The sequence below is a fragment of the Triturus cristatus genome, chromosome 8, assembly GCF_964204655.1.
Source record: "Triturus cristatus chromosome 8, aTriCri1.1, whole genome shotgun sequence".
Lineage (NCBI taxonomy): Eukaryota > Metazoa > Chordata > Amphibia > Caudata > Salamandridae > Triturus > Triturus cristatus.
The window spans coordinates 143,720,639-143,792,727 of record NC_140591.1 but is presented as its reverse complement, the minus strand read 5'-3'; the positions used below and the strand labels follow the sequence as shown (position 1 = coordinate 143,792,727).

General features: G+C 45.7%; 1 protein-coding gene across 1 annotated transcript; it reads left to right on the top strand.

Moving 5' to 3' along the window:
• Positions 1-58,927: 58,927 nt before the first annotated feature.
• LOC146801697 (membrane-spanning 4-domains subfamily A member 4A-like) lies at positions 58,928-60,585 on the top strand. Its single transcript, XM_085621160.1, has one exon. The coding sequence runs from the start codon at positions 59,044-59,046 to the stop codon at positions 59,791-59,793; it is 750 nt and encodes a 249-aa protein (XP_085477286.1). The 5' UTR covers positions 58,928-59,043; the 3' UTR covers positions 59,794-60,585.
• Positions 60,586-72,089: the final 11,504 nt, after the last annotated feature.

Genomic DNA, 72,089 nt, shown 5'->3' with positions numbered 1-72,089 from the left:
CTAAGCTATATTTAGCTAGTAATATAATGCCCGTGCTGATTTGGTAACGAAGCGTCTTATTTCTCTAGGCTTCGCATTTAATTTTAAGTTTCCTAGAAATGCTGCCGAAAGGCAACCCCTTGCATTCTTTTCTTTTTTTTTTTAAATGCTATAGGAATATCTCGAGAGCCGTCAGAGGAGGGCTCCCAACAGGTGCGTTCTAATTTTTAACTACCTTATTGCTCATAAAATTGTTAATGCGGCACGAAGGCTTGAAGTGCCCGCATTCCAGTCAACAAACCTTTGGCCAACCCAGAATCTCCTGACAGACGCTGCAAGGAGAAGACAAGCGTCAGTCAGGTGCTATAACTGTTCCGAACTGCCAAGGGAGACGGACTAAGAAATGTCTCAGGAATACAAATACCACAAGGTCTTTTCTACCGGCTTGCATATAAAACACGCCAACTTTGACCTATTTAATTCCTCACCGAATTTTTAGTTTTAAATTAAACAGAAATAAACGTGCTAACCTTTTCTTTAAGTATGTAAGTTGACCGGCGAATCTAACCCCGTGGAACCGCGACTACCCTGACTAACTTCCAAGACGCTGTGATAACAGGTGCTCTTCCTATGAATTCCTCAGTGACGTGCACAGAGGAATGTTGAAGAACATTCCTCAGGCAGTTGATGCTAGAAACACTAGACTGCTAAACAGCGGTGTGCTGTTGCAGTGTCAGAATGTTGGCAGCCATGTTGGAATTTCTGCGGTGCCAACAAGTACTCCAACTAAAGGGATTACTTGCTTTTTGATGGGTTTGTAGCGAGAAAATGGTAGCCACTGTGGGGGTGGAGGGAGGAAACCTCCCGTGATTCCTGACACATGTTGTGAAGTTTTAGTAGCATTAGAATCCAGTCTTTGCTTATATGTTGATTAAATGAGTCATGCTTTGACACTGATGTGCTGTACTTAAATATGTAGATTGTGTGCAGTACCATTAACTCTTCCAGACTAGTGAATGAGTTTTGGTAAACTCCTAGGATAGTGTTGCTTGTCTAAAATCACACTGTGAGTCTATGTGCATTTGGGTAAGGATTGTGAGAGAAGCATTTGGTAACATCGTGTATTTGCTGACAGATAACTGTTTTAAAACCTGTCATGTTGTCAAGTTTTAGTAGCATTAGAAGACAGTTATGGCTTATGCTTTCATTATATGAGTCAGGCATTGAGGAGGATGCTGTGTGGAATATCCCATCCCTGTCATTAAATAATATCAAAAAGGCCACAGAAGCGGCTCTGCATTGGGCAGGGCTGTGTTTGGAGTGGGGTCTGAGAGCGGCTAATGGTCGCACGATATCTGACAAGGCTGGTAAACCCACATTTGACAATGGGGTTAGCCAAAGTAGAATTGATTACATTCTGGTTAAAATAGAGTATTGGTCTCTCTTGGAAGACATGGCTGTCATTGACCATCTCATGAGTGATCATAACCCCTTGTCCTGAAGTATAAAGCTCCCTGGTGGATTTTTTAGATCCCCTGTAGCCTCGTGCATTACTGCCGAGGCTATCCTAACCAATGATAGAAGAAGGGTTAAATGGAGCAGGGTTGTGGAGGACCCCACCCTGCTTAACGGCATATCATTGGAAGTATCATCTACCTTGAATGCCATAGCGAACCTATCTCCGAACGAGGGTGTTATCCACCGGATTAGTGATTTGCACGAGCAGTGTTTTATTAAACTCAAGGCCCTCCTTACCTTACCACCTAAGCTGGGGAAACTAAAAACTCCCAGTTCTAGTAGGAAATGGTATAATAAAAAATGTAGGGAAGCTCACAGTTGGCTAATAAAAGCCATCAAGTCTAGGGTGACCACCGATATTAAAATGGCTCGCCAACGGTATAAAAAGGTCCAGTGGGAGGCGAAGAGGGAGTAGGACGAAGCCCACTGGACAAATTTGCTTGAGGCTTGCCTTTTGTCTAACCAGACTAAGTTTTGGGAAGTCGTGAAATGGGGCAGGAACCCCGACTCCCAAACCCCTGCAAATCATGTACCAGTAGAAGCATGGTTGGACTTTTATTCAACACAGTTTAGGGACCCAGTCTATAAGCCTCTTGTTGACCCGGGGATCTGCGCGCCTTTGCCGCCCCCCCTCTGTCATCCCCTGGTGTTTACGAATGATGACTCCAAGATTGCACTTTGTTCGGTTCAAGCGGGAAAAGCCCCTGGAATGGATTGTATTCCGGCAGACTTACTCAAAATCGACCCCCACCTTTGGGTTCCCTATGTTACTCAGCTTGCAAATGCCATTGCTAAGGGGGCTAGGATCCCTGAGTCCTGGAAGGAGGCGGAAATTCTTCCTATATTTAAAAAGGGGGACCGCTCGGCTCCCGGAAACTACTGCCCCATCAGTCTCATTGACTCCCTCCAAAAAATTGTTGCCAGGATGGTCCTCGCCAGGGTTCAGGGGTGGATGGTGTCGGAGAGCATCCTTTCTCCGATGCAGGCTGGCTTTAGCTCAGGTACCAGCACCATTGACCAGGTCTTCAGATTTATTCTGATATACTGGAAGGTGGTGCTGTTGGGCGGCGGGCCTATCTACGCCGCCTTTGTGGACCTAAAGTCCGCCTTCGATCTGGTGCCCAGGGCAAAATTGTGGGCTGTTCTGGGCACCTTAGGAATGCCACAAGAACTCCTTGAACTCCTGGTAAGATTACACGAGGGCAATTTTGCTAGGGTGAGGTGGGGAGGTCAAGGGCAGGTGACGGATAGTTTCCCCGTAACACGGGGTGTCCGCCAGGGGTGCGTTTTAGCACCTACCCTCTGTTTACTGTTTATTGACCAGGTGGTGAAGTTCTTTGCAGATACTCCTACTGATGCACCGACCCTGGGTGGGACTAAATTTCCCTTGCTCATCTTTGCAGATGACACTTTAATCCTATCAAAGACTCGTAAGGGCCTCCAAACGGCCTTAAACAGATTTGAGGATTTTTGTAAATTAAATGATCTGCAAATTAATGTGAGCAAGACTAAATTTATGGTTCTAACAAAAAATCGCCCCATAAAGAGTTGTGTAAGCATGAACGGTGTGGGTCTGGAGCAGGTGGAGGTTATGACTTATTTAGGAGTAACTCTAGACTCTCTGCTACGTTGGAAGCCCCAGGTTGATGTTCTTCGCTTAAAATTTGCACGCCTCACGGGCTGTTTGATCCAGGAGCAAAAAATGTCTCTTACCAAAAGGGTAATACCGGCACTTAAGATCTATGACGCAAAAATTAGTTCAGCTATACTGTATGGGGCCGACCTGTGGGGTTTTTTGGACCTATCCCCTTTGGTAACAGTCCAAAACAAATTTTTGCGTAATTTGGTAGGACTACCCCAATCCACCTCAATCAAACCTCTCTTGTTGGACATGGGTTGTAAGTCTATCAAAGAGATGGCACGATATCGGTTGGTTGCGTTGTGGAGACGGATTTGGATATCGCCGGATCTAAGCCTTTTTGCTACTGAACTTGTGGAAGTAAGACTATCCTGGGTTCTAGCAAGATCCCTTGGTTCCGTGAAGTGAAAAAAATCCTGGATGAAATTGGCCTTATCCAACTGTGGGATTCCCCGGGGAGTTCTGTTTTCCCTTCCAAGCAAACCTTCAAGTCACTGTACTGGGCATCAGTTAGACATCAATCCGTCGTGTGTTCCGATGGCGCTTTCCTTTCTGCCAGATTTCTGGTGCATAAATTAGATCCCTCTCTGGAGAACTACTGGGATGTTATCACCAAGAGTCTGGACAAAAAATTATACCACCAGTTTAGGGTAGGTGGTTTGCCAGTAAGGTCTTTTTCCAAAAAATGGGCCGGTAGTTCGAATGAGTACTGCCCCTGGTGTAACGATCAAAAGGAGAGTGTGGGCCACTTCTTCTTTGCTTGTCCCGCTTATCATGCCCCAAGGAACAAATGGATTAGGCCCATTTTCCAACGGACGAACATCAGAATATGCATAAAGGCGTTGTGGGCCCTAAGAACTAACACCTCAGAATTGGTTGTAATTGGGATAGCAAAGTATCTAGGGTGGGCTTGGGTTATCAGAGCCAGACATTCTTAATTATCCGGTTTCTCAAATTTTAACATTGGGTTTTACTTCATTTTATACTGCGTCTTTAAATACTGTTTAATTCTTTCTTAAATTGTGCATTGCTATGCACTAATATGGTGTTTTAAATAACTTGCATGTATGATTGATTGATCTTAATATTTTTTTATGCAATTGTCTTTTATGATATAACAATCGAAATAAAGACGTATGAAACCTGAAACCTGAGTCAGGCATTGACAGTAAATTGCAGTCGTGAAATATGTAGATTGTGTGCAGTTCCCTTATCACTTCCAGTGTAGTGAATGAGTTTTGGTAAACTCCTAGGGATACTGGTGCTTGTCTAGAATCACACTGTGAGTCTTTGTGCATTTGGGAACCACTGTGAAAGAAGCGTTTGGTAACATTGTGTATTTGCTGACAGAAAGCAGTTTTAAAACTTGTCATGTTGTCAAGTTTTAGTAGCATTAGAAGCCAGTCATTGCTTATGCGTTGATTAAATGAGTCATGCTTTGACACTGATGTGGTGTACTTAAATATGTAGATTGTGTGCAGTACCATTAACTCTTCCAGAGTAGTTAATGAGTTTTGGTAAACTCCTAGGATAGTGTTGCTTGTCTAAAATCACACTGTGAGTCTGTGTGCATTTGGGTAAGGATTGTGGGAGAAGCATTCGGTAACATTGTGTATTTGCTGACATATACCTGTTTTAAAACTGGTCATGTTGGGAAGTTTTAGTAGCATTAGAAGCCAGTCTTTGCTTATGCTTTGATTAAATGAGTCAGGCTTTGACACAAAAGTGCAGTCCTGAAATATGAAGATTGTGTGCAGTTCGCTTACCACTTCCACAGTAGTGAATGGTTTTTGGTAAACTCCTAGGTATAGTGGTTGTTGTCTAGAATTACACTGTGAGTCTGTGTGCATTTGAGAACCACTGTGAGAGAAGCATTTGGTAACATCGTGTATTTGCTGACAGATAACTAATTTAAAACCTCTCATGTTGTCAGGTTTTAGTAGCATTAGAAGCTACTCTTTGCTTATGCATTGATAAAATGAGTCAGGGTTTGACACCAAGGTGCAGTACCATGTACTATTCTGTTCACTGTGGCAGAACTGAAAATTTTAAAGTTTTACCTAAGCACTGTCCTAGAAGTAGTCTGATTATTTAGTCAGTTTCTAAGTACCAAATAGATTGCTTCAAATAAAAGTGTTCTGACATACTATACACTTGTATTTTACACCTTCAATTCCCTAGTCAGTATCTATACACTTCCAGGAAACATCCTGTCACTTCCTTTGCAGTCCTCTAGAGACCCATTCAACAGCATGTACTAATCCATTGACTGTGCCAAAACTCAAACACTTATAAATTCACCTAGACACTCTCTTTCCAGTACTCTAATGATTCAGTCACTGCCTAAGTATTCATGCACTGAGCCAGGTCTTAGCACATGGACTACGTCAAACCCATATCCACTATGCATGCAATCCTCTAACCACCTACACACTTGTCTTTCACACCTTCAAGTCCCCAGTCAGTATCCGTTCACTTCCAGCAAACACACTGTCACTGCCGTTGCACTCCTCTAGTGACCCATTCAGCATCATGTACTAATCTATTCACAGCGCCAAACCCTAATAAATTCACCCAGGCACACTCCTTGCAGTACTCTAATCATTCAGTCAGTACCCAAGTCCTCATCCAGTGACCCAGGCCTTAGTATATGGACTGCTTCAAACCCTTATCCTCTATGTATGCTGTTATATCCTACTTAATTGAATAACATGTAGTCCAGCCCTGCTGCCACTAGCTGCTCAGCCAGAGCGTGAGATGGTCATAGAATGTTGGTGTGCCTGTGATGCATGGAATGCCTGGGTGTCTGAGTGGATGAGTGTTGGCAGTTGAAGATGGGCTGAGCAGCTAGGGAGGCTGCTCCTGGTGGGGCTGGTACCACACTAGGCTGGCTGGAGTAGAGACAGATGTAACCTGAACTGGAGACTGAATAAAGATGGCTTAAGAATACCTCCTGGCTCCAGGTGTCTTTCTACAGAGATCACAACATTTATTTTGGCGACGAGCGGACTTGAACCCTAGAGACTCTTGGTGAACCACTGAAACAAAGGAACTACAAAGGAAACAAGGAGAAACCAAGAGATCCTACAAGCTACTACATATATAAAGAAAGAATTCCCAGGAAAGCCAGCGCCAGCCCCACCAGTGTCCTTTCCAATGGACAGCCCACAGAGAAGTGTCATCAATAAAGACATTACAGCCTGGGAATACTACAAACATCTAAAGGACTACAGTGAGTTGGAGGAGTAGCTAAGCTACAGCCGCATCTGGTGTTCCAGCCACAACATTTGTCACTTAAAGGACTACAGTGTGTTGAAAGAGTAGTTTCAGCCACAACGCTTTCTGCTACAACGTTTTCAGCTGAAAGGATTTCGTGAGTTGGAGGGGAAGTGTTCACTTCAACCAGTTGTTGGTGTTCCAGCCACATCGCTCCACAGAGTATACAGTCTTATTAACAAAAAAAAGGAAAAATCTTGGATTTATTGTAATTAAGATGTTTGATCAAACAGTGTGAAGTGGCTGCACATTTGGTGAAGTTTTGGTGCTTAATTGACATTCGCAGCGATCTATAGTGCCTCCAAGACCACTATGTCTTTATAATGCTACTTGTGTGTTTTCCTGCCACATCGCACAATGAGATTATCTAGGAATGGATTACTAGTAACTACAGCACTTTAAAGCAGTCTTCATGCTTTCTACAGAGGTGTGAATTTGGTTGTTTGGCAAGTGGAACAAGAAGTTTGGGGCACTGCGATTTTTGTCTGCACAACATAACGCTCCAGACTGAGGTCAAGTCCGAAAGTGAACTTTGCCCATTGACTTATGATGTTTTCTGTGAGTGGCACATGTTTCGTCTCACATTGATGGCTTCATTTTGCAGAACCCAACCGCAGTATAGAATTCAAAGATGCTGCATGTGGAAACTGTTTTCCCAGTGATTGTGTTACCTGGAATTAAAACTATCAACTTCCATGATGCTAGGAAGTACTTATGAAAGGAGGTGCTTTCCGACATGCAAGGTGGCAGGATATGATGTTGAGTTTTGTGACCTCAAGTGGTGAGCCTTATTTTTATTTGTTTTTAATCATCTGTGCAGCGCGATAATTTTTGTCAGTTCAACCGCTGCACAGTGATTTGAAAATCTTTGCGCGTGCTTTGCCCAGTCCGCGCGCAGCCTTACCTCCTCTGTGTCTTCCTTCATCTCCATGGATTCCGGGTGACGTCTTTTAGTCTTCGTGCTGCCTTGCTGTTTCCAAGAACACAATGCACTGACGTGCTGAGAGCCATCCGGCAGCACGTCAAGTAACGTGCCGCCATCTTGTGGTTGGCGGTCTTCCGCATTTTTGCCAACCACGCTCCTTCTGGTTCATTTTGACGCTGTTTGGGCCGTTATTGATAAAGTTTTGACGTTTGTCAACGGGATTTTCACACACGGAGGTGTGCGTATATACACAGAATTGGGGAACTACATGCAGGATGTGGTGTGGTCCAGTACTTCGTGGCAAGTTTTCAAGATCACATCCTCATTGGAAGCCCATTTCTATGGTTGGTTCTAGCAAAGAAGAAAAGTAAAAGTTCACTTTTCTGTTTCTTTTTGCGATAACTGTTATTGGTGGACTTATTGTTTCCGTGGATTACACTGAACGTTTGTGTGGATGTGATATTATACCGTCGTCTGGATATATTCAGTGTGGAATCTTTTGTTTCATGTATACCTTATCCAGTTTGTGGGTTTTATTTTTCAGGCGCCACTCGGGTGAGTGGGCGCTCACCAGCGTGTTTCAGGTGTGCATACTTATGTCTTTTGGGACATGTTTAGATGTTTTGCCTAGAGTGTGGTATTTAAATCAAATTTAGTTCACAATAGTGTTTAAGTTAATATGTGTTTCCTCAGCAGCACATTTGATGTTGTGATGCCACAGGTGTATAGTTTGAGGATGGGTCTTCATTTTACAGTGATTGTTTTCCTGTGGGTGGTCATCACATTGTTCCCATACACGAGGGAAGGTTTTGGGTAATTGCCCTGTGTTTAGTTTTGTGTGTTACTCCCATATGGGGGTATGTAACCTCTATAAGGGGTTTGGAGTACCTAGGTTAACCCTCACACAGGGTAGGGTTATGGTTTAGTCCATAGATAGTTGCGCGCAGTACTAATGTACATCTTTTTATGGTTAACCCTCACACAGGGTTGGGTTGTAGTTGCGCGCAGTACTATTGTACGTCCTTTCACGGGAGTTTCTATGGGTGACGACCCATATACATGTTTAGTTCCCTTTCTTTTGGGATTGTAGTAGTAGGTATGCTATTTTTTAGTGCTACTCTAGGTTATGACTTTGGGCATTGGTTGTGTGGGGTCTTTTACCCTTTCCGTTGTAGTGCATTACGTCACAGTGTTTAATGCAAAATGCTTCAAATGTATTTCGGGTAATGTTATTCTTGCTTCAAAATGTTTTTTATTTCTTTAAGGGAGGGATGGGAGATATTGTTTATCAAATGTATTTATCTTATCCGTTCTTTGTATAATGGTTCTTTCTCCTGCGATGTTTTTATTTTATGTTTGCATCCGTGGGACTTGTACCATTATTCATTTTTCTTGTGGATAGTTCTTCCTTGATGTTTTATCACTTGCATGTTTGTTTTCGTTGAAGAAAAAGGGATAATGTTATATCCTACTTAATTGAATAACATGTAGTCCAGCCCTGCTGCCACTAGCTGCTCAGCCAGAGCGTGAGATGGTCATAGAATGTTGGTGTGCCTGTGATGCATGGAATGCCTGGGTGTCTGAGTGGATGAGTGTTGGCAGTTGAAGATGGGCTGAGCAGCTAGGGAGGCTGCTCCTGGTGGGGCTGGTACCAAACTAGGCTGGCTGGAGTAGAGACAGATGTAACCTGAACTGGAGACTGAATAAAGATGGCTTAAGAATACCTCCTGGCTCCAGGTGTCTTTCTACAGAGATCACAACATATGCAGTCCTCTAACCACCTACACAATTGTCTTTCACACCTTCAATTCCCTAGTCAGTATCCATACACTTCCAGGAAATACCCTGTCACTCTCTTTGCAGTCCTCTAGTGACCCATTCAGCACCATGTACTAATCCATTCACTGTGCTAAAACCCAAACACTTATAAATTCACCAAGATACTATCTTTGCAGTACTCTAATCATTCAGTCAGTGCCTAAGTATTCATACACTGAGCCAGGCCTTAGCACATGGACTGCTTTAAACCCCTATGCACTATGCATGAAGTCTTCTAACCACCTAGACACTTGTCTTTCACACTTTCAATTTCCTAGTCAGTACCCATACAGTCCAGCACATAGTGACCCATTCAGTACCAAGAACTAATCTATTCCCTGTGCGAAAAGCCTAGCACTTATAAATTCACCTAGGCACTCTCCTTGCTGTACGATAATCATTCAGTCAGTACCCAAGTAGTCATGCAGTGAGCCAGGCCTTAGCACATGGACTGCTTTAAATGCCTATACAGTATGGATGCAGTCCTCTAATCACCTACACAGTTGTGTTTCACACCTTCTATTCCCTAGTTAGTATTCATACTCTTCTAGCAAACACCCTGTGAGTCACCAAGTGTGTCTCCTTATAGTACTGTAATCATTTAGTCAGTTAGCATGTAGTCTTTTAGTGAGGTAGGCTTTAGGGCATGAACTGCTTCAAAGTAGTATGCACTATGCATGTAGGGGCAGATTTATATTTGACTTGCGCCTCATTTACGCCGCCGTTGCGTCACTTTTGTGACGCAGCAGCGGCGCAAATCCTGCGCCATGGTGCGGGGTATTTACAACGTGACGCATCTGGGAGATGCGTCACGTTGTAAAGCCCTGCGCCACATGTAGGCGTTCCAGGGCAGCATTTAAAAAACCATAGAAATTCACTGAAAAAACCATAGGTTTCAGGAACGTTATAGTTAGTAGGACATTTCACTCGTACAAAACCATAGAAATTCTGGCATTATAGTTAGTTCAGCTAACTATAACTCGCGCCCCCGCAATGCACTGCTGATGACGTCACATATTACATCATTCATGACATGGTCAGTGACATCACTGATGACATCACTGATGACATCTCAAATGACATCACTGATGACATCACTGATGACATCATCCAGTGTCTGTATGTTTCTGTAAAGTTTAAATTTGTTTTATGTGTATGCCAAGCTGTATTGAAGAATGAGTGGGTGTATAAGTGTCTGTAAGGAGGATTTAGTGGGTATGTGACTGACTGTATAAGTGAGTGATTAAATGTGTCTTACTGAATGCATGGTTTAGTGACTAAACTGTGTGAAAGTCTGTATCAGTCTGTCTGTTGTTGTGTAAGCTGCTGCATGGGTTGGTGAGTAGCGGCATGAGTGTCTAAATCGGTTATTGATTGCTTGCTAGAGTATTTGTATGGCTGCCCGAGTGTGTGTGTGGGTGGGTGGGAGGTGTGTGACTCTGTACATAGATGTGTGATAAGTTGATTCACTGGGTGTATAGGTTCAAGAGTGCACGTGGAGGGGCGTGGCCAGCAACATGGCCGAGTAAGACGTGCTCCACGCTAGCTCTGGGTGAGCTGCTCTAAATCCGGCGTTCCACATGTATCCAGCGGTTCGGAGAAGACGGGACTGACCCGATACCAGATCCGGGACTGCTGAAGAGTCTGGGGGAAGAAGCGAGACGTGCACCGAACCCGGCAAACGCGAAGCGCTGCTCGAGAGGTGAGCGAGGCCGAGGGACAGCAAGATGGCGGCCGCTCCCTGAGAGCTTGAAGACGGCACAACAGCCGAACGGAGTGAGGCATAGAGATCCACGGGGCCGCCTCGACGCATCGTGTGGGCAGGAGAGGGGCCGCTGCATCCCCCGCATATCCTCGGTAAGAGGAGACAGGCTGGATAAGGGGGGCTGGGACGCTTGTCGCCTGCCCCACGAGCCGGACGGCAGAGGTCCGCAACAGCGCTCATCTCGGTGAGACCCGGCTGGAGAGGTCCGCAACAGCGCTCATCTCGGTGAGGCCCGGCTGGACTGTGGAGAACCGCCGGCAGGAGGAGCCGTCCGGGGGTGTGAGCAGAGGTGGACGCACGGCCACGGGGGAATCCAGGAACGCAGGCAGCAGCGGGCCCGGGACATATCTCTACCCTGGTGGCGGCTGACTCCGGGGACCGGGCCCTTCGCCCCAATCGGTGACCGGAGTGCGGGCGGAGCGGCCCGGAGCCCCCCCCCAGCAAGCCGGGAACGGGGAACGAGACGGCGGAACGGCACGAGGGGGGGCAGAGGTGGAGGCGCCACAACGGGGGCCCATGTTAGGAGGCACGGAGGAATACGTACCCCTGCCACGCCATCGCCGCCGAGATCAGATCACGGAGGAGGGATCCCTGCCTGGCGTGTGTGCGGCAGCCGTGGACGCGCGACTGAAGAGCGCCACAGTGGCGATATACCACCTGCGGGTGGCGGCGGGCCGGGGGCCGCCCAGTGAGGGAGCTGGGGCGCTTGGAGTGAGGCCCCGTTGCGCTTGACTCAGAGACTCGGCTGCAGAGAGGGGGTCCACCCTCCCCCCCCCCAACGACCACCAGCTCTGCTAGGGCAGTTCCACCCGAGGCAGCAAAGGCCATGGTATAGAAGCAGAACAGAGTCCTTTGCATCAGTACACAATAGTCCGACGCAGCCAAGCCCACGGAAGACAGCAGCGCCCGAGCTGTGGGGGGCTATGCTGAGTGGATAGTGCGGCGGGGTCCGATAGAGAGCGGAGACAGCTGGCAAAAAAGCCCCCGGGAGAGGGGGGTGGAGAACCGCCCGACGTCCCACGTGGGAGCCGGTGACCCTGCACCGAGGCTGGAGATGGGGAAAAAGGCCCCGCTTGAGAAACCCACCGGGCAGGGGACCATGGAGGATTATGCCCGTACCCGAACGCAGACGGGGGCGCCACCTCGCCCCCCTGACGCGCGCTCAGACACGGAGATGTTGATGGCCGCCATACAAGCCTCCAGGACGGGCATCCACGAGTCGAGGGCAGCGCTGGAGGTCAAGATCGGAGAGGTGGGCTCCAAAGTGACACTGCTGAGGCAGAACTTCCGTAACTTGTCGGAGAGGGTACAAACGGCAGAAACCCGGATAAGTGACGCGGAAGATACCATCACCCATCTCCAGAAGGATGTGGCGGAACTACAGGCCTCGCACAGACAACTGCTCTGGAAGGTGGATGATGCAGAAAACAGGGCAAGACGCAACAACCTGTGATTCGTGGGCTTTAGGGAGGGCATCGAAGGGGCGGACATGGCGATGTGCCTCCATAATTGGCTGAAGAGCACCTTTCCAAAGACCCAGTTTTCGAACTGTTTTGTGATTGAGCGGGCCCATAGGGCGCTACTGGTGAAGCCGCCGGTGGGCGCACGACCACGCCCCGTCATCGCACGTTTCCTCAATTATGCGGACAGGGATCTGATCCTGCGCGAGGCTCGGAAAATGGGAGAGATACGGCAGGAAAATACAAACATTATGATCTTCCCGGACTACAGCCAAGAGGTGCAAAAGCAGAGACGAGCCTTCGATGCGGTAAAAGCGAAATTGAGAGACCTACGCATTACCTACATGCTGCTCTTCCCGGCAAAGCTCAAGGTGATACATGATGGCAGAACTCATTTTTTCACTCATCCTGAGAAGGCCTGGCAGTGGCTGGAGGAATGACCCGCGTACAGTAGACTGAGAACCAAACCCAGCGAAGGCCGAGAATGACCGCCGGGCAGTGGCGCTAGGCCCAAGGCTGCGGCGCCGACGCAGACTCCGGGACAGACAAGGCGGAGAAATGGGAAGCGGCTGAATAAGACGCCATACCCGGATGGCGGCTCGCCGAGACACCGAAAGCAGGACTCCTTGTCGCCGGGAGGGACTAAGGTGCCGGGATCTAGATTTAGCTGCCTGGCGGGCAACGGAAGCTCAGAGGAGGAAGATGATGGGGATGGGCGCGCGTCTGGGAGGGGAGAGACGGAGAAGAGCTCCATGCACCTGCTAGAAGCAGCGATCCGGGACCTAGAGCAAGACGCACCGGATCTCACGGAAGACCTGAGACCGGATACCCAAGACTCCCACTCCTGAGTGCGGATGGACTGAACAGTAAAGAGTGCAGCTTACACCCGATGGAGCACGCAAGTTGCTACACCCCCTTTTATTCTTTGTTTGTTTCTCATTTTGTCGTCAATGTATTGGTGTTCTTGGACTAGGTGGACTGGGAATGTTTTAGTGTTGACCACATAGAGGGCACGCGATAGGTTGACGGCGGAAGGGATTGCAAGGGAGGGCGACAGGCCTACTCCGCCAGCAGTCCTGTTTCCGTGGAAATTGGGACTGACGGGGGGGAAGGGTTCAGGGGAGTGTTGGGGGTTCACAGTTTGGGGGTTTTGGGGGATGGGGGGAGGGGACGGGACAGTTGGGGAAGGTTGGGGGGGAAGGGGACGGGGACAGGTCAATGAAGGCACGCACGACACGACACAGGGCTTTGCCGCCACCAGGGAGCCACCAAGCCACTCACCACGGATGGAGATGTAATGCATGACGCCCATGTAACGCAGGGAGTAGACAGGGAAGGGTTCTCGATCCTAACGTGGAATGTGAATGGGCTGGGTAGTAAAATCAAACGAGGCCTAGTAAATGCATACATTAAGAAGCTAGGCCCAGACTTCACGTTATTGCAAGAAACACACCTTATGGGGAGTAAATGTGGATTCCTGGCACGAGGGCACTACAAGGTCCTAGCGCATGCGGGATTCACTCAAGGCTCGAGAGGAGTGGCAATCTTGATACGGAAAACACATCCGTTTCGAGTGACGCAGACGTGGATGGACTCCTTGGGGACCTACGTGGGGGTCCGGGGAGTATGGAGACGGAAAGAATACACAATAGTGTCTGCCTATGCCCCACCTAAGCTCCAGGCAGCCACGTTGAAAGGAGTTGCGGAAATAATGCTCGATACGTCGGATACTGTGCAGGTGCTTGGGGGCGACTTTAATGACGTGATGGCCCGGACGCTTGATAGGACGGGAGAAAGGGGGAGAGACCTACCTCCGACTGCCCTTGCCACCATGACTGAGAGATTGATTGATCGGCTTGACAGATCTATGGAGATGGTTACACCCGGAACGGCGAGAATATTCATTTTTCTCTGGTGCATACAAGGTGTACTCCAGACTGGATTATATCTTCATGGCCCGACACATGCTGACTAGGGGGGATCTAGCCGAGTATAAAGCGAGGGGTTTATCGGATCCCTCCCCCCTTATGGTGACAATGGGACACCGGATACGAGGACAGGGGCACTGACTAGTAGCAGCATGGGACCTGCAGAACTCGAAGGTACTGAAGGGCATACGAGCGGATGTTAAAGTCTGCTTAGCCGAAAATGAGGGCTCAGTGTCGTCGCCGGTGACCTTCTGGGAATCCATGAAGGCGGTCATGAGGGGTAGGGTTCAGGATAGGATTGCAGAGGAGAATAGGGAAAGGCAGAGGGAACTGCAGACACTGGAACGTCACATAGTGCAGCTGGAGAGGGACTATCTCAATGGTGAGGCACGGGGGACACTCCGCCGGTTGCTCGACGCTCAACGGCAATATAGAGATCTTGCCACGGGAGAAGCCAAAAAACAGGCGCTGGCGACGCTCCATCGTCTCTATGACGTCGGAGATAAGTCAGGCAAGCTGCTGGCATGGTTAAGTAGAAAGGAGAGGGACGCAAGGTGGATAGAGCAGGTGAGAGATGCGCAGGGGAATCTGGTGCGGTCCGATGCTCAGATTTCGGAGGTATTTGCGGTGCACTTTCGGGCATTCTATGCAGCACGGGACCTGGGCACGCAAGATGACGCACTGCAATACATGGTGGATCTGGACCTACCAGTGCTAGCGGATGGGGACCTCAAAGAGCTGGGGGCTCCCCTCACGTTAGACGAGGTCAAAAAGGCGCTGACCAAGCTGCGGGTGGGGAAAGCACCGGGCCCGAACGGGTTCCCGGCGGAATTCTTTAAGAAAACGGCGGATCTTCTGGCTCGCCATTTGCTGGCTCTATTTGAGGGGGCGAGAACAGAGGGGAGCCTCCCCCCGAATCTGTGATTGGCCACGATCATCCCGATCTTCAAAGAGGGGAGGCAGCCGGAGGAGAGCACCTCATATCGCCCGATATCTCTACTGAACACTGAAGTGAAATTATTGGCGACGGTGTTGGCCCTAAGGCTGCGGAAGGTGCTCCCGGGTTTGATACACCTGGACCAGACGGGCTTTCTCCCAAGCAGAGCGACGAGACTGAATCTACGGAGATCGCATAACTGGCTGCAGGCGGTGGGCGGAAGGCAGGATCCCCACTGGTTTCTCTCCCTGGACGCAGAGAAGGCATTCGATGCGGTACATTGGCCCTTCCTGGAAGGGGTCCTGGGGCGCATGGGCTTCGGACCCGTCTTCCGCCAGTGGGTGCGACTGCTGTATACGGACCCGAGGGCACGAGTGAGAGTAAATGGGGTCACTTCCGGGGATTTCCCTATTTGTAGGGGTACATGGCAGGGGTGCCCCTTGTCCCCCCTGCTTTTCACAATGACAATTGAGGTACTGGCGGCAATAGTCAGACAACACCCAGGGATTAGGGGTTTTCGAAAGGGACCACAGGACGAGATGGAGGAAAAAATATCCCTGTATGCGGATGATGTCCTTCTATATGTTACCCACCCGGCCACGATGATCCCGATAATCTTTTCGGAGTTGGAGCGGTACAGTGCCCACTCGGGATATAGGGTTAACTGGCACAAGTTGGTATTGTATGATCCAAAGGGGCATGAGCAATGGCCGTGTCTCCCGGGCAGGCTCCAGACAACGAAGGAAGGGTTTCCTTACCTTGGAGTGTTTCTAACGCATGACCAGAGCGTCTCTTATAGTAAGAATGTCGGAAGGGTTCTTAACAACTTTGTGGAGGACGCGCACCGATGGTGACGGCTGCCGCTTACGCTATTGGGGCGCGCAGCCATGTTTAAGATGATGACGCTACCTAAGTTCCTGTACGCGTTCCAAAATGAATATTATCCTGTCCCCAGAAGGGTCTTCCGGGAGATCGACTCGGAGGTCCGTAGCTTCCTCTGGTTAGGCAAGCAACCCAGGGTGTCGCTAAAGACCCTGCAGCAGCACCAATATAGCGGGGGGATCTCACTGCCCAACGTTGAAGCCTACTATTGGGCGGAACACCTAGTGTCCATTAACGACTGGTTCCATGCCCCAGCCATGCACCCAACGTATGCTTTAGAGCAGTTCGCCATGAGCGCACACTCATACAATCACTACCTCTATGTTGGTAAAGGTACGGGACGGCTACTGACGGCAACTAGACTCACCCTGGCGATATGGAAAAGGGCGAAACGGATGATTGGATGGGATCAGAAACTTACTAGACAAACGCCTCTATGGCACTGCGTGTGGTTACCGGAGCTGAATAAGTTGAGAGGGTTCAAACACTGGGATACCATTGGGGTTTCGACGTTGGGGGACGTGCTAGTGAGGGGGGAATTGAAGCCCTTCTCGGTACTTAGGACAGAATTTGGCCTACTCCCCACGCAATATTACAAATATGCTCAGCTAAAGCATGCATGGAGGGCGGGAGGGCTGCAGGTGGGCCCACTCCCGGAATACGCACCCCTGGAGGGGCGCCTGTTGCAGGAACACATGATAGAGAAAGCGGTGTCCCTCACCTGTCGGACCCTCATGAACAACATGCCCGACACTCTGGGGGCGCTTAGAGCAACCTGGGAGACAGAGGTGGGTGAGATGGACGATGTGGATTGGAACACAGTTCTCATGGGAAGGATAGGGGACATGTCTTGTCTGAGATGCGGAAGGGAAGGGGGGGACTTCTATCACATACTTTGGAGGTGCCCACAGATTCAGAGGTGCTAGAGGTTTCACTGCAGGAGGATCCCAAACTGGTGTTACTGGGCATGACGAACGATGTAGACCTCACTCGCCCACTGCTGAACTTCTTGGTTCTGGCCCTTGTGGTAGCAAAGAGGGATGTGGCGAAATACTGGGGAGCGCCCGCGCCACCCTGCCTGGAGGAATGGAGGAGGGGTCTCGACCTATACATGGCAGCAGAAAGGGTTACATACAAGGCGCGGGGATGTCCCAAGAAATTTAGCAGGGTGTGGTCCCGGTGGAGGAAATATCATGGCCTGGAGGGGGGTCTCTTGAAGGGTGGCGGAGAGGGGGTCCTGCACGGTTTACGGAAGGTATGAGTAGCCCAGGAGCATGGGCAGATGTGAACAATAAGGACGATGGTGTAATCAGCAGAGCAATTATTGTACGGGCTCCTTGTATGAAGGGGGAGGGGGGTGGCTGACAAGCAAAGTGGGTGTGCTCACCAGGGCTGACCTGTCTGTTTGGTTGTTCTTGTTTTGTGATAAGGAAAAAATAAAAATAAAAATAATAATAAAAAATAATAAAAAAGAGTGCATGTGGAAACAGCTGTATGGGTGGGTGAGTGTGTGTATGGGTGTGTTGGTGAGTGAATGGATGTCTCAGTGGTACATGTGCAAGTAACTACATATGTAAAAGGCAGTATATGTGAGTGATGGTGTATATAAATAACTATATGTGAGAGTCAGTAATTGTGAGAGTGGCTGCATGGATGAGTGTGTATTTGTATCAGTGATTCTATAAGAGAGTAATTATGTGTTAGTATCTGTATGAATAAGTGAGGTGGTGTCTGTATAACTGTATAGGTGAGTAAATGGAAATATGATTGATCCTTTGCATGACTGACTAGGTGTGTGAGTGACCCTGGATATGTGGCAGTGTGTGAGTGTCTGTATAGGTGTATGAGTGCATATGATGGTGTTGTATTGATGAGTGATTGAATGTATGAGTGACTGTATGGGTGAATGAGTGGAAGTAGTATAAGCTGATACCATTGATCACCATGCGTGTCCTTAAAAGTGACAGGTCCCCCCTGTAGGTCTCCCGTCCTTCGCTGTGTCCTTAAAAGTGACAGGTGTGGCTGCAAAAGTGACATGTGTGTGTGGCTGCAAAAGTGACGTGTGTGGCTGCAAAAGTGACAGGTCCCCCCTGTAGGTCCCCCCGCCCTTCACTGTGTCCTTAAAAGTGCCAGCTGTGTGGCTGCAAAAGTGACAGGCCTCAAGCCCCTGGAAATACAAGGGTGTGGCACAGGATTTGTGTCAGAGTGTCAGCGTGGAGCACATGTCATTTAGGGCGGTGTGTAAAAAAAGCATGTTCCTTTAATAGAGAAATGTCGGGGTCTTTTTTTTAAAAAGGAGGGCTGTGGTGCTGTGGCAGTTGTCGTCTAAGCAGGCATCCCCAACCCAGGGGCAGCATTGCTGTCTAACACAGGTGTTGACGGTGCAGAGGGTCTTTTAAAAGGGTCTTTTCTTTAGAATCAGAGGTTGCAATTTGAAATGCGTTCAAGCCTCACAAGTCATGACGTGAAAGCACAAGAACAAAAAGTCACAAGTCACAATGTGAATACACAAGAACAAAAGGCTGGCTCCCCCTACAGAGAGCCGTTGAGAACATGAAAAACTAATCCCCAAGTCCCAAGTTCCCCACGAGCCTTAAATTGCATAGTACAAGGTTTGTTTATAAAACATCAGTCCATCCTTTCCCGGAACAGGAGGCCCAAACAAAGGTGATTAGGTGACCAGGCCTGTTGTCTTAATTAACAAAATGGCTAATGCTGAAGTGATTAACAAAAACAATGCACTGGTCAGAAACGTACTCAATAATGATCCTCACATGGTCATACCGTATGGCCCTAAAACTTCAGCCGGAGTTCTTCCCAAAACAGGCCGCCGGTTTATTTAACAGATATCAAGGGGGGCTAAATGACACATAAAATAAGGCAGCGACCGGAAAACATTCTAAATCGCTGCCATAAAGGCTGGCACCCTTCCAATTAGCAGACCAGGCCCCTAAAACGTCTGCCAGAGCTCATCCCCCAACAGGCCAGAGGTTTAATTAACAGAAGTCAAAGGTTAAAATGGTATCTAACAACGCAAGTCAGTGGTCAGAAAACATTCCCAATAATGACCCTCAACTACAATGTTCTATTACCAATAATGAACCGTACTACAAGATTGTAAACACGCCCCACCCATAAAGGGGGTCGTCCTGCCAATTAAAATGTCCAGCCAGTTATAAAAAAGGATACTTCAGGGTACTCTCACAAACATCCTTTCAAAGCCATTTGGAACAAAGTGCGTGGATTGTTTTGCAGCACAGGCCCGCCAGCCCCGGAGTTTAAAGGACAGGATGGATCAGAGCAACGCTGCATGCAACAGTTTAAGGGAGGTAGGTAAATAAGGGGCTTGAGCAGTGATGGTTGCTTAGGGTTATTTAAAGGCTTAGGAGGATGCATTTAACTGAACAAAGCTGCATATTAAAAGGTTTCTTAGCGCTATGTAGGACTGTGTTTATAGGGTCTTAAATAATATGTGATGTGAGGTTATGGACTGTCGATTAATGTGAATAAGGTTGAAGGTGCAATGTGGTGTCATTTTAAGTTTTTTAAATGGCACAAAGAGCAATGCATTTAACGTGAACACTGGTGTATTTTTAAAAGGATGCTTAACGCAATGTATGCTGATGTTTATGCTGTTTTATTAATTTTAAATGTAGGTACTGGTAGGATGCTTAATGTGAATGAGGGGTGTAAAGTATGGTTGTAATTTTAACGTTTAACAATGTTTAGAAGTACATTTTTACATAGTTACCTATTGCTTTAGAGTCCCCAGAGACCATAAAAATTAACCCCCCAAACAACTTGACATTAAATAAAAACTGTTTAGGTACTCACCCACGGGGCGCTGTCTGTTGATAGATGTCCATGGTCGTTATGCGCGAGGCCCAAGCTGCAGCAAGTCCACACAGGGTCAGGGACCATAATAGGCCTGATGAGAGCTGGGGCTGGGGTGTGGATGTTGACAGGAGGATTTTAAAAAATAAATAAATAAATAAAAGCATCCCCGAGCCCACTTCCGGTAGGCGCTGCTTGGGTTCTGGCAGTGTCCAGCGCTGCTAAAGCCCCAGAGCCAGCTGTGGGTCATGAGGTCTCTGGGGGGGGTTGCTGCGGGCCGTTGTGAGGGGTTTGCGACCCTCTGTAATTATGAAAAAATAAAAAGCACCCCGAGCCCGCTTGCCGAGGGCGCTGCTCGGGGCTGTGATGCCTTTGTATGGGGCTCGAGGCCCCTCTAAGTTCAAAATAAAGGCCCTCGAGCCCGCTTGCCGAGGGCGATGCTCGGGGTCGTGAGGCCTCTGTATGGGGCTCGAAGCCCCCTGTAAGATTAAAATAAAGACCCCGAGCCCGCTTGCGGAAGGCGCTGCTCGGGGGTTGTGCGGCATGCGTGGTCCTCTAAATAAACCACCGAGCCAGCTTGCCAAGGGCGCTGCTCGGGGTCGTGAGGCCTCTGTATGGGGCTCAAGGCCCCCTGTAAGATTAAAATGAAGACCCCCAAGCCCGCTTGTGTAAGGCGCTGCTCGGGGTTTGTGCAGGCATGGTGGGGGTATCTGTGGCCGATGGGCAGTGCGGGGCGCGAGGCCCCGAAGTATAAAAAATAAGCCTCGCGGAGCCCTTGTGTGGGATGGCGGTGCTTGAGCTGAGAGCCAGAGGCTGAAGTGTTGCTGCTGCCCCTGAGCCCCCCTATGTCCCGTGAGGGCGCGTGGGGCTTGTGGCAGCTGTTGTGCGGTGCTCGCAGACCCCACCCACATAAATAAATAAATAAGTGCCCCAGAGCCCGCGGCGCGGCTCTGGGTCTGGTGAGGCGGTGGGGGACGCTTCAGGAGCCACCTCCACGTGTGTCCCGATGGCGGCGGCGGTGTCATGGCCGCCGGGAGCTCCTTCGAGGCGTTTGCGACGTCTGGGCCCACCCCTCCAGGACGTCAGGGGTGTCCCCTGTGATGACATCACGGAGGGGATGGACCCGGCCCTCGCAAACAAGTTTACAGATAGTGTTCCCATCCTGCGCACGTTAGCGCCGCAGGGGCTAGTGATCCTGTAGGTACAGCGGGCCGGGGCTCGCGATGCCTGGCAGTAGGCCTGATCAGGAGCACTGGGGCAGTGCCCATGGATGTTAGGGAGGGTTCTGGGCCGCGGTGGGTCATTGTTGCGGTAATTTATGCAGCCAGGGGCCGTGTAAGCAGAGCTCCTGGCTAGAAATAGTAATAATAAATAATAAATAAAATAAAATTAAATCTGCATCACTTGATAGGGTAAATCAAAAAAGGCCCTGATTCTTTCAACGGTCTAAGACTTGGGAAAAAACACAACTGCGAACTATAGGAACGCTCCACAGAGGAGCCTGCTAAGGACTGGTTTATACTACAAATATGATTATGTTTATCACTTTACAGGGCCCCCGGACGTCTTGGTTGTGCAGCGACCAAAAGAAAGGCCTGGGAAAAGAAAATCCTCAGCATCTAAAGATGGACCCGTGACAAAGAAAGGAGTTGGGAAAAGCCATCTAAAAGGTGTGTTTTTACAAAAAGGGTGTGAAAAACGATCTCTCTGGGTTGTAGTCTCTCAAACAAAGGGGACCACCGGCATGTAGTACCAGGTGTACTACGATGGGTAGTGTAAACATCTTTTAAGGGTTCCTTATTGTTTCTAATATATATTTTTTATGTTACATTCTAGGAGCCGTTCAAAAGAACAGCGGTGAAGATACGTATAAGGCTGAGAGGGCGACAAAAACACTGGCGGATATAACAAAGACTGGCCTGAGCACTGGGCCTGCGGCAAAAGGTGTGAGTAGGCGTGTATGCCAGAATAAGATATACACATACTACACCCACATACGCCAGAGAACCGACGCATCCACTGTGAATCTGAATCCTCTCAAGCCCTCAAAAGGGAAGCTCATCTCAAGCAAAACAGCCCTTAAGAAGAAACAGCCGGCCTCAGTACGCCAAACAGGTCCTTTAAACCTCAAGAAGAAGTCGTTGGTCGTGGAGTCCCGGGCAGACCCTTTAGACCTCAGCAAGAAACCTGTGGTCCCTGAACCCCTAATGACTACGTTTGATCTCTCATTAAAAAATGTTGTTAAGCAGGGGAATGAACCCAATACATCCGAACTCTCTAAGGAACCAGCGGCTGTGACACCGCCTGCAGAAGCTCTTTTACAACCCCAAACCCCTAAAGTGAACAGGCTTTCAAGAAAATATCTTAAGAATAAGCAAGGGGTCCAGGCGTTACAAGTAGAAGCATCGGAAGGGCCCTTAATCAAACCTGTTATACCGCAGGCCCCTTCCCACCCTCTGAAGACCTCTATAGTTTCAAAAATAAAACTAGTGTCGCCTGTAGAGGAATGCCCCATAACCCAAACCCCAGAACCTTCTATAGTCGCTCCTTCTGGGTTTAGGGACAATGTGTCTGACCAGGGGCAACCTTTAGGAGGAGCTTATACCAGCAGCATAGGGTGTCCCGAAACTGTGACATGTTCTGTAGACACACTTGATAGACCGTCAGAAGCAGCGTCCGGGGTGCGCTCTAACACAGACACTGTGGTTTTGCAGCCGCCTGTTACACATGCACCAGACACCCTACCGGCCAATGTCTTAGACGTTAGCACCCTCGATTATTTCGACAGGCATTTACACTCACCGTTCCTTATGTCACCTACAACCCCTGAGGGGGCATAAGACCCAACAAGCCCCTCGGGCTGTGTAAACCTTGTATCACACCCACCAATATACACCCATAACAGTACGGGTTGGCACGATTGGTCAAATCAGAGTATGGAGGTGTCCTCTACCGAGGTCCCTTCACCAAACGCTCCAGGGTGCTCGCACTGGGATCCTGTTTTTATGATACCCCCAGGCCCTCAGTTACAGATTGGTGTTGGGGATGGAGGCGTTAGAGAGGACCCTGGGGTGTTAAAGGTTGTTTTACAACCAAACATGGTATTCATCCCTGACCCTCCACAATATAACTCTGTAAAACCTAACCCGAACCGGTACAACAAAATACATTAGTAAGGTCCAAACAGTGCTGACAAAGTCCCTACGCTTCTTACGCTTACTCAGGCGTAAAAAGTACATAAAATATGAAAGTAAAAAGTACATAGAACACTGCAAGCACCGTCATACCATTTCACAAGCGGCGTCTGAACCCTATGCAGAAGTATCAGCCAGCCACCATTACACAAGTTCAGGAGAGAACAACCCCGGGGGCGGCCACTTGAAGGGCACGGGTGTTAGAACGCCAACACTCACCCACAAGGAACACATAGAGGGGTCGCGGGGTGGGTCTGTAGCAGAGGGACCTGTGAGTCCAGCGCCCCTAGGCACAACCCTTACTGTTCAGATAGGCGGGGCCGGTTACCTAGAAAAGCATGGGCCCCTAAAAAACAAACCTGGGCTAATAGCGCTAAGCAGCGCCGGCTTTTAATAAGTAAACTGAAGACAGCCAGAATATGCGCTACCCGGATGCTTAAAAGACCCCCTGAGCCCTTAATGAAACAGAATCCCCAAAACGATACAGCAGCAAGCTCACCATCAAGTCAGATCCCTCAAGATGAGGATTCAGAGGGCGTATATTTAGAGAGCATTAGAAGCTACAGGAGGGATGTAGAGAGATTTAATGCCACTGAGCACTACGAGGAGTTTAGGTTTGCTAACCTTCACCAGATAATGTCCTCTGATCAGGGTGATTTACCTATACATCAGGCGGTGCAAACGCTCATAGAAAGGTTGCTACGTGATGTGGGTCCTACGTTTCCAGGGACAGGGTTTTGACAGTCCGCTGTTCACCAAAAGGAGGTCCCGAGATGTGTTTGACGCTGTGGAATTTTTAAAAAACCTTTCGAGGCTTTTACAGACTAAGGCTGAACTAGTCGCCTATGGCACGTTCCGTGTCATAGCCCTCATTGTATGGGGTCGTGATGGCTGTGTTTCCAGACCTTTAAAGAGCGTGCTATACAGCAAGATAATTGGTAAGAAACAACGTTGGCTGCTCGACTTTAACAACGATACAACCAACACCTGTCTGGCGGCCAGCATCGTAGGTCTGTTGATGGGGCGCAACACCCCTGACGCTGTCATCATGTCTAGAGCAGCTGAAGCCCATGAGGTTCTTGAAATACCTCCAGATCGTATGGTCGGCTTTGGTGATATAGGTCTTTTTGAGAACTATTTCTCTGTGACGGTGAAAGTTCTTTATCACAATGGCTCTTGGAAGTACTTTACAACAGGTTGCCAGGTGAGAAACAAGACCGTATATGTCCTTCACCACAAAAATCACTTTTACGGGCTCTTGAACCTTAAAGGTTTTCTGGGTGTCAAGTACGTGTGCACACATTGCGACCATATATACAGCACTAAGGAACGTCATCAGTGTGAAATGCATTGTAAGATGTGTCAGAGGGATGGTTGCGTCGTAGATACAGCCCCGAAGGTGAGATGTCGAACCTGTAAGATGTTTTGTCGCTCTCAAGACTGTTTGACCATCCATAAGAAAGCTGTTAAATGCAACCCTAAAATGGATTGTTTTGAGTGTGGCCGGTATGTGACATCTGATTGCAAATGCAAAGGCATGAAATGCCCACGATGCCATGCATCTTATGAGGCGGGTACCAACCACCAGTGCTAAATGGTTAAAGGCCCACCCCAGACCAAAACAGAAGCCTACATAGTGTTTGATATAGAGTGCACACAAGAGATGGGAGTACACCAGCCTAACTATATTTACGCACACCATCTAACTTCCGACGAAAGCTGGGAGTTTGAGGGCAGAACGTGCGTTGGTGATTTCCTTAACACTTTCATTCAAACCAAATTCAAAGGGTATACTATGCTGGCCCACAACTCAAAAGCCTACGACTCATTCTTTATTTTACAAAATATGATTCGTGAAAAGGTACAAGTAGAACTCATCACTCAGGGTTCAAAGCTGATGTTGTTAAGAGCAGGACATTTACAAATAAGGTTTATAGACACCCTGAATTTTCTACCCATGAAATTGAGCAAGCTGTCAAAAGCCTTTGGTTTCCCAGGGTGTAAGGGGTATTTTCCACACTTTTTAACACATGGACGAACCAGAATTATGTGGGCCCCATGCCAACTCCTGACAGTTACGGGGTTGAATATATGATGCCATCCGAGAAAGAGAGCTTTCTACAATGGTACTCTGAAAACCGTGAAAAGGAGTTTCATTTTCAAACAGAGTTGAAAGCTTATTGTCAGGCTGATGTAATGATCCTGCGACAAGCGTGCAACCTCTTCAGAGACGTTGTGGTGGAGATGACTAAGAAAGTCAGGATGTTGAAGCCTAAGAAGCCTCACATGACAAAGAAAGTCAGGGCCTTGAAACCCAAGATGTCGCAAATGATAAAAGAGGTCGAATACATAGACCCTTTTCAAAACATCACTCTGGCATCCATGTGTATGTCCATCTACAAACACATGTTTTTAAGACCACAAAGTATCGCTCTAGTGCCGCCAGACCTCTATAACGGTAAACAGAAACGTTATTCAACCCCCTTATCCGTGTACATCTCTGAGAAGGAAGGCGTACATATTCAACACGCCCTACAGGGTGGCGAATACCGTGTGGGGCCCTTTTACCTGGAGTACGCTGTAATATAGGGGGTGCAGACGGCCTTTGAATACAACGGCTCTTTTTACCACGGCTGCCGTCAGTGTTACAAGCCCCACGAGTTTAACAAACTTCTGGGTGCCAAATTTGAACACTTACACAGACGTACTCTGTTGAAGGCCCAGTATGTTGAAAAATGTGGCTTTGCTATGAGGGTTCTATGGGAACACGAGTGGTTAGAGATGTTAACAACTGACACCGAACTCTGCTCTTTCCTTCAGAGTCGTGATTTACCAGAACCCCTGGAACCCCACGATGCCTTATTCGGAGGCCGTACAAACGCCATACAACTGTACAGGGCCACGGGTGAGGGTGAGAAAATACACTACTATGATTTCACCAGCCTGTACCCCTTTGTAAACAAAATGAAGGTATAACCCTTAGGACACCTTACCATCATATATAGAGACTTTAAGCCCCTTTCAGAATACTTTGGGCTAGTTAAATGTGAAATCTTTCCTCCAAGGCAGCTTTACTTTCCGTGTTATCCTACAGAGTCGATAGTAAGCTGATGTTTCCCCTATGTCGAACATGCACATTGTTTAAAGAGACCAGTGGTTGTAGTCACGCCGAAGAACAAAGGATGCTCACAGGGACCTGGTGCAGCATTGAGGTAGAAACGGCCTTAGAGAAAGGTTACAGGCTTGGGAGGATACACGAGGTGTGGCATTTTTAAGAGGCCCCAGCTCTTTGCCCCGTACATTAATCTGTTTCTCAGAGACAAACATGAGGCCTCAGGGATTTCCCGAATGGTGTACTAGTCAGGATGCAAAGCAGAAATACATCGATGACTACTACGTTCACGAGGGTATCCATTTACACCCCCATTTGATAGAGGTCAACCCAGCCCGTCGCCAGTTAGCTAAACTCTGCCTCAACTCCGTATGGGGAAAATACGACCTTAATAACAGATCCCGACGAGTTGTTTAAGTACCTATTTGCCCCCTGTTACGAGATGTCCAGCTGCGAGTTTATCGATGACGAGACAGCAGCAGTGTTCTGGAAATACACAAAAGCATAACCCACGACGTGTAACAACATAAACATATTCATAGCCTGCTTCACTACCGCCCACGCCCGTCTAGAGCTTTACAGGGTTATGGATAAACTCCAGGACCGTTGTTTGTATCATGATACCGACTCTGTGATTTTTCTGAGTAAACCAGGGGATGAAGACCCTCCTCTTGGGGATTATCTGGGTAATTTGACCAGCGAGCTCGATAAGGATGAGCATATAATAGAATACGCCTCATTCGGGCCTAAGACCTACACCTACCGCACAAACAAGAACAAAGTGTGTATGAAGGTCAAAGGCAACAACACCCTAAAAATCAATTTTGACAGCCTAAAGAATCTGGTGCACAAATACGCTGCACCGGCCGATTGTGAAAATGCTAAAACCATAGTTGTGAACCAACCGTGCATATTCAGATCCAAAAAGAAGTGGGAAATTACAACCCTTACAGCCCTTACATAAAACCCTACGTGTTGTTTTTGATAAAAAGATCCTGACAGCGGACTATAAAACAATCCCGTATGGTTATTAGCCCCATTAGAGAGACAGCCCCCCACACCATGGACACACGGTTGCAACATCCCTTCTCCTGCGTGTTAGCAGGACCCTCAAACTGCGGTAAGAGCTACTTTATAAAAAAGCTCTTAGAACATGCTGCCGATGTTTTATCCCAAACCCCTAATAACATTGGGTGGCTTTATTCATGTTGGCAACCTCTTTATACAGCCCTGTCCCCTAGTTTCCCACATATCCGTTTTATAGAGGGTATACCAGATAATCTCAACGATGATGAGCTACTGCCACCGTCCCTTGTAAACATGATAATTGTCGATGACCTTATGCGTGAAGGGGGGGATCATCCGGAGTTAGAGAGAGCTTTTACTCAATATTCACATCATCGCAATCTAAGCATATGCTACATTGTACAGATCTTGTTTTACAAGATTAAGAACAGCCGGTCTATAGTTCTCAACGCTTCATATCTTGTTTTATTTAAAAAACCCCGGGACAAACAGATGTACCCCGGAAACACACACTTCTTCATGGAGGCCTTTAGCGACGCTACAGCAAAACCCCACGGCTATCTGCTGGTCGACTTAAAAAATGAAACTCTAGAAGACTACTGACTGAGGGCTGATATTTTTCCCCCCGAGCTACCAGTCGTTTACACCCCAAAGACCAAACCCCGGCCCAATAAAAAGCCACTTTGACGCCTTTTAGAGACATTTACAATCAGACCCTTATAATATAAGGTGTTGACCATGTCTACCCGCCTGCGCCGCAATCTAGGTCTCCTGAAAATGCTTTTTACAGCCAGTCCCCAACACAGAAAGGCCATCCTGGCGCTGCTTCTGATGACTTAGTGGCTGCCATTTCAGAAATAGCCCTAAACACCCTAAAAGGCAACGTCCCTATATCAAGGAGTCAGTTACAGGTCCTGAAGAAGAAGAGGAGTCTTATCAAGAAGCTCAGTAATAAAAGGGCCTCGCTCATTACCAAGAAGAAACTGGTGAAACAGTCTGGGGGGTTTATAGGCTCTTTGCTGGGCATAGCTATACCCGTAATTACAAGCCTCCTCTCGGGACAGTGATGGAGCATGCCACAAAGATGTATCTGGTTCCTAAACAGCAAATGGCCCAGCTGGGTTCTTCCGCAGACAACGCGTGGGATATACGCAGAAATGAGACTCTGCGCCTGGATGCTGAAATTAAAGACATTTTGAACCGCACTGATCTAAACCCCTACGACAATGCAAACCTTTACACCAGCACCCTTAAAAACTTTTTAAGTTACTACAACCAGTGGAATACTGAGAAAAACAAGCTGACTCTATATACCCCGGCCTCTGAACAACCAGCTGCCCCTGCGAATACCCCTCAACCCCTACAACCACCGCCGGACCTTGCGACACCCTCAGATGCCTTTGTTGATGACCTCTTAAAAAATATAAGTCAAAGACATAGAGGGGCAGCTCAAATGCTAACGAGTAAACTGGCAACTTCTAAAGACCTCACATCTTGGAATGAACAAGGTGAATTTCTCTACAAGGGACATTCAGTTGCAGGGTCGCACATGTATGACCTAGTCAAAGGTCTCACGCACCCCAAAATCCTAACGCCTCAAAATGCACCGCGCGGTTGGGATCAGTTTCTGAGAGCCGCTGCTGAACTCAAAATCCCTTCAACGCTAGTTGGAAATAACGATCATCGCCGCATGCTTGAAAGTTTAAAGACATCCCTCCCTCCATCGCCGGCCGCCTCTGAAGGCCTACGGATGTCCCCCTCTTGGACTACCCCACTGACGCCATCTGCACGGCGAAAAAAGCCTTTGTCTATACCCCATACATGGATTCATCCTTAATTTAAAAAAAAAATGTACCTATTATGTGTATAAGCGTGTCTGATTTTTCTTCATATATTTCTTCAGCAAAGTTTGTCTTTGTAATGCACAACCTACATACATGATTGTAACACTTTTATAACTTTTCAACCGTCTCACGCGTCTTTTTAAACCTTTTTTTTTATTATGATGCATGAATAATCAATGAAATACAAAGTCTGAATGCCTGCTTTTTAAAAAACAATGGGGCATATGCATCAACAATGCCATTTGCGATTCCTTATTAGCGAAAAATAAGGATTCGCTAATAAGGAATAGCAAAAGGCTATGTATGTAGGAATCGCTATTCAAATAGCGATTCCTTAACTTTCCTTAATAGCGACTAGCAAATTGCGAGTAGCAATTAAGGAATGCCGTCCCAATCATTCCTATGGGCCTCCAGGCCCATAGGAATGAATTGGAGATTGCATGAGCAAATTGCGAGTACCAGTAGGTTCTCGCAAATTGCTCATGCAATTTCAAGGGTGCAAGGGTGTCAAAATGACACCCTATTGCACCCCTGAAATTGATATGTGCACATATGTTGCACACACACATGCTCTAAGGGCATGTGTGTGCGCAACATGAAACTTTGAAAAATGCACAAAAGTGCATTTTTCAAAGTTTTTGCAAATTACCATGAAGTTCATCTTCATGGTAATTTGCTCCCCCTATTAGCGAAATCGCTAATTTTTTAACTTTAATGCATTGCATTTAAGGAATCTCAATTTGGGATTCCTTAAATGCAATCGCAATTTAAGGAATCGCTATTTAAGGATTCCTTAAATTGCGATTTTTGCATTTGGGTTGATGCATTGGGATTCGGTTTTTTTTTACTCGCTAACGGGAGTTATTAGCGATTCGGTATTTTACTGACTGGATTTTGGCTTGATGCATGAGGCTGAATGTCTTTTATTTTAGACGTTCATCATTAAACACATACAAGTTATAAACCCTTACAATTTTGAAAAGCTACATATTCTGTTCTAGCAGGTCTGACCGAGGCCCGAGTGTTTACTTTTACATATTTCACAACTAGACTGTTGTTGTTAACAAGGTCCCTCGAATATATATTTAAGAAATTTCTAAATGAAATACCCTCTGACATTTTACTGATAAAATAAATACAGTGTTCCCCGCATGTCATGGCTACCGAATCCTGTACCCTCACCTTATTAAACACCACTCGCTCTGCAACTTTTTTCACAAACTTGAATATGGGCTGTGTATATATACTGTGTTCCGGGAACTCTGCTGTACTGTCAAACACTGTAACCGTGTCACTATCTATAGTGTTCCACCCTTGTAATGCGGATCGGTGTTAAAGACTAGGGTGCGTGGTCTTTCTGCACCTATTTCAGCCGGAAGCCCATCGCTAGGGAAAACACCTAAAAAGTATTTCCGAGCGTATCTATGCCGACTTAAGAAGTCGCGTATCTGCACAGTGTCCATTTCACAATTGTTTTAAAGATAGTCAAACAAGATCTGTCTGGTGTGGTTGATCTGTATGAGGCTGTCGAATACCGAGAATACGACCATGTTCGCATTCGCAGTTAGAGGGTTACTAAATCGTATTTCAGCTTTAGATTCCCGTTTTTGACCAGGTTGTAGTGACCACCATCTTCCATGTCGGGTGTCAGGTCGAATGCGAGCAGCGTGTATCCGGCCCCATAGCCTTCTCGTGACACGGCTACACCGCAGTCCCTTAGATGTTTCCCTGTTATCGAAATCAACCCCTGATATTACCTGATGTAGTTGGAGGTTATAAAATTGGGTGTGTAGGGTTTTGCAGGAATCAGATTGCCCTCATGGACCAGAGCGGCGTAGTTGATGCTGTAGTGTTTAAAATTGAAGGGGTTTGAGGCATAGGTGCAGCTAAAAGCGGTATTGTCCACAAATCCGATGATGATGAGTTTGGGAAATTGCCCCAGAAATAAATTCTGCTGTTGTGTTAAGCGGGTCCCTACGGGGATACTGAACACCTTCAGAGCCACTCTTTCCACAGCGTACTTGGCGTTTGATATTTGTAAAGCGTCGGCGTGCGCTAACCTGACGCTCGGTGACACTTTCACTCTCTTTATAAACAGGCTCGCTGGTAGTATGTCCAGTTTGTACGGTTCCGCATCACCGCTGATGAGGCAGAATGAGTCCTTGTTGCGAGTTTGATCTTAAGATCAATTCCGTTGATGAGCAGTTTATCTTGGAAGAAGAGGTCTGAATGTATGCGCCCCAGGAGGTCAAAGGGGCGACTGCCTGCTGCAAGCCCTGCTCATTTTACAAAACCCCTATTGGCCCTGTCTAGAGCCCTGACTTCGAACTGGGCATGTGTATCCCTATAGCCCCGTTGAAAGCTGTGTGTCAAGGGCGTCGCTACTGTAATTTAGAATGCTCTCGAGGTAGGATCTGTAGGCATACATGTTATCGTTCTGTGTGATGAGCCGATCGCCCAGGGGGATGTCCACCTGATTAAACATGGTAGCTAGGGGATAAGCGATCGTCGCCACTTTAGCGTCCGCTGCTATGGCGGACCCATCCGCTTTTATGATTCTACACACAAAATGCAGCAATGTGTTGTTGAGATCCAAATACATATCCGTGGACCCTGACACAAAAAACTATATAGGGGCCAGAGGTGTCAATGCGGCTAAAGGTGATACCTCCATGAAGAAGCTGTTTTTGATGCTCGTCTGCGTTGGTTTTATAGTGAACAAGTCTAGCTCGGATTTGGCGCACTCGCCAGATGCACAGTGTACGAAGGCCATGTTTTAGTTTCCGATTCTTTAAACAATATTTACTTTAGAGCTGTTTCTCTTCTTCTTCGCAGCTCTCTTCCGTCTTGGAGCTCTTCTTTTCAGAGTGCGTTTTGAAGAGCTCCGTCTTTTTTTATAGGGGGCCGGTGGGCCACGGTGTCTCAAAGCACTCCGCTTCCTTTTAACACTCGTGCGCGGTGTGTACACCAACCCCGATCCTTCTTGCGGCTGTTTGTTCATGCGTTCTGCAACAGCCGAAGTAACAGACCCAACCACGTCCTGGGCAATGCTCGTAGCAGCGGCCTTAACATGCGGTTTTGCAATTTCATAACCTCTTCTCAAGAACGGCATAGCTCTTCTAAACAGGCTCTTGAAGCATCCCCCTAAACCAGCCCGTACATAACAGGCGACCCTTTGATAGTACGGAGACCCTCCATAGCCGGCTTGGTTTCTGTAATAGTCCCTGTACATAGCAGGGTCCCCGTATGTTTTCACGACCACCATGATGCCTGCTTAATAGCCGCTGTCGCGTCTCGGTCTTAAATGAAGCTTAACAATAACTTTCCCATATTTAAAGGCCACCGGTTCAGACTGATCATCATAGATCATAATTGAAATAGTGTCAAAATGTTTTTTAGAAACTACGACGTAGTCGGGTTTATGAAATTGAATATTGACCATTGTATTATTTTCACCCTGTACTTGGACCCATCTTAACAGCGGCGAGCAACTATCCCCGATCCTCTGGGCCTCTACTATATTGCTATACACATAGAGCATGTAGAAGCCTCCGTTAATATCGGGACACATGTGATCCTGTTCCACCAGACTTTTCGCATGCAACACGGTGCCTAAGACCCTTCTTAATTTACCGGAGCTGTTAAACGTCGTGCCGTGACTCGGGGCTTTAAGAAACACCTTCCTTCTGACGTTATCTAGAGCCAGATGAATATTCGCATATGTTTCAATGTTGGCTATGGATTTGTTGATGGCATCGACAAAACTTGCAACGGTTGGGTAGTAACCGTACGGTATGCCAGCGTGCATGTTCACATTGTCCTGATCGCGCTTTATGTAAAACTTAGCTTCACTCGGTGTAAATGTAAATAGTTCTCGGGTATTGGATTTCTGTTAGGGCCACCTCCCAAACCCCTTTCAGGTCGACCGGCTTAGCCAATTTCACAGTGTATTTAGAAATCTGATTGTCGGGGAACATGTCCGTTGAAGCGTTGGATGGTAAGGTAATATAAAAGGGCGTTGTCTCCATCTTATCAGCTGTTTTTAGGCGGTCCTTAGCTCACTCACCCTTCAGGGAGCTGGCCAGTACCCAACTGTTAAATGTATCCATCCAGCCCCTCCATTTGACATATGCCTGGCTGTTAACCCCTCTACCTTTCCTCTTCCTAACCTTTTCAACCCTATACACACGGTTCGGATCATCAGGTACCAATTGTAACTCTTCCTTGTAAAAGACCCCCGACACAGCTTCCCCTTCGTAGTCCTTTAACCTGTAAATATACAATCCTTCTTTAAGCGCCACACTTTCCACTATAAATATTTTATCGCTAAAAGTTTGTTGGTAGCCCTTCGTGAAGATACCTTTCAATTTTGAAATCCTCATGTGTTCTCCTTTTTTAAAAACAGGCTTCTTTAACTTTGTAACACAATTACGCCCATAAACGGTCCTCCAAACAGCTAGGGAGTTATAGGGAGTGACCTCTTCGGGGGCTGTTTTGATGGTCCGGTGATAACTGGCATTATATACATCTAAAAAAGCTTGTAGAACATCCACGTATCTGTAGGTGTTATGGGCTGTAAAATACCTCCACATCTTAGACTTTAAAGTTCTGTTAAACCGTTCTACAACCGCTGCTTTTACCTCCGTGTGTGTTACAAAATGTTGAACACCGTGGTGGTTTAATAGTTTCTGAAATGTCTTGTTTAAGAATTCTTTACCAGCGTCTGTTTGTAGTTTCTGAGGAATTCGGCCCTTCCCGAAGAGGGCTTTAAAAGCGGCTGTGACGCTAGCCCCACTTTTATCGCGTAGCGCTTCTGCGTAGGCGTACTTGGACAACACGTCTATGGCTGTTAATATATAACAAGCGCCGTTGTTATGTTTGCGACATCTTGAAGGCTGATTATGTCTGCTTGCCACTGATAATCTAATTGCGCATTAACGATTGTGGGGCATCTCTTAAAACGTCGTCGGGCCTGTTTATGGAGTGAATACGCCTCTTCTCCCGATAGCCATGTCTTGACTAGGTCTCTGCTTACCGGTTCATTTTCATCTACAGCCCTTCTGTATAGAGCTTCGACGCCTCAAAAGCTACCAACCCCCCTTGTATCATAATAAAGTTTTCTGAACCGGGCCCTCAACATGATATCCACTGTTACAGCAAATGAAATGAAAGAAGCATGTTTTGTGTAAGTTCATTTTATTTAAAAATAAGCAATACTATCAAGACCTATGCAGAAAATACTTTACATTTTCACAGTAATTGGCATAAGTATGGATTAACACCTAGCCACTTTAAGGTGTAACACTCCACTAGTTTTGTTCTAAATACACGCTATCCTGTACCGCTACATAAGACCTTAGTTAAATAGTCTTCGTGGGGCCAAAGACCCTATTGTTCTATTTTTTTTATATATATTACACATACGTCTTTCTATGAGTCTTTCTATCAGCTTACTCTCAAAAGTAGGGCACAGCTCCTGCATAGCAGGTAGTTTTACGCTTGGGGCATAGGCATGTCAGATATCATTGAGTGCAGCCGTCAAGATCCTCAACATATTGGGGTGTACATATTTCTTTTCAGGGTGAATACTGTACACCACCCTCAGCAGTTTATACACCTTGTATGGATCTAGCAAACCACAAATATAGCGTATTGTTCTTGTTCTGTGTGATTCGCACAAACATTCGTGAGCCGCCTGCTGTGGATCGTTCATCTGGTGGCCGTGACAAAGGCTGTAATAGTCACGCTTGACACAGTTTAGTATGTCCGTCGCGGCAAAACCCTTAACTTCTCGCCTCTCATAGTAGGACACTTCATCATCGTCCTTTTCACACGCATCGCTCTTAGAACCGCATACACACTTGTCGCAACCCTCACAGTTTTGGCATGTGGAGCTTTCAGCCTGTTTTGAACATCACACACAATTGAAATTTACATTGCTCGCTTTTGCAGGCCGCCACTCTGCCGCCAGTCCTTTTGGGGCTTCTCTCTAAGGTTCAAAAGAAGAATTGACAGACCATTAGTTGTAGAAACAAAATACGACAATTATGTAGCTGACTGCTCATAACCTTTTCCTACTAACCTCCACATGTTCACCACCCTCGGCTAAGGCTCTGAAATCTTGAGAGTCGCTAATGTCCTACGATGCCCCATCATCCTCGACGCTTGTACCCGGCTGTTGTAAAACAACCTCCCCAGCAGCCGCATCCTCCTGAAGATCCATGTCTTCATAGATGGGCGTGTCAGGAGGTGCTGCGGCCTCCTTACCAGAGCACATTATGAAGGGGGTGCATCCAGCTGGTGTTGCTCTCTAGGGGTCAAATGGAAGCACCTGGTGGGCTAGTTGGCCCCCAGGGTCCCTCAGGATTGAAGGGGAATTATTTCCCCAACTTAAAACGCGCCACAGGGCTTGTTTGCACATGTTAACTCAGGCCCCGTCCCCTCCCTTCACCACTGTGTAAACACACACTGTGGCCGTTTTTAGTTGGGAGATTAAGTTCATTTGAATCCTGAGGGTCCCTAGGGTCCAACTAGCCCACTAGGTACCTCCAGTAAGCGTCACAGAGCTGCGTTGCAGAGAGGTGTAAAAAGTGGCACGGCCTGGACCACCTCTCTGCAACGCAGCTCAGTTGCGCTTACTGGAAACACCTGGTGGGCTAGTTAGCCCCAGGGGCCCTCAGGATTGAAGGGGAATTATTTCCCCAACTTAAAATGCGCCATAGGGCGTGTTTGCACACGTCACCTCAGGCCCCGTCCCCTCCCTTCCCCACTGTGTAAACACGCCCTGTGGCCGTTTTTTAAGTTGGGAGATTAAGTCCCCTTGAATCCCACTAGGTACGTCCAGTAAGCGCCATTGCAGAGAGGTGTAAAAAGGGGCACAGCCTGCACCACCTCTCTGCAACGCAGAGCAGTGGCGCTTACTGGAAGCACCTGGTGGGCTATTTGACCCCCAGGGTCCCTAAGGACTGAAAGGGAATTATTTCCCCAACTTAAAACGCGCCACAGGGCGTGTTTGCACACGTCACGTCAGGCCCCATCCCCTCCCTTTACCACTGTGTAAATGTGCCCTGTGGCCGTTCTAAGTTGAGAGATTAAGTCCCCTTGAATCCTAAGGGTCCCTAGGGTCAAACTAGCCCACTAAGTACCTCCAGTAAGCGCCACAGAGCTGCGTTGCATAGAGGTGTAAAAAGGGGCGTGGCCTCAGAACACCTGTCTACAACGCAGCTCCCTGGCGCATACTGGAGATACCTGTTGGGCTAGTTGGCCCCCAGGGACCCTCAGTATTGAAGGGGAATTCATTCCCCAACTTACAACTGGCCAGGGGGCGCGTTTGCAGAGTGCTGCAAGGAGGGGGCGTAGCCTCCGGCGCGATGCCGGTCTTTTATTTATTTTATTTTTTTAAGAAGGAGGGCTGTGTGGCCCCCCTTCTTTTTCTAATTTACTGGCCCTGGGGACCCCATCCCCCAGGGCCTGCACCCTAATTTTTTTTGTTGAAAAAAATAAATTTGGCCCTCTCAAGGCCTTAATCGACCCCGGGGACCCCAACCCCCGGGTCATGACCTTTTTTAAAAAAAAATCTTTGGAGGGTGCTGCGTTGCCCCCCTCCTCAGGCCACTTATGGCCCCGGGGACCCCATCCCCCGGGGCCGGCCTTTGTTTTTTATTATTTTAAAAATATATATATTTATAGAAACACCTAGGACATGCTGGACAAACCGTATGTACCTATCACCATGACGATTTGCGTGATATAAAAGGCGACTATGCATAGAATGAATCCACATGGAATGTATTTACACCGCTAGTGAAGCTCTGACGCCCTACCGTGCCTAATCTCGGCACCCCCGCCGGTGGGTACTCTCCAAGTAGACACCCTTGTCGTTTATTTATAGTAACATGGGTAGCTATTGACAGGCACATTTAATATACACGCACACCAAGCCATTCAAAGGGGAATCGACAAAAATTCAACCAAACTATGCAAGAAATCCCCCTCACGGTTAATAAAACACACATCCACCGCCGGATGTGTAATACTTTTTCTTTTACTCTCTGGAAAGGAGACGAACCTCACTTGAGAGTCACAGCGTGCTCCTGGCTGAGCCCAATGCTATGTTACACCCACCAGTGCCCGCCGAGTGCCTCACACCTCTGTGTTGTATTCCACCAGCTAGTGAGTATGCTATGACACTCTCTAGCCCATGTGCACTGTAACACCACCCCGTGAATATGTCATGCCACACTTGCCTTCGCGCGGGTTATATTGCCCCATCTAACGTGCCTTCCTCGATGCCTATGTTATAACGCACAGTGCTATGCCATACATATTACAATCTGGGATCCATATCTTTGTCACAGTGCATATGCAACGTTACACTCCCCAGCACATATTTTATATTACAACCTTAGAGACTAGTTAGGTTACACAACACTGCCCTGTGCATATTACACTCCAAGGCGCATATCGCATAGCACGCGCAAGTGCCTGTGCTATCTCGCGCTCTCCAATGAATCTGTCATTGCGCACAATGTATTGCATATTATATTTCACGCCCCGGTTCATCTTATATCACACTTTTTGGTTCATAGTTTATACCATATACTATATCTAGTTTTCATTTTCAATCGTGCTCTCAGGACTATGTTCTATATAACACTGCGTCCACCTACCCTTTTCACGGGCATTACATTTTGTGATGGGGGGTGGAGGGTCAGGGGGTGTTTCTGCCAAGTGAGCCCGGAGTCACAGTCACAAACGTCCTCTTTTTCCTGAATAAAAGTGAGATTATGCTGCATACTTGTTCATATTTTAAGTAGTTTGCACAGACACACTTTTTAAAAACAATAAAGTTCCTAATACCCACCTTCTCTGAACAGTTAGCTTGCTGCCCCATCCACCTCCTTCCTATCCTCTGTTGTCTGAATCCATGGACTAGCCTCCTCCCTCCTGCCATGCATGGTCTGATGTGCTGCTGCTGGAGCAGGTTATGCACATTTTTTGTATACCCATCCCATTTTGCATGTCGTTTTATTAATTAGATTAATTAATTAATCATAATCGTACTAATGGTTTGGAGTGATGTGGAAATAACTAATCAACCTTATTAACGACCGAAATACACGTGGGATTTGCATCTGCATGGCCTAATTAATGACGTGAACTAAATTTCGTACGCATATTAATGATAGTTAATTAGAACATTGCATGATATATGTCGCTTTGGTGATGAAATTGTGATTCGTGCTTTATTTAGTAAGTATAAACCGCATTGTGTGTTGCTTTTGGCTAGATAAATACACACACATATGGGTATTAGCGAGAGAATAACATTTAATTAGTCATTTCCATGTATTAATTACGTTTTTGTGTTTCTTTGCTTAAGTTGACTATTCTGGCCTATCAAATGATGGCTGCTTTTGGTGCCTAACCCAACTGCCGACGCTGAACCAGGCTTGGGTGAAGTGCGCCTGCGCTAAAAGATGAGCAACAATGGCCCTGTCTTGACCCCAGGCAAGCTGTACTTATCAAGGCCACTGGGAAAGGTGCCAGCGCTACAGACAAAAGGCTTTATTAAAGAACCGGAACCAGCAAGTATGCTGACAACATGGACTAAACCTTATGGGAACGGAGAGGTTGACCCATGATCAGCCAATCAGAACAGTTTAAAACTCAATATTGTTACATTTTGCTATTGACATTATTATGATACCCATAGAATAGAGAGGTTGGAGGGTCGCTCCTTCGATTTCCTGATGATATGCTGACAAAGAGGACGGTGACACTGCAGGACAGCTGTTAGCCTGAATCTTTGACGGACTGAATTATTGCCCAAAATCCTGATGAACTTAACCTGCTAAATTGATGGGCATAGATTTGCGAGATTGCCAGATTTGACATAGAGGACGACTTTAGCCAGAATAGGTAAATATGAATGGCAACTTGATCAAATGAATGATTTAATCTGCAATATTAATATAAATTTGGATTTGAACATCTACAGAAATGAGTTGGGTTGTTTATTAATTGAAATGTGTTAATGAAAAGGTTAATTAGAGTATTAGAAATTCACTTAAATCTACAACTAACAGATCCATCGGGGTCATGAGGGGAATACCAAATGTAGAATCTAGGGCCTAATGAGTATAAGAAGGGTTTGTAGGTTTGTTGCTCATTAGGGTAAAGTGGTATCTTCCTCCCTCATTATCCAGCACTTGGAAGGATAATCGCCTCTCGTACGGACTGATGGTGAGTGTGTGTTGGTGTTATGGGCCCCACCAGCGAATGTATGGATAGTGTGCGTGTGTGAGATCTTTTGGACCGCAACGGTAGGGAGGGATTTTGCACTCCGCGCTGGAGCACTGCCACTGCCCTCCATTTAGCATGATGTACCAGTCCACTCCTCCTGCCCTCCATTGCCCAACTCTATGGCCCATCATTGACCTCCTGATTAGCCTCTGTGCTTAGCTTGCTGCCCCTATTCTCCTTCCCCCTGCCCTCCGATATCTTTGTGCATGCCCCTGCTCCATCCTTTTTGCCCACCATGTTCTATGGACCTGCCACTCCTATCTACTCTGAGTGTTCTGTTGAGCTGCCACTCCCCTCCCACCTGCCTAGCATTGTCAGATGACTGTAACCTGTCCCTGCCACCTCCACCCTGCCTGTCCACATGCCATGCCCCTATCCCCTTCCTCCTGTCCTCCATGGTCCATTTTACTGCCACACCCTTCTGCCCTCCCTGGTCTGTTGTGCTGCAACTGCTCCTCCTGCCTGCCCGCGCGGTCTGTTGTGAGGCCCCTTCCCCTGAACTCTCTTGTCTGTGCCCAGGTCCTGACCCTCCCTTCTATCCTCCATGGTCCTTTGTGCATGCCCCTGCACCCTCCTTCTTGTCCATCATAGCCATTGTGCTGCCACTAACCCTCCCGCTTGCCATGCATGGTCTTCTGTGCTGCCATGGCCCCTGCCACCTTCCCTGTGTGGTCAGCTAGCTGCCCCTGACCCCCTCCCACCTTCCCTCCATGGTCTGTTTGTATGCCATCATAGTCTCATTGTTGCTCTCCATGGTGTGTTTTGTTTCTAGTGCCCAACCTGCCTGACCTCCATGCTCATATTGCTGCTCCTGCCTTGCCCCCTTGCCCACAGCCCTCTGTTTCCATGTGCAGACCCCTATTCCCTCCCTCCTGGCTTGTCTGTTCCATTGTAATGCCCCTGATCCGTCCCTCCTGCCCTTTATGGTTTGTTATGCTGCAGCTTTCTCTCCTGTCTGGCCATTATGGTCAGCAAGCTACCATTGCCTCTTTCCCCTCTGTTCTCTGTTGTCCATGTGCATGGTCCTGTCCCATCCCTATTGCTTTCTATGGATTGTTGTGCTGCACTCCTGTCCCGCATGCGCTGTGTGGTGTATTGTGCTGCTGCAAACCCTGATGCCTGCCCTGTAGGGTCAGTTTGGTGCACCTCTCCATGTCCCTACTGTCCTCTGTTATCCGAGTCTATGTCCCTACCCCAATTCCTCCTGCCCACCATGATCCAATGTACCATACTTGCGAACATTTTGAACTTGGTAAGAGGGAGATTTTGAAAAAAAACTGGGGTATTGAATTTCCCCTTTGAGTTACATTGAAAAAGAGGAGATGGTAGACAGGAGAGAGATCAAATAAAGCCCATTTGAGCTTAAAAACATTGGACGTTTCCTGGCTGAAACGGGTCTGTTGGCATGTATGGTTGTACTGCCTCTTCCTTCTACCCACAATAGTGTATTATATTGCCACAGCATCTCTTGCCAGTCCTGTATTGTTGGTTTGTTGCCCCTGCCCCCCTTTCCACTGCCCTCCATAGTCTGTTGTGCTGCCACTGCCCTTCCTGCCTGCCCAGTGTGGTCAAATTGTTGCATCTGCACTCTCCTACCTGCCTTCAATTTTCAGAGTCCGTGCCCCTGGCCTCTGCCTCTCAACAGTATCCCAATGAACAACTAGATTGCTAACATTCTATATTTATTACAAAAGTGTGGAACGCCTGACGTCATCTTATGTAATCAAAACTGTAATACCTAGAGTATTTCCTTTAGAAATTACATATATGAGAGGGTCTTATTTGCATCAAAATTATGGTTAGTGCTCTAAAAAACTAAAATGAGGACATATTTTCTGAGTTTTCAAATAGCGACAAAGAACTTTTACATTATTTGTATTCTTTATGTTTTTTTATCCAGTTGACCACTTGATTAAATGTTGCACCTAGGAGAGAGGATGTGGTGTTACTTCCAGAGCTGCAGACTTTGCAACTGGGGAACCAGGTTGGAGTTTCTGCTTCAGCTCAACATTCTGTGATTCTGGTCAAATCACTTAATCTCCCCATGTCTACAACCAAAATGAATTTGGTCTTGTGTGATGTAACCAATGCTCATGTAAAGCACTCCAATACTTGACAAGTCTGCACTATATAAAACTGCAAATACTCAAAAAATAAGTGTTTTGCACACTTCTCTCATTGGGCAACACCTTAGCTACATCTGGGTGATATTTGTGATGCATTTGGGCTCTTTTGTCTCTGGTGGCCATCTTGGGAGATGTATTTGTTATGAAGTTTCCTAATTTCCTCATTTACTGCAGTCTCCTCAGTAGGAAATGCTTAGTTTTTTACTTTGATTCCATCAAGAAGGTATTCAGATATGTCACACATTTGCCATAAATTCTGAATGTTAGCACTCTAGTTGCTCATTAGATCACTGTAGTAAAGCAACTGCTCACCACGGAAGTCTGCTGCTGGTATTAAAAGTGCATGTTTCAGTCTGCATATCAGAAGTTTTTAATGAAATAGAAGAGGATTTGAGAAGTCACTCAAAATGTGCCCTAATTTTTCTTTCTTCAGCACTAATCATAATTTCTATGGCAAAATGAACCCCCTCATTGTGTTCCTTTTTAAATTAAATGTTTTAAGTGTTACCAGTTTTTTCCAATCAAAATGGCTTCAGGTGTGCCATACTTTTGTCATAAGTAAGACAGTAAGCGCTCTAGTTGTTCTTAAGAACACTCTGGGACATTCTGTCATTGGGCTATACTTGGGCTACATCTGGGTGATATTTGGGCTACATTTGGGCTCTTTTGTCTCTGGTGGCCATCTTGGGAGATTTATTTGTTATGAAGTTTCCTAATTTCCTAATTTGCTGCAGTCTCCTCAGTGGGAATACTTTCAGTTTTTTATTTTGGTTCAATCAAGAAGGCATTCAGATGTGTCACACATTTGCCATAAATTCTGAATGTTGGCACTCTAGTTGCTCATTAGATAACTGTAGTAAAACTACTGCTCACCAGGGAAGTCTGCTGCTGGTATTCAAAGTGCATGTTTCAGTCTGCATGTCAGAATTTTTTTATGAAATAGAAGAGAGGATTTGAGAAGTCAAAATTTGCCCTAATTTTTCTTTCTGCAGAACTAATAATAATTTCTATGGCAAAATGAACCCCCTAATTTTGTTCCTTTGTAAATTAAATGTTTTAAGTGTTACCACTTTATTCCAATCAAGATGGCTTCAGATGTGCCATACTTTTGTCATAAGTAAGACTGTTAGCGCTCTAGTTGTTCGTTAGAACACTCTGGGACATTCTGTCATTGGGCTATACTTGGGCTACATCTGGGTGATATTTGGGCTACATTTGGTCTCTTTTGTCTCTGGTGGCCATCTAGGGAGATTTATTTGTTATGAAGTTTCCTAATTTCCTGCAGTCTCCTCAGTAGGAAATACTTTCAGTTTTTTACTTTGGTTCCATCAAGAAGGCATTCAGATGTGTCACACATTTGCTATAAATTCTGAATGTTAGCACTCTAGTTGCTCATTAGATCACTGTAGTAAAGCTACTGCTCACCAGGGAAGTCTGCTGCTGGTATTGAAAGTGCATGTTTCAGTCTGCATGTCAGAATTTTTTAATAAAATAGAAGAGGATTTGAGAAGTCAAAATGTGCCCTAATTTTTCTTTCTACAGCACTAATGATAATTTCGATGGCAAAATGAACCCCCTCATTTTGTTCCTTTGTAAATTAAATGTTTTAAGTGTTACCACTTTATTCCAATCAAGATGGCTTCAGGTGTGCCATACTTTTGTCATAAGTAAGACTGTTAGCGCACTAGTTGTTCGTTAGAACACTCTGGGACATTCTGTCATTGGGCTATACTTGGGATACATCTGGGTGATATTTGGGCTACATTTGGTCTCTTTTGTCTCTGGTGGCCATTTTGGGAGACTTATTTGTTATGATGTTTCCTAATTTCCTCATTTACTACAGTCTCCTCAGTAGGAAATACTTTCAGTTTTTTACTTTGATTCCATCAAGAAGGCATTCAGATGTGTCACACATTTGCCATAAATTCAGAATGTTAGCACTCTAGTTGCTTATTAGATCACTGTAGTAAAGCTACTGCTCACCAGGGAAGTCTGCTGCTGGTATTGAAAGTGCATGTTTCAGTCTGCATGTCAGAATTTTTTAATGAAATAGAAGAGGATTTGAGAAGTCACTCAAAATGTGCCCTAATTTTTCTTTCTGCAGCACTAATCATACTTTCTATGGGAAAATGAACCCTCTCATTTTGTTCGTTTTTAAATTAAATGTTTTAAGAGTTACCACTTTATTCCAACCAAGATGGCTTCAGGTGTGCTATACGTTTGTCATAAGTAGGACTGTTAGCGGTCTAGTTGTTCTTTAGAACACTCTGGGAAGCTGCTGTAGAACACAAAGGAATCAACTGACAGTCTCTGCCCTTGTTGGATGTACATGTTTTACTGAGAATGTCAGACTTCATTCTCACATAACTGAGAAAGAAAATGTGAATTTACAGAAAATATGCTCTCAGTTTAGCTTATAGATCACCTTCCAAACCTCTGTGGGAAAAGCATGAGAAAATAGTTTTCTCTCAAACATGATTCATGATATCACAGCAGAAGGCTTTTTCACATGGTAAAATCACCTTAGAACACACCACAATTCCTAAAATGAGTATGGTACCATCAACAAATGATTTATAATGTAACTAAAGTCTTAAAACCTTCTATTAACTGCAATGCTTTTTAATGAGGTGCTATCATGTATATTGGTCCCAAGATGGCTGCCAACACTTCTTGGATGAAGTGCTGACAGCCAATCAGATCTCACGATGAGATGTGTGGTTAGGCTCCGCCCAGATAAATATGTGATTTTACATTTGATTTTCTCAGGAACTACTGAACGGATTTACACCATATATGCAAAAGGCACATGCCTACCCTGAGGACTACCTCTTTGCCAAATTTCAAGTAATTCTGTTCAGCCGTTCGGGCTGTACCTTCGACTAAAGGTCCTATGGGAAAATGCATGGGGAAAACTCGTTTTGGGACCCCCCTTTTTTCTCAGCCCCCGCTTGACGAATCACCCCGAGACTTTCAGGGTAGGAGCTGAGCGGAGCGCCCCATTCGTTTTGAAAATTTCACGAAGATAAGTCAACCGGCGCCAAAGTTATTCAAAATAGAATTTTCAGATTTCCTATGGGAACTCGGTCCTAACTATAACTATCTACTGGCGACCGCCAGTAGATAATATATAATATATATATATATATATATATATATATATTCACAAAAAAAACATAGGTTTCAGGCACATTATAGTTAGAAATTAGCATTAAAAAAAACATAGCAATTCACTGAAAAAACCATAGGTTTCAGGAACGTTATCGTTAGTTGGACATTTCACTCGTACAAAACCATAGAAATTCTGGCGTGATAGTTAGTTCAGCTAACTATAACTCGCGCCCCTGCAATGCACTGCTGATGACGTCACATATTACATCATTCGTGACATGGTGAGTGACATCACTGATGACATCACTGATGAAATCTCAAATGACATCACTGATGACATCACTGATGACATAATCCATCTGAAAATCTGATGCACCTTCTCACACCTGAATATATCCTTTGATACACCCTCTCTAAAATACAGACTACCATTTTTGAAAAAATAGACACACAAATACCAGTTACTAAATACGCACTGACTGATTCCTAGGTCTACACACACATCTACTCATTCACCCATACAGTCACTCATACATGCAGCCACTCATCAATACAACACCATCATATGCCCTCATACACCTATACAGACACTCACACACTGCCACATATCCAGAGTTACTCACACACCTGTCAGTCATGCAAAGGATCAATCATATTTCCATTTACTCACCTATACAGTTATACAGACACCACCTCACTTATTCATACAGATACTAGCACATGATTACTCTCTTATAGAATCACTGATACAAATACACACTCATCCATGCAGCCACTCTCACAATTACTGACTCTCACATATAGTTATTTATATACACCATCACTCACATATACTGCCTTTTACATATGTAGTTACTTGCACATGTACCACTGAGACATCCATTCACTCACCAACACACCCATGCACACACTCACCCACCCATACAGCTGTTTCCACATGCACTCTTGAACCCATACACCCAGTGAATCAACCACTCACACATCTATGCACAGAGTCACACACCTCCCACCCACACACACACTCGGGCAGCCATACAAATACTCAGGCAAGCATTCAATAACCGATAAAGACACTCATGCAGCTACTCACCAACCCATGCAGCAGCTTTCACAACAACAGGCAGACTGATACAGACGTTCACACAGTTTAGTCACTAACCCATGCATTCAGTAAGACACATTTAATCACTCATTTATACAGTTAATCCTCCATACAGACACTTATCCACCCACTCATTCTTCAATACAGCTTGGCATACACATAAAACAAATTTAAACCTTACAGAAACACACAGTCACTGGATGATGTCATCAGTGATGTCATCAGTGATGTCATGTGAGATGTCATCAGTGATGTCATCAGTGATGTCACTGGCCATGTCATGAATGATGTAATATGTGACGTCATTAGCAGTGCATTGCGGGGGCGCGAATTATAGTTAGCTGAACTAACTATAACGCCAGAATTTCTATGGTTTTGTACGAGTGAAATGTCCAACTGCACTGCTGATGACGTCACATATTACATCACTCATGTCATGGTCAGTGAAATCACTGATGACATCACTGATTAAATCTCAAATGACATCACTGATGGTATCATCCAGTGACTGAGTGTTTCTAATCGTCGCCAACCTAGGTTAACGCACTTTCACACAACGCTGTCTATCACGGGAAACTAACACCGTTTTAATGGCGTATTCTCAATACACCGTTAACAGGCGATAGTATTTCGATAACGCTTCAAATGTTCGCGTTAAAATTACACGCGATAAAAAAGGAAACCCAAATGTGAAAAAAGTTGCGATGGGCCCAACAGCGATAAAAAATCCGCGATAAGCAGTGCCAGGCTTGCTATTCCCACGTCAGGTGGGAAAATTACCATAGAAGCTGCTAAAAAAACAAAAAACCCAAACAGCTGAGAAGCACCATGGTGGAAGCTGGAGCAACTACAGAGACGAACCAGAACCCCATAAACCCCCCGGAGGACCAGCCAGGGACGTCGGGGAATGAGAAGGGCTAGAAGAAGAGGAAGAGGATTCAGTCCGCAGGAAGACAAGATCCTGCCTTGGTGGTAGTCCGGGAGGTGGGTTGGTGCTGGGGGTAGTGGCGGTGGGTGTTGTGGCCCTCTTGGGTCTCCAAGCTGCATAATTAGTAGCTCCATGGCACCTATTGGTCTTCAGATGTGGCTCAGGGCTGGGCTCCCTTTATACTTCAGGTTTTCGTCCTACTTAAGACCTGAAAAAAGCAGGTCTTAAGTCCCTGCTGCTAACATGCCTTATCGCCTGTTTTTGGTCGCATCGCCGATCTGGCTGGTCGTTGAGAAAATCGAGAAGTGGTGTCATCGTGAGTTTTTGGACGGGAACACCTACTCTGCATATGATTAGCGTTAGTTGTCGCTGTCAGCCTTGGCGATGTTTTTTGCTGCAGCTATCGCAGGTAAACTAACAATGTCGGCTGTTAGCGCAGGCTTGCGAATAGGGCGATAAATCTATCGCCACTTTCGTGGTGGAAAAGTTCCGCTAAATCGGCGATGAGTCCTTGAGAATATGCCCCTAAGTATGTTATATATATATATATATATATAAGTCAAGGTGTATTGAAGAATGAGTGGGTGTATGGGTGTCTGAATAGATGATTTAGTAGGTGCGTTGTAGTGTAGTTCCTATATCCCTGATAGGCTCTGTGCATTGGAATAATATACACTATAGTTTTGACATAGGACTGAGGTCAGTATGTCTCTATAGAGTACATTAAACTTAATTACTTGTGTGTGCCAGCTAACTCAGAGGTCACTAGAAAACTTCTCGAATGATCAAGAAGGGATTAGTTTCTGACAACCGCATAAACATGATAACTTTGTTTCCCATAGAGTCGGAACAATCTCAGAATCGTGGAAACAATAGATAACAGTTTCACTCAGTCAATCGTGCATGCTTCGTTTCTACAGAGTTACACAGAAATAAATAGACGGGCGTTTCAATAAAAAAGGGTTTATTGAACAGTCTTATTTCTCGTGCGAGAGATATGAACTGCTACAATCGTAAGACAGAATGTGAAGTAAAATATGTACAGCATTAGCAGTAAGATAAAATAATACTGCAATAGCATGGTTTGTAGCTATGACAGATATTCATAAATAATACATACATAAATAACACAGGCTAAAATGTTAATACACATCTGATGCTTCTAGCTAATTCTACTAGTTCTACCCCAGTGTACCTAACCTGAGTGTAGTATGAGGTAAGAAGTAGGTGCTGTTTGTCTATAGTCTAGTTTAGCTATAGTTGCCAAGATTTGCCAAAAGTCCCTCTAGGTTCTAGTCCGCTCCATACCTTAGAATGAGTAAGGTTGGAACCTCTTTCCGAATCTCAATCTCTAACACCCACAAAGGGAGTCAGAAAACACTTGAGCTGGATTGTCTGCGAGGAGGATGACAGCGTCTGGTCAGTGCGTCAGGCAGGGAGTTGACTTCCTTCCGAACTTGCCGTGGCGAGCCGCGTCGTGCAAGTAGGCCGCCGAACCCTAGCTTGCCATGGTCATTGAAGGTATATTTATACCTTGAAGGTGTTCAGGAATGCCAGTATTGACGTAAAAGTCGGGCAGAATAATGTCATGAATTAACCCCCTAAGGAATAGATGTTCATGCATAATAAATGAGTTCTTGGAGAAATCAATATCCAAGCAAGGGGAAGTCCTAAAGGCTTAAGAGTCTGGTTTTCCAAGAACTCGTTGTGACATAGATGAATGGAAGTAGGTGGCCATGCCTGTATTTGGTTAGCAGGGATAATGTATAAATAAGGGTAGGATTTCTAAGCCTAAATATGGGCAATGCAAATTGTGCCTATATAAGGAGATAAATCTGGAAACCTATATACGGTATCTAAATCGACACACATCAGCGTAACTGACTGTATAAGTGAGTGCTTAAACGTGTCTTAGTGAATGCATCAGTGTAGGAAAGTAGGATCTGCCTCTTATGTTGCCCCCATTTTTTTTCTGATGTTTACACTGGTTTCTGGCTATAGTCTGGCTGGGACCCTGCTAATCAGGGCCCCAGCCTCTCTGTTCTCTCTAGACAACATGGAGTGCATATTAGGTGCACTAGTGATTGGATACTGTGGTGCCTTATGAGTCCCTAGTATATGGTACAGTAGGTACCAAGGGCATAGGTACTTCACAGGCCTACCAGGGGCTGAAGCATGTATTATGCCACTCCTGGGAAGCAGACTAAACCTGACACCACAGGCCTGCTACTGCAGCCTGGGTGAGGTAGTGTTAGCACTCCTCACTGAGATATAGGTCCACTATTCTCTGGTGCTGTTGTGAATGCAGTCAAACAATATATACTCTTAAGTGCATTATAACCTTGCGGTAAATGCTAACTTTGGAATGGCTGCATCAAAACATGTTGTGTGTGGTGTCAAACGATTTGGAATCATACCCCCACACCAGTAACTGGTGTGGGAGTATGATCCTGAAGAGCCCTGGCATCACAAAATGGATGCCACCAGTCACAGGCCCAACAATAAGCATCCTGTCACAGGGAGGTGTGGCCACCTCCCAGACAGGGTTTAGTGTATTGGGGCTGGGTGGGTGCACTCCTAGAGTGCTTTGAAGTCCTGCACTGGGGGAGCAGTAGGCTCCTCTGTGCATACACTAGTTCAAACAGGCTCCGGGGCTACCTGCCTCCGCTCTGGCGCAAAACTGGACAAAGAGAAGTGGGTGTAGCCACCCACTCCCCTGACCCTCCCATAGGTGGGGTCATAGAGCTAGTCCATCCCTTCCTTCTAGTATAAGTTAGGGAACCCTTGCCATTGCAAACTAGATATCACTGGTTGACGCTCTGAAGAAGAATCCTGGACCTTCGACGTTCCATTACCTCTGGAAGATGGAAGAATCTCCCTTGGAGTCAAGGAGTGACTCCCCTGCTTGGCAGGCACCAAATCTTGCAATCAATGGTCGCAAACTTTCCCACTCCCGCGGAGTCCAAACTCCCTGCAGCCCAGGAGGATTTCCTGACTTCTCCAAGGCCATCGTGAGTCCCCAGCGATGCTGAGGCAAGTGGACCCTACGAGTGACGAGGAACCGCAATACCTGGGTACCATGCACTATTTTCGAGTGCAACCCCTTCACGACGTTCTACGAACTTGTGCATTGGACCACGTGTGGTCCAAGCCTCCAGCAGGAATCCCCCCAAAGATCAGAGGCCTACCCCATCCGAGTGGCTGCGGGCCCCTGTTGAGTGAATCCTCCCGAGGCGTCTTCGCTATCCCTTGCCGGTTGGCTTGTGGGTCCCCAGAAGACTTTTATACAGTTCCAAAGGGCTCCCCTGGTTGCTCCAGGCCTGCCCTGACTTACCCTTGCTGGGTGAGTCCCTCAGACCTTGCTGGTCTGCACCACTGACTTTTTATCCTTTCCATGAGACTTGCTGTTACCATGGCTTGTTGGCTCCATTCTGGTCACCGACACCGCAGTAAGCTGCAGACTTTGTGGGACATGCCGAATCCAGCTCCTGGTTGTTGTCAACGCCTCTTGGACCTCGTGGCTGAAGAGTCAAGACACCCATGGATCACCTGAAATCACCCGACGACTGTGGGCATCCATCTTCTTTGCCCCGGGTCACTGCCAAGTGACTTTGAACACTGTCCCCTGTGCTTTCAGGTGTTCCTTCTTCTGAAGCCAGCCTTGGATTCCACCGGACACTTCTCCTGTCTTCACAAGCAGCAAGTCTTCTTTGGCTCCCATTGAAAATGACGCCGCGACCCGACTCCAAAAGACACCTATGCGCCCGGCTTCCCTGGGTGAGGTAACTCCAGCACTACGGTGCTCCTGTGGGTGTTGGCTCTAGAACTACTTACCCTGTAAGTGACTTGCTTGTAGACTCTCCCGAAGTATCCTTAAACTCTTAATTTAAAATCGCGACTTGCTCCATTGAAGTCAATCGGGATTCGCGGCTGTGTTCGCACACTGCATGCGTCTCCCGTGGGTCCTTTACTTACCTGCCTTGGGTCGTTTCGTGAGGCCCCAGCGCTTCTGAAGGGCCTAGGCCTTGTCCTCTTGCAAGTCGTTATCTCTAAGTCTCTTTTTTAGTATATGGTCTGGTACGCCCCTAGGGCCCCAGCCATATTTGTGCTTAACTTATTGTGAAATGTTGATTTGTGCATATGTTCCTGACTTCTAATCTCATAAAGAGATTAGCAGAGAGTTGTTAGTAATAAATACATATATATTTGATATATATACCTGTGTGGTGTCCTTTCATTTAGTGATTCAAGAGATTATAAGATAAAACAAGATGCTTTACATTCCTCTAAAGACTTAGCCTGAAGGCTGCTCTCCACAGATACCACTAGGATAGCTTTCTTTAAATGTTGTCTTAAACCTACTACCATAAGAGTCGAATTGTACTGGTGCAAGGTGTCCACTAGTGAACAGCATATACCAGGCCAACTTCTCACAATCGGTTAGTGACTAATCTGGGTGAGTCTGTATCAGTCTTACAGTTGGTGTGTAAGTGGCTGCATGGGTTGTTGAGTAGCCACATGACTGTCTATACAGGTCAATGATTGGTTGTCTGAGTACCTGTTTGGGTGCCTTAGTCTCTGTGTGTGTGGGGTGTGTGACTTACAGCATGGATATGTGAGTGGGTGATTCACTGGGTTTATGGGTTCATGAGTGCATCTGTGAGGGGCTGTATGTGGGTGGGTGAGTGCATGTAAGGCTGTGTAGGTGAGTGAATGGATGTCTCAGTGGTACATGTGTGAGTAACTACATATGTGAAAGGCAGTATATGTGAGTGTTGGAATATATAAGTGACTATATGTGAGAATGAGTGATTGTGAGAGTGGCTATATGGATGATTGTGTGCTTGTGTCAGTGATTGTAGAAGAGAGTAAGTATGTGTTAATAACTGTATGAATAAGTGAGGTGGTGTGTTTATAACTGTATAATGAGTAAATTGCAGTGTGATTGATTCTTTGCATGACTGACTAGGTGTGTGAGTAACTCAATGGGTGAGTGCCAGTGTGTGAGTATATGTATAGGTGTATGAGTGCATATATCAGTGGCTGTATTGATCAGTGACTGCGTGTATGAGTGACTGTATGGGTGAGTGGATGTGTGTATACACCTATGAATCAGTGAGTGGGTATGTACTAACTGGTATTGGTGTGTCTATGGTCTCGAGAATGGTAGTCTGTATTTTAAAGTAGGTGTATGAAAGGTTATATTAGGGTGTGAGGAGGTGCATCACACAATCACTGGATGATGTAATCAGTGATGTCATCTGTGATGTCATTTGAGATGTCATCAGTAATGTCATCAGTGATGTCACTGACCATGTCATAAGTGATGTAATATGTGACGTCATCAGCAGTTCATTGTGGGTGCACGAGTTATAGTTAGCTCAACTAACTATAAAGACCGAATTTCTTTGGTTTTGTACGAGTGAAATATCCAACTAACTATAACGTCCCTGAAATCTGTGGGTTTTTTAGTGAATATATTAATATATTCACTGAAAAAAACAAAGGTTACAGGGACAGAACCAGAGAAATTCAGAAGTTATAGTTAGCTGACCTAACTATAACTCGTGCCCCCGCAATGCACTGCTTATGACCTCACATATTACATCACTCATGACATGGTCAGTGACATCACTGAAGACATCACTGATAACATCCTCCGGTGACTGTAAGTGTTTCTATAAAGTTTATAAGTGTTAAATATATATACACTAAAGTGTATTGATGAATCAGTGTGTGTATGGGTGCCTGGATGGATGATTTAGTGGGTACGTGACTGACTTTATAAGTGAGTGATTCTACATGTCTCAGTGAATGTATGGGTATAATGGGCATAAGTAGTTGCATGGGTTGGTGAGTAGGAACATGAGTGGATGTATAGGTTATTGATTGGTTTTTTGAGTACCTGTATCGGTGTATGAGTATCTGTGTGGGTGGGTGAGGGTGTGTGTAAGACTCCTTGCATGGATGAGTGAATGGTTGAGTCACTGGCTATATAGGTTTGTGAGTGCATCTGATAGGGGCTGTATGGGTGAGATAGTGTGCATACAGCTGTGCCAGTGAGTGAACAGATGTATCAGTGTTATATGGGTGAGTAGCTGCATATGTGAAAGGCGGTATAGGTGAGTGTTGGAGTATATAAGTGACTGTATGTGTGAGTGAGTAATTGTTAGAGTAGCTATATGGGTGAGTGTATGCTTGTGTCAGTGACTGTATAGGTGAGTAATTATGTGCTAGTATCTGTATAAATAAGTGAGTTGGTGTGTGTATAACTGTATAGGTGAGTATGTGGCTGTGTGATTGACTCTATGGGTGAGTGACTAGGTGTGTGAGTAGCTCTATGGGTGACTGTGAGTGGCTATGTGGCTGTATGAGTAGATATATCACTGGCTTTATTAGTGAGAGAGTTGCTGTACGAGTAGCTGTATGGGTGACTGAGTGGATGTGTGTATAGAACTATGAATCAGTGAGTGGGTATGTAAGTACTGGTATGGGTGTGTCAATGGTTTTGAGAATGGTAGTGTGAAAGTTGGAGCGAGTGTATAAAAGGTTACATGGGGGTGTGAGTAGCTGTGTCAGAGATTCTGTGGATATTGTCATCGGTGATGTCATCAGTGATGTCATTTGAGATGTCATCAGTGATGTCACAGACCATGTCATGAGGGATGTAACATGTTAGGCCCTAAGCAGTGCATTACAGGGGCGCGAGTTATGATTAGCTCAGCTAACTATAACTGCTAAATTTCTCCGGTTTTGTACGAGTGAAATATCAGCATAACTATAACGTCCCTGTAACCTTTGGTTTTTCAGTGAATATCTAAAGTTTTTTTAAATCCTATTTCCTAACTATATCAGCCCTGTAACCGTTGTTTTTTTCAGTGAATTTCTAAGGTTATTTAAATGATAATTCCTACCTATAACTTAAATGGTAACCTTTGATTTTTTCAGTGAATTTCCATGTTTTTTTAAGTAGCAATGGTCTTTGCAGAATGGTTTGAAAAGGGGACGGGCCTCTGACCAGCTGTCAGAAATCCCGCTGAGTAGGACTTATAGAAAGTACCAGGAGGGCTTTAGCACCCAAGAAAATGTTATTCCTCAACTACAAGTGTTCCAGGAGACGTGTTTGCATAGTGGTTCAGGAAGGGGGTGTGGCTTCAGAACACCTCTTAGTAAACTGACTGTGTGGAACTTGCTGGAGGGATGAAGAGGGATACTTGGCCCCTAAATACCCTCAATAGCCAAGGGTACTTCATCCCCCAACTAGTATTATGCCAGGAGGCACGTTTGCAGAGTGATGCAGAAAGGACGTCCTTGATGATTGCACATGTAGTGCCTGTATGATTCTATGAGTGCCACTGCCAAGGACAGACTGCGAATACTGGGTGTTTTTGACAAAGTGTAAAACACATATATAGACATATTTGACATAAAGTTTCAGTGTAGCTCTTTAGTAAGAAACCAATGTAACTTTCCCCTTTGTATTGATTTGTCAAAATACCTACATCAAAAATTCAATTTTCTTCTTCACAGCAACACCGGAGATCGCAATGACATCAATTGTCACAAATACAAATGAAAAAGTGTAAAACAGATATATAGACATATTTTACACAAAGTTTCAGTCTAGCTGTTTAGTAACATATTGGTTTAACTTTATTTTAACAACATATATGTTAAAAAAACAACAGATTCAAAAATAACTTTCAACATCTGAACTGAAGCAAACTTTGAAATAAACATCAAACTATCCATTGTTACTGAAACTCATGGGGGATCAAAATCTGCTGCAAAACTAGTGCAATTCACAATGTGTGACAGGGCCCTCTCTAGAGGGACGAACAAAAAATATTCACGTGGGAGAACGTCCATCTCATATTATCTTTAAACCTGTCATAGAAAATGTCTCCAACTGGTGATCTACAAGAGGGAAGCTGGCGAACCATCTACATCAGTGGTAGCAGCAAAAATACCCGGCAGGAAAGTCCCTTTAGAGATACAGACTACTAAATCAGATATAGTTTCACAGGTTTCAAGATGGCCATGTACTGCATGGACTGTAGTGTTGTTATAACAGCTGGTGAGCAGTGTGTTACAGCTATTCACAATGCTGCCAAAAATCATACATGGTGTTTTTTCTGCCTCTTTTTATATTTGTTACACATTTTATAATAGTAGTTCATAGTGAGCAGCAAGAAGGCAATGCAAAGCTGAAGGACCCTTGACTTCAATAGCAGCACAACACCGAAGCAGAAACTCCATTCAAAAGTCCAATCTCAACTTCAAGATTTGGTTCAACTTTGGCTCTTTGTCTTAGTTTTGGTCTCAGTTAAACTTAAGACCAAGGGGCATATTTACAAGGGCTTTATCTCTGCTTTTTTGGCTTACAAAGCCAAAAAAGTGGAGATAAAACCAGCGGCCTATTTACAAGAGGGTGCTAACATGCATAATCGCATGTTAGCACCCTTTTTCCCAACGCCTCACTTTGCATCTCCAATGAGATGCAACGTGGGCGTTACTGGGCGTACCCAAGGTGGACTACCTTGCAAAGATCGCTGATGTTTACATCGCGATATTTACAAGGCAGCCCACATGATTTTAGCACACATAAGATTGTGGCAAAAACAGCTGTTTTCACCAAACCCTAACGTCTGCTAAAATCCTGATTTAGCCATCCCTAACATAGGGGGTGGATTATGCTGATACGACCCTGTGGGTTGTATCAGCAAGGTTTTTGCCCTTTTGCAGGGAAGAGGAGGGACAGGGGGCATGGGAAAACCAGCGATGTTCCCTGCAAAAGGGCGATAACCTCGCTATCTCTGGAATTTTTATCGCCCTGGAGTAACCAGTTGTTAATAACGCGTTACCAGGACGATAAATACAAGAGATAGCCTGCGATAATATAATTATCGCTAAGCACGACCAGCGATAATTATCAATGGCCGTTGTTGATATGCCCCTAAAATTTAAGTTTAACTCAGACAAAAGTCAACTTTGCTATACGTAAATGCCCATTGTGAATATCGAAAGCCGTAAAGTTAGACTTTAGTCTCAGTTTACCTTTGTGAATCGGGCCCCTTGTGTCACGATTAACTCCCTGCACTCTCGTACCCACCACCGGAGGGGTGCATAGTATGACTTTCCTGTGTTCTAATAAGCTTCCAGATACTCCCCTGCGTGCATATCCTGACTTCCATCCATTTGGTCACTATTTGGGAATTGACATCCATTCCCAATCTATGCCGGGTTTTGTGAAAGCCAGCCTGCTAATGTTTGACACTCTGTTACCTAGGATTCCCTGCTCATTGCTTTGTCTCCATCCCTGCAGTCCATAGATGGGTGGAGGAATTCACCTCACCTGTGGCTGGCTGCTGCTAGCCTGCTCACACTCGATGCATGTGATTACTGTGAGTTCTTTTAAGCCCCAGCTCCCTTCAGGCCAAGGTTGGTCATTGCAGCTGTGTAACCATGCCTTGTGTTTTACAGGTAAATTGTTTCCAGTGTCTATATAATGGAAACACCAATTGTTGATTCCTGCGTTCAGGGAGAACAGTCCCTCTGATGCTCTGTGGTCAGGGTGGGAGACAGGTTCACACCATCCACTGACCCATCATATTCCTTGGCAGACAGGAGGTCAGGAAGAGGTTCACTCTCCTTTTCCATTCCATCATCTGTAGCCAGCAGCATAGTCACTTCAGACCTCTCAAAGTGAGGCTTGAGGAGGTTCACATGCAGGACCCTCAAAGGGTTCCTAGGAGTCCAAGTAGGTTACTTCACTCTTATGCTCCACCACCTCAAATGACCCAGTTCACTTGTCTGGAGCGCACAAGGCTCCAATGGTGCCTTCAACCACACTTTTTGGCCAGGCTGGAACTCTTTTACTGGCTGGCTTCCAGGTTTGCCTGAGCGAGCTTCCTGAAGTGCTGAGTCTGGTTCCTGAAGGCCAGCCTGTAGCTGAACACATCCTGGGGGGGCTTACCAGGAGTTTTCTCCCAGCCCTCTGTCACTAGACTGAAAGACCCTCTCACAGGATGCCCATAGAGCAATTTAAAGGGACTGAACCCTAAGAATTTCTGCGGTACCTCCCTGTAGGCAAACAACAGGTATGGTACGAAGGCGTCCTACTTACGTCTCATGGGTTCAGTAAGACCCTTTATCATGCCCTTCAGGGTTTGGTTGAATCTCTCAACGAACCCATTTCCTTGGGGATGGTAAGGAGTGGCGAATTTGTACATTACACCACACCCCTCCCACAAAGACGTCATATCCCTACATATGAAGGTTGTACCACGTTCAGACACCCCCTGTCTGGGGAACCCCACATGGGAAAAGATCTCCATCAATACACGGCTCACCACAGGGGCTGTGATTGTCCTGAGAGGGACAGCTCCCGGGTACCCAGTGTCATGATCAACCAAGGCTAAGATATATTTGTTGCCTAAGGCTGTCTAAGGTTCCAGTGGCCCCACAATATCAATGCTCACCCGCTCAAAAGGATTTCTCACCACAGGGAAGGGTTGGAGGGGAGCCTTATACTTCCCTCCACTCTTGCCTGGCAAGTCTGACAAGTCCTACAATGACTATCAATGTGCCTTTGCATCTGTAGCCAAAAGAAATGGGCAACAAGCCTGTGAAAGGTTTTGTCATGCCCCAAATGTCCTGTCAAAAAGGCACATCAGGAGCTAGACCCAGCAGGAAGGTCTGGTAGCACTGGGGTACCACCAGCACATGGGCTGACCCAGGCTCAGCATCCTTAAGCTCTCTATATAGATGACCATTCTCCTAATAAACCAATGTGATCCAGACTGATTACCTGCTGCCTGGTCTGTAGCCTGCTGCCCCAAACCCTCAAGAGTAGGGCAATCCATCTGCGCCTTGCAGAATTCCTCGCTGGAGGGACCTCCTTCCTCCTGCCAATGGGTCAGCTTAGGCAGGTCTCCCAATTCACCCACTTGCTCCCCTGCAGGTTCCAGGGCATACCCCTCAAGGTCTGCCTCCTCCTAGACAATGGGAACTTCTAGAGCGGGTTTCCCATGCCCCCTGTCCCTCCTCTTTCTGCAGGCACCTGGGCCACTGTTTCAGGCTCCAGGTACTCTTGATTACCCTTACTGGCTGCCATGGACCAAATGGTCACACACGCCAACTCAGGCCGACCCATCATCTCCAAATGAGCCCGGTGTTCCACCTCCTTCCAAGGGTAACTCTCCAGGTCATTGCTAAGCAGACAGTCAACAGGCATGGATAGACTCACAACGAACTTCAAAGGACCTGAAATCCCCCCCGCTCAAAGGGAACCTGCGCTACCTTACACAGGTGCTCAGAGTTGTCTGCAGCAACTACAGGGTAAGTACATTGGGGATTACCGGCTCCTCAGACACCCACTGACACTTCACAGATGTCACACTGGCTCCTGTGTCTCTCAGAGCTTCCACCTTCCTCCAATTGATGGTCACCCACTGCAGGTACTGCTTAGTGTTATCCGGCACACAGGTCTGCTGGACCATCGTTCAATCTCCTAATGAGATAAGGGTCCTCACAGCTGGTTCCCTTCCTCACTCGGAATCAACTCCTCCCCCAGCACAACACTAACTAACCCCTATGACGGTGCACCAGTGGGTGCTGGTGGTGTCTTGGGACACTTTGGATCACTCTGCTTGTGACCCTCCTGACCACATGTATAACACTTGCGGGGACCCCGCTTGTCTGGGCTACCCCTAGGGGGCCATGGCGTTTCACCACGGGCTTGGGCTAGGAATATTTCCCCGGAACTATTTTACCCTTGTTCCCCCCGCTCTTCTGCTATGGACCCTGCCCATCCTTGACTGGGTTTCCCACATGCCCCTTGTGGACCCTGGTACTTGTCCAGCAGTCCGCCTCCTGAGCAAGCTTCCTGGGGTCAGTCAGCTTACTGGGGCAACTCTGGAACACAAAGACTACTCAAGTACTGTTATATTCCATATAGGTACCCCATATAGGCGCAGGTAAATACTGTAACCTTTCACCTATATCCTTCCCTACATTTCATACATAACGGTTCATAGGGACTGACCTTTTACCTCCATACAACACTGCATTCAGAACGCGGGTTTTTCCCTGGTTCGATACCCATACATACTCACAGCAGGACAAACATCTCCTGTATAATATCTATGTTAAAGTTTAAGCCGTACATCATCCTTTAGGCCGACACAGTAACACAGCAAGGTAGGTTCCCTGGGGCGGGCCCTGGAAAAGTCAATAGATATTTCCGGCAGCTAACATTACTGGCGCGCGCTCTCCAGTTCACGGGATTTTGAACACAGAGACCCTCTCTGCAGCATAAAGCTTCTTATTCGCGATGGCAGCGCCACCTGGGCATGGCATGTATGTGTTGACCCAATATATCCCCAATCCTAGCTTCAGCCCTGCTCAGCAGGGGGAGAGTCCTACTCGGGGGCCTTATTTCCTAAAGAGGTTCATTGAAGGAGAACCAAAGACACTTGGAGCAATTCAGATCTTGATTGGTATCCTGCAGATCTGTCTGGGAGCCTGCCTCGGTTTCATACCAGACAGTCCAATCATTGTTTTAATTGGAGTGCCATTCTGGACATCTATCTTTTATATCATTTCTGGAGCATTGTCTGTTGCTGCAGAGAAAAAGGGCACCCGGAGCCTGGTAAAAGGCAGTTTGGGGATGAATATTGTCAGCATCATCTGTGCTGGCACTGAAATAATTATTGTTCCAATGGATCTAGCAGTTGATACTGCCAATCGCTGTCCATATGGATTTTGTAGTGTCCGAGAAGGCATGGTTTCTGTGATACTCATTCTCTCAGTACTGGAGTTCTGCATAGCATTTTCCACCTCAGTCTTTGGATGCAAGTCAGTCTGTTGCTCTGGCAACACAGCGGAAACTCAGCTAGTACTTGCGGTGCAGCACAACCACCCTGCGTCTTTTGGGAACACCTCGGGACAGCCTTCAGGAATGCCAATGCCATACACAGGATCATCTACACCAGAAGATATGTCATACTATGAAGAGACATATGAGCAAGTATTACCAGCAGCGCCTAAAATGCCTTCACCCCCAAACCACTACATGAACTGACCTGAGGATGCTATTTAAAGCTGAACAGAGACCTAAAGAGGAAGGAAGAAGATATGTATGCTGCAAGAGGCAACATGGAGCAAAATGAAAATATCTTTAGATGGAGATGCTCTAGCAACAGTTATTTTCCAAACCTTGTGCTTCTAAACACTCTCAAAGTTTACAAATGACGATATACCATATAGGGTTGCAATTAGTTACCTGCCAAGAAATATAAACTTAGTGTGCATAAGAGTTGATATATGTCAGAATGAAATCCAATCTATAACATTCTCAGATTTCCTCCCTAAGAACAAGCATCACAACAACTTCCCCACACCATAATTCTTCTTCCAAGATACCATAAAAGGACAATTATCTATCGATCAAATTATACATTTCAAAAGTAACATATCCAGACCTCATCTTTATATTTGAAGGAAAGTGTCACCCCACTGAGACTGACCTCATTTATGATTACATTATTTGTAGAACACCCTTTGGCTACCTCCCAAAAGGCAGCCCCAAACAGCCACCAATGCAAGATCGCTCCTCCAAAAACACTCCCTGACCATAGACAATAACTGATTGATCTGGATTGGTAAGGATAATGAAAAAGTCAGTTGTGGCAACAATAAAATAGCCACTACCCAATGGGGGTCTCCGAAAATGTTGTATGTATATATCTATTGCTTTTTATTTTTTTTAATTGTATAAGGACCGAAGTCTATAGTTGTAGTGGGTTTTAAACTGTTTTTATATGTATTGTATCAAACTTTTATGATATTTTTTTAATATATCGAATAAAGTAACTACAACAACATATATACATCTTGTCTAGCTTAGACAGAGAGAGGAGACCGTGACTTCCCGGCTAACACACTGACCAGAGACGCTGAGGTTCCTGCATTCAGGTGCTCCAGCTAGCAGGGGTCTAACATCCCTCGCGTGGTGTCCAACTCGAGACCAGGACGGGGTCCCATATTCTCTCCTTACTCAGGCAATGGGGTTGACTGGACCTTACAGGGATTCTTGGCATAATGCATAACACCTACACCAATGCTAGGTACATCTAGTTAGGGAGGCATTGTAGGAGTACGCACTTTCTTATCATGTGTTTTATGTACTTGCATATATTCATGATTACTGCAAGATGGTAGAACTATACCATCCCTTTACTTTCGTCGCACTGCTAATCATATATCTCTGCTACTGTCTAATGGTTGTTACAGCAAATCTATTCTACACTAGAATAACAACTGTTCAATAAATCCTTATTGAAACGCCTAGACTGTTTATTCTGTGTATCTCTGAGATAAACTAAGTGAACACGAGTGACTGAGCGAAAAGTAATATATTGTTTCCACGATGCTGACGGATCAGGGTTGTCATGTTCTGAGGTTGCCAGAAACTATTCTCTCCCTGGAAGAGGAGACTCTAGTGGCACTATGAGCTAGCTTATGCAAAACAGGCTAACGTATCCGGTGGGGTGCTCGGAACCAGTCTGCCACCAAACTCACAGTTTATGTTATCTGAACGTGCAGATCCTGTATAGGATATATAGGAACTACAGAACAGTGCTCCCAATAAATCAGATTGCACAGCCCCTGGTAATCAGTTACCTTGCTGCCCTTTATCCAACCATTCAGTGCATTGCAATAAAGATTCACACATTCAACTCACTTATTGGATTTTAAGCTTTTTAAAAGATCTAAACTTCTCCCTGTACTGCTCCAGTGTGAGCCCAAACCTGGGGCATAAAGCCTCCTTCATATTGGGGTAGGTGAGAGTACCCGCCTCCTCCAAAAGTGTTGGAGTGTTCCTCCCATTGGCCTGAAAGTGGTCCCCCCCCCCCCAGTGTTTCTCAGGGACCTCATTCATATGTAGTGCAGCCTCATAAGATGCAAACTGGGCATAAATATCCTCCCCCTTCTGGAAATTCTGCACTAGATCTTTGGGAATGTAGACCTTACCCCCAGATTGCATTGGCTGTACCCTGCCACCATTTGCGCTGGACTCTGCTTGTCCGGCTTTGATGTCTAGCTCCCTCATGCTCAACTTATGTGCCAAAAGCAACTTCTTTTCCTCCAAAGCCTGGGCCCTGTCATTTCTTGTGACCTTCGATAGCGTTCTTTGTAAAGTGCTGTCAATGTTTTGCTGAATAAGACAACCAGGGTATTGACAGCACTTTACAAAGACCGCTGTTCGCCATGAAGAGAAATCAAAGTATTGGCCAAAAAATAGTAAGGGCTTACATCTTTCCCATGAAAGCAAAAAGTGATTAACATTTACAGTGACAATTAAAACCTATTGAAGGTCACAAGAAATGCGGCAATTGTGCTGCTTGTAATACGTCCTTGGAATTTGTTCATAAATCCAGAAAATGGAAACATACTGCTTTTATCACCTGTAAAACCAAGAATGTGGTTTACGAGATTATATGCCCATGTAATAAGGTATATATAGGCAAGACAAACCAGCAAGTCAACCAGAGAATCACCCAACACCGCTCTCGCATCAAGAAAAAGGTGGTCACTGCATCGATGGTTGAGCATTTTATAGCTAAGTCTCACAGCGAGAATGACTTTAAGTGGACGGTGCTTTTCTCTCTTAACACATCAAAACATGTGATGGATGTTGATAGCCTCCTATTACAGAAAGAGGCTTATTTGATTTTGAGGTTTGATAGTGCCTCAACAGGTCTGAATATGATGACTGAGCTATCGAGAGTGTGAATAAGTATGATACATTTTGAATCTTTTTAACATGCATTACTCTGGTCATTTAATGACATTTGTGTTTCTTTGTGACCACGTGTCCCAGAATGCACTTAATACATTAGCAGCTGCCAGTTACCTATGAGCGGGTCCGGAGCTGCCACGAAGGCAGCCAAGTCGGAACGACGTGCTACATTTTGCGAGGTATAAAGGCAACACAAACAACCCCCAGGTACACAAGAGTGGGTGCCACTACGGCTTTTAATTTACCAAGGGAGAACAAGTGGCAGTATCCATTATGGCTGACAATAAGTAAAAACTACTGATACCATCATGCACGTAGCAGCTACGCCCATGAGGCGGGACTTACAAATATCTCTGGTGCAAGACCTTCTCTGCTGCCACACTCCATCTGCCATTCCATGAGAAAGGGCGAAAGGATGCCCGAAACGCGTCGGAACATTATGGCTCAATTGAATACTGAATCCTGTGTCCAGAAGGATGTTTGAACGCCACCTTGCAAATAAATATTAAAATGCATGCCGCGTGTGGTTTCCTCAATCTTGGGTGCTTCTCGATTGGAATATATATATATATATATATATATATATATATATATATATATATATATATATATATATATATATATATATACATATATATATATATATATATATATATATATATATATATATATATATATATATACACAAAGTAAGAAGCTCCTTCCGGATCTGCTGGGACCCAAGAGAGGTGGCGCACACGCCGGCGGAGCACGCCGGTGAAGATAATATCCACACGAAAAGCAAGTTGAGTGGTGCGCTCTCAGTAAGAAACAGGTAAACAGCGAGGTAAATAATCCAAGTGTTTAATTCACACTACGCGTTTCGGCGACAAGCCTTGATCACGTGTGAAAGTGTGCACTTCAAACAGTCCTTGATAAAGCATTGAAAGTTCGAGGTCATCACAATCAAGAAGGGACTACATTCAACAACTGGTAGCAGCCATCTTGGAATGGTCAAAAAGTAAAGAAAAAGCATCAATTCAAACGTAAACATTGCATGCTGAAAATGAAGCAGATAAACAAGGATACAAATTGTAGTAAATGAAGCAATGTAACTTGCCAACCCAAATAAGGCAAGCGAGGGAGACATCCCTTAGGATACAATACTAGACCAGTGAGTGGTGCCCCTGAGATTGCAACTGAGACATAAAGGGCTAACATTCAAAGTGAAAATTGCAGGGTAGTCGCCAAAGCATATTGTAAGTGAGAATACCACACAGAATGTCACGAAAAATGCGTGAGCTAGCAAATAGGTCATGGTACTATAGTCTACGGGCAAGTGCCCAGGCAACCTACTAGTATGCTAATGTCTCAGGCTGGGCTAAAGTGGTGAGAACGGTCAAAATAATTCTAAAGTAGTACTGTTCACAAACATTAAATATACATGTAATGACCATAGGTCAAAAGGACTTATCTTAAACCAAAAAACGTGCTCGTATGCTTTAACAAGGGACCGTCAGTGGAGAAGATGAAGTGATGAGCTAGTGAAGGGTGATACCATGGAGGAAAAGGGTAGGATGCCCGTGCTGGTGAGTCTAAGTGAAGGGCTCCTTCCTTCTCTCCTGTAAAAAATACACAAACGAATACCATAGCTCATGAAAATTAACAAAATATTGAAATACAGCACAACCTCATGGAACAAGAGACGGAATAGTTAAAATACAGACAAGCAAAATGCTAAAAATACTTAGGGCAGGTAAGTATGAATATACAATATGCTAGAAAATGATAGCAGTAACTAAGAACAAAATAACACTAGCCTGCTACAATCCCATTGTTTTATTTAAGGTGGATTGACATTTCTTCGTCCATGTTCAACCCACCTGGGCTTTTAGTTTGAAAATCTATAATGTACCTAGATTCCCGCTGTCTGAGGTTAAGAGTTCTGTCCCCACCTCTGGGATTCCTAGGTATGTGTTCCAGAATGAAATAGCTCATGTCATTAGTATTGGAACCATGTTTTTCGTAGAAATGACGTGCAACAGGGTATTTTTGGTCATTGTTAGTAATAGCTCTCAGATGCTCCATCACCCTCTTTTTGGCAGGACATGTAGTGCTCCCAATATACCAGAGTCTGCACGTACACTCAATGGCATAGATCACAAAACAGGTGCTACACGTAAGAAATTGTGTAATTTTCTTGGTCACCCCTCCATATGCCAGACTGTCTTTAAATGTGCTGTTTCTGCAAGCTTTACAGTGGCCACAGGGGAAAAATCCCATGAGGCCATGTCCAGTGTTAGTAGTACGATCAGTGATGTCATTTTTTACTACTATGTCCCGTATATTCCTATCTCTCCTATAGGTTATACTGGGCCTGTCTGGAACCAAGTTGCCAACCACCCCATCAGATTTCAAAATATCCCAATGTTTGGCAAAGATGCGTTGGATTCTATGTGCATCAGAATTATATGTGAGAATCACACGGACCTCATTGGTGTTATCTTCAGTCGTTCTCTCTACTTTGTCTTTGAGGGTATCTGCCCTACTGATCCCTTCCGCGCGTTCTTTTGCTTTTTTGAGAACCCAGTTAGGGTAGCCTCTAGTTTGGAATCGACTGACAATGTTGTCCCTCTCTGCTAAGTAGGCATCGGAATTGTTACAGTTTCTCTTTGCCCTCAGCAGCTCCCCGTATGGTATGCTCCATTTAAGAGTATCAGGGTGGCTGCTGAGGGCATGCAGGATACTGTTGCCCGCTGTCGCTTTCCGAAAAAGAGTGGTGCATATCTTGTTCTGTACTACTTCCAGTCCTACATCCAAGAAATCAGTTTTTGTGGCATTGATGCTCCCAGACAGAACAATGTTGTAGCTATTGGTATTCAGTTTCATGATAAATTCCTCTGCTTCACCTCTGGAACCATTCCAGACGATGAACAAGTCATCAATGTAGCAACGCCACATGACAACTTTGCGGAGATCGGTCTCCAGGGTACTGCTGGCTGTTATTTCTTGCTCCCAGTAGCCCATGAATAGATTGGCGAAACTGAGAGCAAAGCAGGAACCCATGGCAGTACCGTTCACCTGCCTGTAGAGGGCGCCATTGAAGGAAAAAATATTATTTTTGAGACAAAAATCAATCATTTCCATTATCATTTGGCTATGTTCCCTATACCTGATTGGTCTTTGTATCAGAAAGTGCTCACAGGCTTCCATCCCCTGTTGATGATTGATTATTGTGTACAGGGACTGGACATACAGCACAATAAAGAGGTAGGTAGGCTCCCAGGTCAATTCCTCAATTTTACAAAGAAAATCTTTGGTATCTCTCAGGTAGCTGGGAAGGGATATGACAAATTCCCTCAAAAAATGGTCCACATACTTAGAGATGTGTTCACTTACACTCCCTATGGAAGAAACAATGGGGCGACCAGGAGGTCTGATTTTATCTTTGTGGAGTTTGGGCAGTAAGTACAATATGGGAAGTTTGGGGTGGTCTCTTTTGAGATAACAAAATTCTTCCCACACTAAGAGGTCCTTGTCCTTCCAATTAGTGAGTTTTTCCCAGATGTCCGTGATACTCAAGTTATAGATGTCCCAAGATATGGTTATGTAGAAGTTAGTGTCTTGGAGTTGTCGTAAGGCTTCACTAATGTAGTAGTCTTTTTTCTAAAATAACCACATTGCCCCCCTTGTCCGCCGGGCGTATGACTAAAGTGGTGTCATTGGCTAAAGTTTTGAGTGCCTGTCTTTGAGTGTAAGATAAGTTGTTGGTGAAGCTGCCTGAGTGTTTTTTGCTAAATCTAAGATCTACCAAAGATTTTGCAATGCAGTCCTGGAAAGTATCAATGCTATCGTGGGGAAGAGGAGGCACAAAAGTGGATTTAACTCTAAAATCAGTACATGCTGCTGCCCCTTGGGTGAGATCCATATCCCTCAAAAACTGAGTGGTATGGATTTCACTACCTTTAGATATGTTGTCTTGTGCTAACTCAGCCAAAACAAGAAGATTGTCAATATCATTGATCATAAGATTCTCCATAACATCGTTGTTGGCAATGTCCCTGCCAGGTACAAGTTCTTGTCCTTTCAATTTGAACCACTTTTTCAGTTTCAGTTTCCTCACATACTTAAACAAATCAATACGTGTTTCAGTGTAGTTAAAAGGGGAAGACGGACAGAAGGAAAGACCCATGCATAGGGTTCTCTTTTCTATGTCAGACATGGGTCTTTTGGATAGATTGACTACAGTTAAATTTACCATGTTCATATCCATTAGTAATTTCTGTTGGAGCGTGTTTTTCTGTTTCCCATGGCTCCCCTTCCTTTGTCTGTGTTCCCAGCGTTGTTGTAATCTCTTTTTTCTGTTGCAGCGCTTCCCCTGCCTCGTCCTCTTCCTCGTCCCCGGGTTCTCGGTTGTGGATTGTCCCGCGTTGTTTGTCGGTCCCTCTGCAGGACCCGAAACTCCTCTAAAAAATTGACCTGTCTGATGTTACAATCCTCGCCCGATGTGTTACCTTCAGACACATCTGATTCAACGTCACTTACAGTGGGGGTGTCAACCACTATGGTGTTACTAGTGGTAGGAGTGGTTTTCATGGAAGTTTCCTGCGTGGTGTATAGGTGATCGTATTTCTTACTGAACGTCAGGATTCTTCCCTTCTCATAATCTGAGTAATCTCTGTTCATCTTTCTTTGTTTTCTAGCCTTAATCTCTTCTTCGTACTTAGTGAGACGATCCTTCATGGGGTCCAGGATTTTTTTAAGGGCATCATTATCCACCATCTGTTGCAAGTCTGCACTGAGGGCCTTGGACTGTTTCAGGAGCTCTTCCCTGTCCTGCCAAGCATATTTGATCAATATGCCCATCATACCCTTAGATCTTGCAGCTGAGTGCTCCGACCATTCCTCCAGCATTTTGGGGTTGGGGGCTTCGTATGTGGGAGTAATAAAAATTCTTAGTCCTCTCGGCGCCATGTTATGATCTACATAATTCTGTAGAGAAATCGCCTCCCACCATTTGGACACTTCATTTCTTTTAAGTTTCTACAATTTCTTTATAGTATCTTCTAATGGTTGTATGGAAGAGTCCCCTTTATGGGTATTGTCCCCTTTGTTATGCACCCCTGTTTTTCTACTGAATAGGGTCACTGCTGCTGCTCGTCTTTCCGCATCTTCTTCCATGTTCCAATGTCACTGGGACTTCTTCCCGCTGATTATACCCTGTTTTACCCCCCCCATACAGTGGGGAGTTCCTCCTGCTGTCTGCTCAAAGTGATGTTAGTTTCTGGACAAGTATCCGTAGCCAACTGGTATGTTAGTCAGTACGTTGTTTGTAAGCTCGAGCGAATAGATGCCCGTAACAGTCACGCTCGCAATGTAGGATCCGACTACGTATAGATGCGCTAATGGAGAGCTATGATTGGCCCTTGAAAAATGACACGAGCACCCAACCCACTGGAGGGTCGTGATTGGTGCAATTGACTACAAATCCCAGCAGGCAATGTTGAAAAATCGGATCTCTGAAGTGGCACACCTGAGGCCATTTAAAAGGAAGCAAGCAGGGGAGTTTGTAGCAGCACACTGGATGTCCGTGTTTGGCCTCTGAGGAAAGGGAAGGATTCCCTGAAACGCGTCAGGCCAGGGGGCAACATTGGGGGTGAGAAGCAATCCGTTTTTGCAATAAAAGTGGTGACACCTACCTGCCAAGGAGTGCGGCCTCATATCTGGGGAACTTTGGGAGAAATGCGCTAATGTCCATATAACACTTTATCACCGGGATGTGGATCAAATGCGGATATAACATCGATGAACAAGCCCACCCGTGCTGATTGTCGCTGCCCCGAGGGACGAAATACTGCCCGCACCCTCCGATGCGAGAAAATAACCCCCCACTAGGGACGAACAAAAACAGCAAGCAGGCTTACCTTCATACGGGTGATCCAGCAAGTGCCAATTCCCATCCACAGAGTCGCTGACTCTAACCCAGTAGTAGCCACACAGCCGGTCCAAAGTTGCAGTCCTCACGTAAAATCCACAAAGTAAGAAGCTCCTTCCGGATCTGCTGGGACCCCCAAGAGAGGTGGCGCACACGCCGGCGGAGCACGCCGGTGAAGATAATATCCACACGAAAAGCAAGTTGAGTGGTGCGCTCTCAGTAAGAAACAGGTAAACAGCGAGGTAAGTAATCCAAGTGTTTAATTCACACTACGCGTTTCGGTGACAAGCCTTGATCACGTGTGAAAGTGTGCACTTCAAACAGTCCTTGATAAAGCATTGAAAGTTCGAGGTCATCACAATCAAGAAGGGACTACATTCAACAACTGGTAGCAGCCATCTTGGAATGGTCAAAAAGTACAGAAAAAGCATCAATTCAAACGTAAACATTGCATGCTGAAAATGAAGCAGATAAACAAGGATACAAATTGTAGTAAATGAAGCAATGTAACTTGCCAACCCAAATAAGGCAAGCGAGGGAGACATCCCTTAGGATACAATACTAGACCAGTGAGTGGTGCCCCTGAGATTGCAACTGAGACATAAAGGGCTAACATTCAAAGTGAAAATTGCAGGGTAGTCGCCAAAGCATATTGTAAGTGAGAATACCACACAGAATGTCACGAAAAATGCGTGAGCTAGCAAATAGGTCATGGTACTATAGTCTACGGGCAAGTGCCCAGGCAACCTACTAGTATGCTAATGTCTCAGGCTGGGCTAAAGTGGTGAGAACGGTCAAAATAATTCTAAAGTAGTACTGTTCACAAACATTAAATATACATGTAATGACCATAGGTCAAAAGGACTTATCTTAAACCAAAAAACGTGCTCGTATGCTTTAACAAGGGACCGTCAGTGGAGAAGATGAAGTGATGAGCTAGTGAAGGGTGATACCATGGAGGAAAAGGGTAGGATGCCCGTGCTGGTGAGTCTAAGTGAAGGGCTCCTTCCTTCTCTCCTGTAAAAAATACACAAGAAAGATAAACATGTCAGTACAAACGAATACCGTAGCTCATGAAAATTAACAAAATATTGAAATACAGCACAACCTCATGGAACAAGAGACGGAATAGTTAAAATACAGACAAGCAAAATGCTAAAAATACTTAGGGCAGGTAAGTATGAATATACAATATGCTAGAAAATGATAGCAGTAACTAAGAACAAAATAACACTAGCCTGCTACAATCCCATTGTTTTATTTAAGGTGGATTGACATTTCATCGTCCATGTTCAACCCACCTGGGCTTTTAGTTTGAAAATCTATAATGTACCAGTTGTTGAATGTAGTCCCTTCTTGATTGTGATGACCTCGAACTTTCAATGCTTTATCAAGGACTGTTTGAAGTGCACACTTTCACACGTGATCAAGGCTTGTCGCCGAAACGCGTAGTGTGAGTTAAACACTTGGATTACTCACCTCGCTGTTTACCTGTTTCTTACTGAGAGCGCACCACTCAACTTGCTTTTCGTGTGGATATATATATATATATAGATATATCAAACATGAAAGTCTTCCACTGTAAAGACTGAGAGCCACACCGATCCAGTTCTTCAAGAATATCCTTTATTCACAGGCACAAAACAAAGACGCGTTTCGAGCTGTCCAGCTCTTGGTCACATGACCATGGTTCCGATACACAGGATTTAAATACTTTTTTTTAACATAACAAAAATAAAGAAAAGACTCTGGATTTCACCATCATCCAGAGGCTGAGTGAGTAACATAGTACACGATTATATACTATTTCAATGATAGCAAAGATCATAAGAGTGGGCTTGCTCAAATTATAGTTTGTAGCTTATCATTGTAAATACTGAATTTGGGTATAGTACCTTAGTCTATGAAAAAATGTATAGTATTGAAAAACGATGTATACTGGGAACAAATAGGTGCACCATATATCTTCTCAAAGGTCAAAACAAATCTAAATGCCTAATTATGTATATAGTTAGAAGGCTGTTATCTCAGGTCTAGTACCTTAAAAGGAATATATATATATACATATTAGGTTCTGTATTAAACACTAAGTGGCTACATATATATATATATATATATATATATATATATATATATATATATATATATATATATATATATATATATATATATATATAATATATATAGTTCCCGTTTCTCTCCACCAAGTTCTATGGCAAAAATGGATACGGACCACGAAGTTAAGTGCTGACTTATTCTTTAATGGTGCAAGTCGCCATGACGCGTTTCAGCCCCTCCTCGGGCCTTGATCTCATGACATAGTTTGGCATTGTCATAGGCTATTTAACCCATTCCGTGCTCAGTGGGGCTGTGCTCATGACGAGCTGAGCTCGTCATAACTGCCGCAGCCCGCCCACGTACGATTAATTCCCTGCCTGTGCGGTAGAATTAGTCAGTGGGCGGGGTCGTGACGAGATCAGCTCGTCATGAGCACAGCTCCACTGTGAGTCATGACGAGCTGAGCTCATCACGAGCACAGTGGCGCCGCGGCCCCACCCCCGCACCACGGGGGAATTACCCTCGCAGGTAAGGGGTTAAAGTAACTAGTGCAAGTGTAATCATTGACACGTAGTACTTCGGTACAATAGACATGAACGAAAGATTTTACAATTTTAAGATTATAAAAAAGCATTTCATAAAAACTTTTTCACTTTATAACCCTGACATGCTGGTAAAAATATCAATCATACAGCTAAGGGGCCGATTCCGATGTCGGACGGACTCAGGTCCGTCCGACATCGGTCAGGAGCCATAACTGACCGACCTGCTGTCGTCAGTTACGGCCCTGGAAGTACGATGCGACCGAACAGGGTTCGGTCGCACTCGTATACTTCACAATGGGAGCATACATTCCAAGCGGAATGCATGCTTGCATTGTGACAAGCAGGGGTGCAGGATCCACAGAGGGGCACCATAGGTGCCCCCAGGCCGCCTTTTGGCAGCCTCGCACCCTAGGGGGCCCTACTGGGGGCCCCCAAAGACAGTTTCCGACTGCCTTTTCGTGCCGGAAAGACCGGCACAAAAAGGCAGTGAAAAACTGCCATCATACCCCCTCGGTCGTAAAGAAGCGACCGGGGGTGTACTGAGGGATTTCCGGACGGGCTCTCCGAGCCTGTCGTCAGCCATCCGGAAATCCGAGTCGGATTCCTTTCTGACCGAGGCCATCGGAATGGCTCGGTCGGAAAGGAATCCGGCCCACACGTTCCGATTCGGTTGGAAGGGCTCCGACCATCGTTCAGAGCCCTTCCAGCCGAAATCGGAATCGGCCCCTTAGTAGTGCAAATTACATTCTTCAATTTTAGAAATGCTTACTTTTGCTGATGTACTTTTCAATTTCATGATATTGTCAAATACATTACGCCAAAGGAAATTAAATTGTGCAAAATAGTGCTAAAGTGCAAACTTGAGTGCATATTAAAAATACCAGTGTTGTGATTCCAAACAAATCGCATAATACCTTTTTATCTTATCAGTATGCACTGCTACAGCAACTTTTCAATAGACAGTTAAACCATGGAACTGGAGCCCCAGTTACCTGTTCTGAGCTATTTAGTCAAATGGTGGTCTCCATTACATTTGTATAAGTTGTTTTGATAAATCT

Excerpts from the sequence above, each read along its gene's own strand:
- LOC146801697 (XM_085621160.1), top strand. The coding sequence starts at position 59,044 with ATGGCAGCGCCACCTGGGCATGGCATGTATGTGTTGACCCAATATATC.